Source organism: Nicotiana tabacum, chromosome 3 (assembly GCF_000715075.1).
Source record: "Nicotiana tabacum cultivar K326 chromosome 3, ASM71507v2, whole genome shotgun sequence".
In the NCBI taxonomy this organism is placed as follows: Eukaryota; Viridiplantae; Streptophyta; class Magnoliopsida; order Solanales; family Solanaceae; genus Nicotiana; species Nicotiana tabacum.
The window spans coordinates 211,033,624-211,105,712 of NC_134082.1; the positions used below are offsets into that span (position 1 = coordinate 211,033,624).

At 39.2% G+C, this 72,089-nt stretch overlaps 2 protein-coding genes and 1 non-coding gene across 3 annotated transcripts; 1 reads left to right on the forward strand and 2 right to left on the reverse strand.

The window, feature by feature from the left end:
* The first annotated feature begins 1,452 nt into the window (after window positions 1-1,452).
* On the forward strand, window positions 1,453-7,614 carry LOC142179600 (uncharacterized). The gene is made up of 2 exons (XM_075250538.1): window positions 1,453-2,420; window positions 5,437-7,614. Exon 2 carries the CDS (start codon window positions 5,438-5,440, stop codon window positions 6,524-6,526), a length of 1,089 nt encoding a protein of 362 aa, XP_075106639.1. The 5' UTR covers window positions 1,453-2,420; window position 5,437; the 3' UTR covers window positions 6,527-7,614.
* Window positions 7,615-31,020: 23,406 nt separating this feature from the next.
* LOC142179644 (U1 spliceosomal RNA) lies at window positions 31,021-31,181 on the reverse strand. The gene has a single exon (XR_012708189.1). It is a non-coding gene; the product is annotated as a U1 spliceosomal RNA (small nuclear RNA).
* A 7,092-nt stretch (window positions 31,182-38,273) lies between these two features.
* LOC107789392 (sirohydrochlorin ferrochelatase, chloroplastic) lies at window positions 38,274-43,310 on the reverse strand. The gene is made up of 6 exons (XM_016611186.2): window positions 43,151-43,310; window positions 42,785-42,993; window positions 42,633-42,694; window positions 41,843-41,953; window positions 41,651-41,743; window positions 38,274-38,823 (listed from the first exon to the last, which is right to left on the reverse strand). The coding sequence occupies exons 1-6, from the start codon at window positions 43,189-43,191 to the stop codon at window positions 38,719-38,721; spliced, it is 621 nt and encodes a 206-aa protein (XP_016466672.1). The 5' UTR covers window positions 43,192-43,310; the 3' UTR covers window positions 38,274-38,718.
* Between the last annotated feature and the right edge of the window lie 28,779 nt (window positions 43,311-72,089).

Consider the following 72,089-nt stretch of genomic DNA (forward strand, 5'->3'; position numbering starts at 1 on the left):
AAGACCCAAACCCCATTTTCATTTTTTTTTCCTTTCATTTTTCATAAAAAAGCAAAACAAAACAAAAAAAAATAAACCAAAAAAAAAAGAAAAACCTAAGACTACCCGTAACCCCCCCCCCCCCTCTCTCTTCTTCTTCCTCTCTTTCTCTCCTTCTTCTCCAAATATCCTCCCATGGAAGCCCCTCCCCCTCACACCCCTTCTCCCTCACGTCACACACAGCACATATACACACACATACGCGACGCATACACACACAACTCGTCGATCTCCCTCTCTTGTCCGCCATGGTTGCGTCTTCAAGATTTTGCCACTGCGTCCATTGCTTTGCTTCTTCTTCCTCGTCACATGCTGCCCGCCATGGCTGCGTTTATAGCTCTTCAAAATGATCAAAAGATCTCATCATTGCTGTTCGCCATGGCTGCGTCTCCATGCTCTTCAAACGAGCACGAGATCCCGTCGTATTGTTGCCCGTTGTTTCCTCTTCTTCGCTCGTCGCTACTGCTGTTTCTCCTTCTTCATCCGGCGAGTTGCTCCAGCCATGGCTGCTGCCACGCTGCCATGGACTACCACCAAACGACACCTGAACAAGACGACCATCTAGCTTCGGACTGCTGCTGCGTTCTTCACTGTCCATTTGCTGCTGCCCGCGCTCCTTATCCTCCAAGATCACGTTGGATTCTTCTTCTCCAAGATCATGTCATTGTTGTTGTTGCATTTCTTCATTGTTCGCGCTGCTGCCATGCTTCCTTCTCCGTCCTTTTCCAAACAAACAAACTACTTTCCGTTCGAGTTCGTCGTCGCTTCGATCCGGTTAGTAGATTTGAGTTTCATGTTGCCCGTATTTTTATTTTGATATTCTCGGATCTAAAATCGATAAATGTTCGATTCTTGTTTTGTTCGTGTCTATTGTTGAATTAATTTTCTAGTTTGTTCATATGTTTTGTTGATTTAATTTTAAGATTTAAATGTAACTTTGATTAATTAGTTTTTCAGCTTATTTCATGTGCTTTTATTTATTTTTGTAAAAAGAAATTGTTAGTTTGATTTTAATGTTGTTAGATTCGAATTGAAATTTAATTAATTGTTTTTCAGTTTATTTCATGTGTTTTATTTGTTTTTGTAAAAGAAATTGTTAGTTTAATTTTTAATGTTGTTATAATCAATTGAAATTTAATTACTTATTTTGGTTTGTTTCATGTGTTTTTATTTATTTTCGTAAAAGAAATTGTTAGTTTAATTTTAATATGGTTAGATTCAAGTTGAAATTCAATCAATTATTTCTTCGGTTTATTTTATTCGTTTAAAAGAATTAAGTTGTAATATAGAAATATGTTAGTTTAATCGCTTGAATCTGTTCTTTGTTGTTTAATTTAGATTTAATTCGTGTTTATTGATTGTTTGAAGTTCGTTTTAATCTAGTGAATTAATGTGAGTTTATGTTTTGGTTTGTAATCTTTGATTTTGTTTGAATCATGAATCTTTGTTATAATATTGTTGGATTTAATTTGAAGATTAATTGATTAGTTGAGTTTTAGTGATTTGAATCTGTTCATTTATTTTGTTTAATTTGAATATATTTGTTTGTTAATATTATTGAATATGCAAATATATGTGTTGTTAAAAAAATATCGTTCAGTCAAAATAATTCCGATTATTGATTCGTTGTTCATAGTTTAAGTTGGAATTCGTTGATTGAACTGGATTAAGGATTGGTTATAGCTGGTAATTTAATTTTAGGTTCTTAGATAATTTTGAAGTTAAACAGATTTTGAATCGGGGCGTAACAGTAGTTTTAGGGGTAAAATGGAAATTAACCAATTACAAATTATTTAATTATGGTGGGGACCAGACATAATGATAAAAGCAAAAAGGAAAAGGCGTGTAATGATGTCTACTTTGCAAAAAGAGGGAACATGGGGGCCCACTTTGACTACTTTTCAAAAAAAGAGAACACGGAGGGCCCACGTTGACTACTTTTACTAAAGTAAAAGTGTGATTAATAATAAAAGTTAAAGGGTCCACATAGTGGAAGGATTAGGTCTTGCTTGGATATATAAGAGACTCATTTGACACTTAATAGGGAGGAGAATTTTTTGGGAGAGATAAAAAATTTCAGAACTAAAGAGGAGATAAGAACATACTTTTAATCTTGAAGAAGAGGATTTCTAAAATATCTGAATACTATTTTCCGTATATTCCTGAGTGTGATTTCTGCCTACTGTTTGCTTCCGGGATTTTCAATTGGTTTCTTGAATTAACTGTTGGTCCTTTGTTATTGCTTTATTGGGTGGTTGCTGGAATTTTTGTTCGGTTTTCAAGTCTACTACTGGGTTTTCTGACTGTTGATTGTTTGTTGTTGCCGCGCTGTTGCTACTGCTGCTGATCCTATTCTTCCTTTCTTTGTATTCAAATACCAGGTACACTACTCTGAATCATTTCAACATATGTATTGAAGATGAAATGAAATGGCCGGAAGATTTAAGTTTTTTTTAAATTATAGAATATTCGCATTTTTAGTTAAATATTCATTATGTGTCTCATGTTATGTAAATGGTAGAAGTATTTATTATGCGAAATATTAAACTGCGGGACTAGTGGATGGGTGTCAGTATGAACACCATAAGTATTAGTTTCGGCTTTGTTAATTTTTTAGCTTAAAATCGCATTCAAATCGTTAGTAAATATTCAATACGGGAAACCGACTTAATTTGAGGGAAGGTTAGTAAACTCTAGATTTGAATTTGCAAATTTTGAAATAGAAGCAATTTGAGTTTTCTTTCTATCTTTAAATTTTGTTAATAACAAAGGCCCGCAAATAATAGGCAAACATAATAGGCCAATAATTTTGTAGAATCTGCAGGCTTACAAATATTTTCGTTTTTTTATTATTATTTTATTTTTTTCGTCATTTATTCAATTTTTTTTTTGAAAAAAAAACTTGATAAAGAAATTTGTAAAAAATAAAAATAAAAAATATTTTTTTTACAAAATATTTTCATTTTTTAAGAAAAAAACTGAAATGATGTTTTAATGGGTGATTCAACGTTGCAAGGCTAAGAGCATTAATCCATTAGGTGCGAGTTTGAGCAAAAAGAGTCAACGTTTAAGTTTAATAAACTTTTTAATAAGCTTTAGTAATTATGGTTAAATCTAGTTTTAAATGGTTTTGAATAACTAATTTCAATAGTTTTTTTTATAACAATGTAAGCTTTAAGTTAGCTATAATCAGGATCTTTTGATTTTTTTTTAATTGTCGAACTTCGTAAAAATTTTACAATTTCGAATTTTTTTATTTATTTTTAGTAAAATTCCTTTCTATTAATATTTGTCTTAATCTAGCAATTAGTATGTTATGTGTTATTATTTTTAAGCTCGTAATTAATTAGGATTTTCTTTCTTTATTTTAGAGACTAATTTTAATAGAAAAATGTAGTCGCTTTAGGATTTGTCCACTTAAAATAAATGAGATGAGTCTCGCCTAGTAAAATGTATAGATTGCGGGGCCCTCACAAATGTATGCATTAAATACTTAGAACATCAGAGTTGGCCGTCTAGAGAAATTTTACGGCCTTTCCCAAAACAACAATACGCTAGTCGTTCTAGGCGCGCCTTTAATAATTTAATTTCCTTAAACTTGGGTGCACATTGATGTGACCCAAATTCAAAATCTCAACGGAGTCAAAGTGTGTCGACGACCACGGGTACATTGATTGTAACGCGGTTCGAGATACATTTTCACAACGTTGCAGTTCCTTGTAAAAAATAATAATAGTAATTATGAAAGCGGTAAAAAGTTAAAATTTGCACATAAGTTCATATTTGTATAAAATCAGATAATCAAGCCGAATATAACAGTTGAGCGACCGTGCTAGAACCACGGAACTCGGGAATGCCTAACACCTTCTCCCGGGTTAACAGAATTCCTTATCCGGATTTCTGGTACGCAGACTGTAATATGGAGTCATTCTTTTCCTCGATTCGGGATTAAAATTGGTGACTTGGGACACCCTAAATCTCCCAAGTGGCGACTCTGAAATAAATAAACAAATCCCGTTTCGATTGTCCTTTAATTGGAAAAACTCCCTTGTACCCTCGCGGGTATGGAAAAAGGAGGTGTGACAGCTCTGGCGACTCTGCTGGGGAGTATACCCAGATCCAATGGTTCAGGGTTAGAAATTCGAGCCTTTGATAAACTGTTATAATGTTGCTTTATTATCTGATATTTTCATATGATACATGCTTAATGTGCAAAATGATGTCTTGTTACCGCTTTGATATTATCTGACTGTATATATAAACTGTGCTGAACCCTTCTCTCCTCACCTCTGGGGATGTGCTTACTGGTTGAGACTCCCTATTATGTTAGTGTCATACCCTGAAATAAAAAAGAGGCTCGGACAAGTTACTAAGTCGGATGGCCTTTTGGTTCCCGGAAAGTTGCCCCCTCCTCGACTCGAGTTGTCCGCTCGGGTAAGCCAGGTTTAGAACAAAAAACCCAGGTTTGAAACTTAATATAACAAAACTTCATGTCGGATCCCTAGTAGGAACGATTATTTGCATCATGTTGCATTTGACTTAGGGGACTCAACACAAACACAGGGGTTGGGTCCGTCTAGGATTAGCAACCTGAAATGAAAAGACCATCCTGATGCATCCTATTTATGCTGTGCATTTATTTGTTCCAAACCCGCATGTTGACCGGCTTTAATCTTGGGAACGTTGGAAAATTGAAAAAAAAAGGAAGAAAAAGAGAGAAATAACAAATAGGGAGTTAATTGATTCTTTTAGAAAACCGAGTGTCCAAGTACTATCAGAACTCTGCCGATTTTTTTTAAAAAAATATTTTAATTTTTAATTTTTTATTTATTTACCCATAATAAAAAAAAATAGAGAGAAATAAAAAGCATTCAGTGTAGGAAAGAATCCTTTATTTTAGTTTGCTTTGTTTTCAAAAAACAAACAGGAAGGAAAAATAGTGTCTTTTGCTAAAAAATGGAAAATATATTTGTTTTCAAAATTAATTGGTTTATTGGCCCGAACTACGCTGGTTTGATTCTCAATGGGTGTGAGATACGTAGGCAACCCTCATCGGGTCCAACCTCCCTTTTTGTAAAAAATATCCAAAAAGTCTATTTTAATTTTCGTTATAAATAAGTCGGATGATGCCGTTTTTTGCAAAAATAGCCGAATGTTCCTAAACAGAACGCCGGAAGGCTGACATTGCATAAACGACCATCTTTGGTCATCATTTTTGATTTTTGACCAGTTGACTCTCGCAACCTTAAATGCTTCGTTCTCGAAGTGCTAAAAGGCCGCATTTGAAAACCGAGCCCATCGTTTTGAAAAAAAAAATCTTGGGAAAGAATATAGATAGTTTTATTTTGAGTCAAATAAAAGTTTTTCGTTGGCATAATCACCTTAATAAATGTGCAGGATGAGCACAATACAAAACGAACCCTTTTCAATAATGACCAAGATCCCTTTTGAGTTGCGATTATGGTGGAATGACCTAGGCAAGGAAGGGCAAGACAAAGTAAAGAAGTATCTGAAAGATCTCCCGGATTTGCTAAACATCCAGCCTCGGGGTGATATTATCAGATCATTGGTCACTTGTTGGGATTCAGCACATAATGTATTCCACTTCTCGGACTTTGAGCTCTTCCCGACATTGGAAGAAATAGCGGGATACATCGGAAATGATGAAGCTCTGTTAAGGTTCAAGTACTTGATTGCACCCAGGGCCGTCACTGTACACCGGTTTCTGGATTCCCTAAAAATACCCCGAACATTTCACCATCCAGATTTTGCAAAAGGTTTCTGCAGTCTCCGCCTCATATATGCTAGATACGGCCACGTGGGCGGGTTCAATAAGCCAGACTTCAAACTATGCAGTAGAGATAACCGACAGAAGTGGGATGAACACAGGCTGGTAGCTTTTATGATAGCTTTTTTGGGTCTTATAGTATTCCCAAGGAAAGACGGAAACATTGATTTGAAAGTAGCTGGGGTCGTCAGTACCTTGCTCACCCAAGATAAAAGCACTCTGGCGCCTATGATTATGGCTGACATCTTCCGGGCTCTCACTGCTTTCCGAGCCGGGGGCAACTTTTTCGAGGGATGTAACCTATTGTTGCAAATGTGGATGACCGATAATTTATGCCACCGCTCCCAGCTCTTGGGTTACGGTTCGCCCGAGAAGACTTGCATTGGAGAATTTTACACAAGAATCAAAGGGGTTAGTCTACCCGAGGAAGTCACAGCTTGGATGTCATTCTTCCGAACTCTCACTGCCAACCAAATCCAGTGGATGCTCGGATGGTTGCCTGTTGAGGAAATCCTATACATGCCGGCAACCAGGCCCCACTTTCTGTTGATGGGACTCAAAAGCATCCAACCCTATGTACCGTATCGGGTTTTGAGGCAACTTGGGAGGTATCAAGTAGTTCCGAAAGATGAAGACTTGAGTACCCGGGTGGTTGAAATCAGTCCTGACGGTCGGTTCCCCGAAAAAGAAGTTCGCTAGATCTGGAGTGAGTGTCAACATTTGACGGCAAATACTTGCGTGTTGGATACAGCTAAAGGAGAAGTTTCCCCGGGGTATCACGCTTGGTTCAGAGGTGACACGTCCTGCGGGAGACCAGCTAAAAGACCTCATCTCATAGATTTTGCTGAGTCATCCCAGGAGCAATGGAACTGGTTAGCAAAGGAAAAGGGTTATCGGGCGGAGATCGGTGAGTTGAAGCAACAAGTTGAAAGTCTGAAATTCAATAACAGTGTGCAAGTTGCTGCGGATCGAGGTGAAAGGAATAGATTGGCCCAAGAAAATGAAGAACTTAGGGCCCAAATCCAGAAATTGAGAATGGCTCCTGATAAACAACCAAGGAGTCGATCAGATGAGCAGTTGATAAAAGGGCTGAAAAATAAAGTCAGGGAATGGCGGTATGGTTTAGAAAAATCTGAGAACATCATGGCAAAACTCAAAGCACAGTGGGGTACAAGAGCAGATAAGCATCGCCGATACTTGAATCAATTGAAACGCGACCACGAGAAAGCTCTTGCCAACATGAAGAGAAAGGTGGCTACACTTGATGGTAAAGCAGTTAAGCAGGCTGAGGATTTCCAAATTGAAAGCGGACACTGTTACGACTTGTTGGCCCAAATGGAGGTAGAAGTGCGGCAACTGAAAAATCAGCATATGCAGGATTCTTAGGCATTGAAAACATGCAGTGATCAAATAAAATGCCTGATTCTAGAAAAGAAGCAAGCAAGGGACAGGATTAGAGCCATTGCCCGCGCCATTTTTAGAAGATGTCGCGCTTGTGAAGACATGACCCATGCTACTTTTGTCTCAGCAGTGCTGATCTATGTGAAACGGACCATGAATGAATTAGAGCAACTCAAAAGGGACTTGGAACCTAGGCCCGCGGCGAGGCCGAACGATGCCCCGCAGGCACCCATATTTGAAGCTTTAGAGTATGCGTAGTTCGTGTCTGTATTTCTTTATATATTTTTTTAGCCTATGGTTTGTCTGTCCATTGTTTTTTCACATCAAAGTGTTTCCGTAGTCTTGGAACTTGTATCTGACCTTAGTTTACGTTTGTCATTTTCTTTCTGCAAAAAGGATTTTAGTTTGTAATGTTTGTTTTAAGTAATGAAACATTGAAAATCTTTCTGCATGAACTACGTTTGGTCTCATTCGTGCGGGGTCACGATGCGTAGGCAATCTCTATAGGATTCCATCGTAATTGTTAAATAATAAAAAAATAAAAAATATAAAAAAAAGGAGAGAGAGAGGGAGAAGAAGAAAAAGGAGATTCTGGAACACTCGAAAGAGGTAAATAAAATAAGCCGGGATGATGCGTGCGGTCAGAGCAAAAGCATGTTAGAAATGGTTAACTGCCTAGGAACATTGCATCCCAATGTGCAATTACAATATTTGTTAAGACGCTAACACTGACAAGTTTGTTGTTTTTCAATCCAATACCAGTTAGTTTGTTAGGGCGTGCTGGCACAGTACCATTATCAAACAAGATCGAAAGGTCCTATACCAGAAATCATGACTGGGTCAGACAACAGCGTTGAGTCAGAAAAGACGGCCAATCAGATGCTGAAGGATGCCTTGGAGAAAATGGAAAAAATGAGGCTAGAAATGAATGAAATGCGGATAGCCTTAGCTAGAGCCCAGAAGGGACAGGAACTACCCGTTACTCCTACCCTCCAACCAATAAACACGCCGGAATACCTTTCCACTGGCCCTTCAACGAGTTTCCCAAGCCATCACTACTATCAGGGAAGAGAGGCCTATGATCACCAAGCCCCACCACCCAGTCAAAACCCTCCTCCACCAAATGTTCCCGTCTTTGTAGCATCTCCCCCAGCCCCATTGCACAGATCATCTAGCGAGCCGATGTTTCAGGCTCACGACACACAATATTACCCTCTTGAAATCACATTCAAAGCACCCGAGCCACATACCTATAATCCCCACTTTGAGGTCCCGGCGGAGATTGAAAAGCCGGCAAAGAGCCCAGAGCAGGATGAGGTGATGCGGAAATTTAAAAGCCTGGAGCAGTCCTTCAGGAACATACACGGGTTAGGCAACCAGGTCAGTGTGGCCTACAAGGATCTATGCCCTTTCCCTGACGTCCAATTACCAGCAGGGTTCAAGATGCCCAAGTTCGATTTGTACGAAGGGCATGGCGATCCTATGGCACATCTGCGGGGTTTTTGAAGCAAAATGAGGGGAGCAGGGGGAAAAGATGAGCTACTGATAGCTTACTTTGGCCAGAGTTTGAGTGGGTCGGCACTGGAGTGGTACACGAGACAAGATCCGAGCAGGTGGTACACCTGGGATGACTTGGCACAGGCTTTCGCAGGACATTTCCAGTACAACCTTGAGATAGTCCCAGACCGTCTCACATTGCTAAAGCTCGAAAAGAAATCTGGGGAGAGCTTCCGGGAATTTGGTTTCCGATGGAGGGAACAGGCAGCCAGAGTTGATCCTCCGATGAGAGAGGGGGAAATGTTAGATTACTTTCTACAAACTCTAGAGCCAACTTACTTCGGTCACTTGGTGATGTCAGTTGGCAAATCCTTCAATGAAGTGGTGAAAATGGGAAGCATGATAGAAGAGGGACTTAAGTCCAATAAGATCCTAAGTTACTCAGCAATTAAGGCAACGACTCAGGCCATTCAGAGCGGCACGAGAGGTGCGCTCGGAAAGAAAAGGAGAGAAGAGGTAACGACAACAGAAGTCGGCAATTGGTCCAGATCTAAAGGTCTTTCCCCTCATTACCAACCCAGACCCCATCATCTAAACTACCCACACATTCCAAATTACCCACCACAACCCTACTACCCACCACAAGAACAACACTTCTCTGTCCATCAAGCCCAGACATACACCCAACTTCCGGTTCGCCCACAATGGCGCGCACCGGCTCCCCACAATACATACCCACCTCCACATAACACCTACCCCCACCACAAAATCCCTATCCACCGCCAAGAGCCTATAGGAACCCTCCAGGGATGGGTTTCAGGGGAAATCCGACCTCCAGAAATGAAAGATTGCAGAGGCAAAGAACTTTTACTAAGTTGGGGGAAACTTATATTGTCTTGTTCCACAAATTGAGGCAGTTGTGTTTATTAAATCCTGTGGAGCCTAGATTGACAAATCCCTTACCCCAAAATATGGATCACTCGGTAAGATGTGAATATTGTTCGGGAGCTCCCGGACATGATACCGAGAAATGTTGGAGGCTGAAACATGCAATACAAGATCTTATTGATACCAACAAGATCGAGGTACAGGCCCCGGAGGCACCCAACATTAACCAGAACCCATTGCCAAAGCACCCCGAAGCCCACATGATCGAGCTTGTGCACGAAGGAGGGGAGCCGAAGAAACCCTCACAGACAGTGATGATGATCCGTGCCACTCTGAAAGAAAAATCGATCGATGAGGAAGCAGGGGTACAGTTGAAGGGGGAAGATGTCAAGCCAGTGGTGATATTGGGGAAGAATCCATCTGCCGCTACAAGGAAACCAGAACCAGCCAAGTTGGTAATAATGGGAGCATCATCTACACCCGTGGTTGTTGTGAAGGGGGTCTGCAGGGAACCGGTCATCATAAAGCCAGTAGTCCAAACACCAGTGATTGATAGCAAGGCCGTGCCTTGGAAGTACGAGAAGGCAATGGTGATGTACAAGGGACAACAAGTGGAGGAGAATAGTTGTGAGGCGCAGGGACTGACTCGATCAGGACGATGTTTTGCTCCGGCGGAGTTGAGAAGACCCAATCCAGCTGCAACAAAGAAACCTGTGTCAGAAGAAGAAGCTGAGGAATTCTTAAAGAAGATGAAAGTGCAGGATTACTCCGTGGTCGAACAGTTGAAGAAAACACCGGCCTAGATCTCGCTGCTATCATTACTCATCCATTCGGATGAACATCGTCGGGCCCTGATGAAGATACTAAATGAAGCTCATGTGCCAAACGAGATTTCTGTAAATCACCTGGAAACGACTGCCAACAAAATTTTCGAGGTGAACAGGGTAACATTTTCAGATGATGATCTGCCAATGGAGGGCACGGAGCATAATAAAGCTCTCTACCTAACTGTCAAATGTGAAGATTCGGCAGTTACTCGGGCATTGGTGGATAATGGCTCAAGCGCTAATATTTGTCCATTATCCACCCTGAACCAGTCGAAATCGGCCACGGAAGAATCCACAAGAATAGCATTTGCGTCCGAGGATTTGACGGAAATGGAACAGCCACCGTGGGGGATATTGTACTTGAGTTGACCATCGGTCCAGTCGAGTTTGCTATGGAGTTCCAGGTATTGGATGCCGCGGTATCTTATAACCTTTTGTTGGGACGACCGTGGATCCACGCGGCCAAAGCAGTGCCATCCACATTGCATCAAATGGTCAAGTTTGAATGGAACAGACAAGATGTGGTGCTGCATGGGGAAGACGTTGCATGCACTATAGGAGGTGCCATTCATAGAAACCAACGATGACAAAGGCCCTTGAGTTTACCAGATTTTTGATGCAGTGTCAGCAAACAAGATCCCCGAGGGTACAAGCATTCCACACCCCAGAATAGCTTTTGCCACCGTCATGATAGTTTCAGAGATGCTGAGTAACGGGTTCGTGCCAGGAAAAGGTTTGGGGGCTGAACTTCAAGGTATTGTCCAACCCGTCTCTTAACCCAAGAATGTAGAGACCTTTGGGCTGGGATTCAAGCCCACATCAGCAGATGTCAGACATGCCCGTAAGATGAAGAAGAAAGTTTGGGTTCTTCCCAAGCCAGTCCCGTGCCTGTCCAGATCCTTTGTCAGAGCAGGTACCAGAAAGTTGTCGGTCCCGAAAGTTCTCGGACCAATGATTGGGCCAGATGGAGATTTAGATGAGGGCTTTGAAAGGTTGTTCGCCGGTGTCAACATGGTAGAAGCTGGAGAAGGTTCCAGTAGGGTGGATATATAATTTGTGGGGCCTAGGGCCAAGATCAACAATTGGACAGCTACTCCTCTTCCTACCCGGAGGGAGTCTTGGTAGTAGGCTTTGGATTTTCTTTCTTGTTTCCTGGATTATTCCAGAGTTGTAATCCAGTTTTGATTTTTATTCAATAAAAGTGTGAAACTCTGTTATCCTGCATTTTAATAAAGAGTGAAAGTTTCCTTTTCTTGTTTTGTTTTAATTTTGTTTCTTCTTCTTTTATTTCTGAACAGTTCTCTTTGCACTGGTACTAACGATGTGGCATGCACAACGGATCTTCAACCCAGTCTAAATAATCAATCTGATTCTGAATTAATCGCACAAGAGATTGATTACGATGATGAATCGGAATACAAAGAGGAGGATGCCTTCGAAGAGATAAACAGAGAGTTGAGCCAGTTCGAAGAGAAACCTAAGCCCAATTTGAGTTACACTGAAGCAGTCAATTTGGGGGATGTCGACAATGTCAGGGAAACCAAAATCAGCATCCACATTGAGCCTAGCATTAGGGAAGAACTGATCAAAGCACTCATTGAGTTTAAAGATGTTTTTGCGTGGTCGTATGATGACATGCCTGGTTTAAGCACCAAGCTAGTGGTTCACAAATTACCCACTGACCCGGCATGCCATCCCGTCAAGCAGAAATTGAGGAAGTTCAAGACAGATATGAGTGTGAAGATTAAAGAAGAAGTAACCAAGCAGCTGCAAGCAAAGGTTATTCGGGTCACTCGATATCCTGATTGGTTAGCTAATGTGGTGCCAGTACCAAAGAAAGATGGGAAGATCAGGGTATGCGTCGACTACCGCAATCTGAACAGGGCCAGCCCAAAAGATAACTTTCCCTTACCCAATATCCATATCTTGATCGACAATTGCGCCGGACGAGAAATCGGATCTTTGGTGGATTGCTATGCTGGGTATCATCAGATTCTGATGGATGAAGAAGATGCAGAGAAGACAGATTTCATTACGCCATGGGGGACTTATTGCTATCGGGTAATGCCATTCGGTTTAAAGAATGCTGGGGCAACGTACATGAGAGCAATGACTACTGTGTTCCATGATATGATGCACAAAGAGATTGAGGTGTACGTAGATGATGTGATCATCAAATCCAAGCGTTAGGAAGACCACGTAGCAGACCTTAGGAAGTTTTTTGAAAGACTTCGAAGGTACGACATTAAGCTCAACCCAGCCAAATGTGCATTTGGTGTTCCATCTGGAAAGCTGTTGGGATTCATCGTCAGTCGGCGAGGCATTGAGTTGGACCCGTCAAAGATCAAATCCATCCAGGAATTGCCGCCCCCGAGGAATAAAACAGAAGTAATGAGTCTGTTGGGAAAGTTGAACTATATCAGCAGGTTCATCGCTCAGCTCACAGCGACTTGTGAACCCATTTTTCGGCTACTGAGGAAAGATGTTGCAATAGAGTGGACGACAGAATGTCAGGAAGCCTTCGACCAAATCAAGGGGTATCTATCAAACCCACATGTGTTGGTTCCACCTGAACCAGGAAGACCGTTGATTCTCTATCTAACGGTACTGGAAAATTCATTTGGGTGCGTACTGGGGCAACATGACATCACAGGAAGGAAAGAGCAAGCCATCTATTATCTCAGCAAGAAGTTTACAGTCTATGAGGTCAAGTACACTCAGCTTGAGAAGACATGTTGTGCCCTAACTTGGGTAGCACAGAAGTTCAAGCATTATCTGTCGTCGTACACCACTTACCTTATTTCACGCCTGGTTCCATTGAAGTATATTTTCCAGAAGCCTATGCCCACAGGGAGATTGGCAGAATGGCAGATATTACTCACAGAGTTCGACATTATCTATGTGACGAGGACGGCCATGAAAGCCCAAGCATTGGCTGATCACTTGGCTGAGACTCCTATTGATGAAGAATACGAGCCTTTAAGGACGTATTTTCCAGATGAAGAAGTGATGCATATAGAGGAGTTAGAACTGACTGAGGAACCAGGATGGAAGCTTTACTTTGATGGGGCTGCGAATGCGAAAGGGGTTGGAATAGGAGCGGTACTTATTTCTGAAACAGGACATCACTATCCTGTTACAGCTCGGCTACGTTTCTATTGTACCAACAACATGGCTGAATATGAGGCATGCATTTTGGGCCTACGATTGGCTGCAGACATGGATGTTCTGGACGTCTTGGTCTTGGGAGACTCGGACCTCCTAGTACATCAGATTCAGGGTGAATGGGAAACACGTGATTTAAAGTTTATACCTTATCGACAATGTTTGCACGATCTGAGCAAGCAATTTCGATCAGTGGAGTTCAGACACATCCCGAGAGTTCACAATGATGTGGCCGATGCTTTAGCCACTTTGGCATCGATGTTGCACCATCCAGACAAAATCCATGTTGACCCATTGCATATTCAGGTTCGTGATCAGCATGCCTACTGCAACGTGATAGAAGAAGAAATGGATGGCGAACCATGGTTTTATGATGTCAAGGAATATCTCAGGATAGGGATATATCCGGAGCAGGCAACCGGAGATCAAAAGAGAGCCATTCGATGACTGGCAAATGGATTTTTCCTCAGCGGAGGAATGTTGTACAAAAGAACCCCAGATCTGGGATCGCTGAGATGTATTGATGCGGGTCAAGCCACGATAGTGATGACAGATGTACATGCTGGAGTCTGTGGGCCCCATATGAGCGGATATGTATTGGCAAAGAAGATTATGCGAGCGGGATATTATTGGCTTACTATGGAGCATGATTGTATCAGTTTCATGCGAAAGTGCCATCAGTGTCAAATCCACGGAGATCTGATTCATTCTCCACTAACGGAATTGCACACAATGTCAACACCATGGCCATTTGTGGCATGGGGCATGGATGTCATTGGGCCTATTGAGCCGGCAGCTTCGAACGGTCACAGGTTCATTCTGGTAACCATCGATTATTTCACTAAATGGGTTGAAGCCAAAACTTTCAAGTCAGTAACCAAGAAGGCAGTGGTGGATTTTGTCCATTCCCATATCATCTGTAGATTTGGGATCTCGAAAGTGATAATCACGGACAATGGTGCTAATCTTAACAGCAACTTGATGAGAGAAGTATGTGAACAGTTTAAGACTACACACCGTAATTCCACCCCGTATAGGCCCAAGGCGAATGGAGAGGTTGAGGCAGCCAACAAAAACATAAAGAAGATATTGAGGAAAATGGTTGAATGATCCAGACAATGGCATGAAAAGCTACCATTTGCATTGTTGGGATACCGCACTACTGTTCGTACTTCAATAGGTGCGACTCCTTATTTGTTGGTATACGGAACTGAAGTAGTAATACCAGCAGAAGTTGAAATTTCATCCCTTCGAATTGTCGCTGAGGCCGGGATTAATGATGATGAATGGGTCAAAGCCCGACTAGAGAAGTTGAGCTTGATTGATGAAAAAAGATTGGCAGCAGTATGCCATGGCCAATTATATCAGAAGAGAATGGCAAGAGCATACAATAAGAAGGTGCGCCCCAGGAAATTTGAAGTGGGGCAGCAGGTATTGAAACGGATCCTCCCACATCAGATTGAGGCAAAAGGCAAGTTCGCCCTGAATTGGCAAGGGTCGTATGTCGTGACCAGAGTATTATCCAATGGCGCTTTATGTCTGACAGATGTCGAAGGAAGATGCATCGACATGGCTATCAATTCTGATGCAGTCAAGAGATATTACGTGTAATTCTCTTTTGTTGTTTATTTGTTTGTCTGTACTTGGTGTTTATCGGATAATGAAATGACAGAGGCAATTCTTTCTTCTATCCAAACACTGTTACCCTTGCTTTACCCCTTTGAGCCTTACTTATTCTTTCATACCCCTCTCTTGAAATCATTAACAAAAATGAAAATTAATGAAAAAAAGAAAAGAAGGAAAATAATAACAAAAAAAGGGAAGTTCGCAAAAAAATAAAATAATGGAACTGAGTGAACTACGTTCGGCCTGATTCCTCAAAGAGGATACGTAGGCGCCTCACGGCTCGGTCGTAATGTAACAAAAGTCAAAAAAAAAATTCCCCGAGTAAAACTGGGGCAGAAGTTATGTTTAAAATTTTGAAGAAAAAAAAAAGAGAAGGTTTTGATTCCAAGAGTTGTAATGTTTCACCCATCAAAGTTATTTTGAATTTTTATATCCTTTCTTTTAAGTCCCACATAAAACCCATACTGATATCCAAAAAAGACCTCCCAATCAGTATACGAGAGGTGCCAAGACAGTCAAGTGAATGTCGAGGATAACACGTTGGTCCCCGACCCAATAAGGATCATGAGCTGAAAGAATTGATAGCCATGGGAATTCCCAGCAGAGAGAATCTTACCGGCAATACTCCAATCCCCGGCTGAGAGAAGCAAAATGAGAGAGTCTTATCGGTGAAAACCTTCACAGGCACCATAAGGCAACGAGAGTTGTGAGAACTGAGAGAGTCTTATCAGTGGAAACCCCTCGAAGGGCACTATGAGGCGACAAGATAGATTGGCGGAAGGAATCCGCATTTTGCGAAGAATTGGGACACCTATTTATCCCTAGCAAGTGAGGATATCAGAAAGATTGATCGACACAAATAGACTGGGTTGATTAATCCGGAATGCACAACATGATCGTTAGAATCGGTTATACCACCCAGATAAGTTCATTTCTTTTCTTTTCTCCAGCATTTGTTCAGAAAGATTTTCTCTTTTTCTATGCTTTCATTTCTTTGTTTAAAAGACTTTCTCCAGAAATTTATTTTTTAGAAAGGTCTTTCAAAGCTTACTACCAGTTGCCAAAATAGTACAATGCAAAATGAGAAGAGGACAGGCCAGAGACAAGGCGATAAGACAAAAGACGTTGGTTGCAAGGCCAAATAATATTTGTCTAAAATGGCAAGGAAAGTACGGAAAGAACCGGAAAAACAGCATGTTGAACAAATCGTGGGCTAAGTTCCAAGAGGATCCCCAGCAGAACTCCGACCGATTATCGACCAAAGTTCCGAGGTGGTCGGACAACACAGAGTGGGAAGGGAGGAAAGTAAAATGTATTTTCAGCAAAATAACCCCTAGCAAGTTTCAAGACACAGAACGGAGAAGTAATAAATGGAAGAACCATCCCTAGCAGAATGTTATCCCCAGCAAATAACAGCATCCCCAACAAGTTTTGGGAACGCCAAACAGGAATAAGGGAGAAAGGGAAGAACCATCCCCAGCAGGAGCGGCACGACCACTCACCATGTTTTAAAACTAACAAATTTTCTTTGATTTGAAGCATGAAAAGGAAATCTTATTAATGGCGAAAAACATGTCACAAGGAAAGGCACCAGAACTGGGGCAGAAAGTTTTCTGCCACCGTTGAAAATTTTCTCGGAAACACGAGGAAACAAATTCAAGTTATTACTTAGAATTAGGCGCCCACCTGTATAATGCAGGCATACCTTTCAGTTTTTCATTTCCTGTTCTAGGCGCCCACCAGTATAATGCGGGAATACATTTATGTCTTTTCATTTCATGTCCTCGGTCGCCCACCAGTATAATGCGGGCATACCTTTCAGTTTTTCATTTCATGTCCTCGGTCGCCCACCAGTATAATGCGGGCATACCTTTCAGTTTTTCATTTCCTGTCCTCGGTCGCCCACCAGTATAATGCGGGCATACCTTTCAGTTTTTCATTTCATGTCCTCGGTCGCCCACCAGTATAATGCGGGCATACCTTTCAGTTTTTCATTTCCTGTCCTCGGTCGCCCACCAGTATAATGCGGGCATACCTTTCAGTTTTTCATTTCATGTCCTCGGTCGCCCACCAGTATAATGCGGGCATACCTTTCAGTTTTTCATTTCATGTCCTCGGTCGCCCACCAGTATAATGCGGAAATACATTTCTGTCTTTTCATTTCATGTCCTCGGTCTCCCACCAGTATAATGCGGGCATACATTTTTGTTTTCATTTCATCGGTCGCCCACCAGTATAATGCGGGCATACCTTTCAGTTTTTCATTTCATGTCCTCGGTCGCCCACCAGTATAATGCGGGAATACATTTCTGTCTTTTCATTTCATGTCCTCGGTCGCCCACCAGTATAATGTGGGCATACCTTTTAGTTTTTCATTTCATGTCCTCGGTCGCCCACCAGTATAATGCGGGCATACCTTTCAGTTTTTCATTTCCTGTCCTCGGTCGCCCACCAGTATAATGCGGGCATACCTTTCAGTTTTTCATTTCATGTCCTCGGTCGCCCACCAGTATAATGCGGGAATACATTTCTGTCTTTTCATTTCATGTCCTCGGTCGCCCACCAGTATAATGCGGGCATACATTTCATATTTTTCACTCAGGCACCCACCTGTATAACGAGAGGAATACTTTTCAGTCTTATACTGCAGATCTTGAAATCAGTAACCCACCAGAATGCAGAAGGTTACAACAGGAATGCCCAGCAGAAAATAATAAAAAATCCCCAGCACCGGAAAGCAGAAGGTTGCAACAAGAGGTCCCAGCACAAATTCAAGCGCATGAGTCAAAAGGAAGAAAGACGCGTCTTGAAAGAAGCGGCCTATGAACATCAAATTATGCCCAGCATAACAAATTTAATTAAGGAGGCCATATCCCCAGCGGACCGAACAAAATGATGAAAACTGGTATTCAGAAAAGCAAGAGGCCAGTTTCATCCCCAAGTTCTCGGAAGAAAGGCACCAGAAGAAGCACAAGCCGACAAGAAAGCAGGGCAACAAGAACGAGTTAAAGATAGATGAGATTTTATGATCCGTAGTCTAGCCTAGCCTCTTGTTTTCTTTTAATCACGGTGTAACAAGGAGATCGATAAGCAGTGGTAATAGCGTGCAACAGCAGTAACATTGCAGTCCCATGGTAGTCCCAGCTACCAAAACTTCCCGAACTACATTAACCTGATTCCCCTTTAGCCAGGGATATGTAGGAAACCTTTGAAGCAAAGGTTCGGTTAAACCTTTTTCAAAAAAATGCTTCACACGGAGTACTCGGATGGGCAAAAATCGCTTGCTTTATCTTTGCACGAAAACCCTTCGTGTCTTCGGGCAAAGAGGGGCAGCTGTAAGCACGTGATTTTTGCCCTATGAAAGAATTACTCCCAAAAATTCAAAATAAAATAATTTTCCTTGTGTGCAATTTTTGTGTTCTTCGTGGCATTTCTGTGTAATTATTTGCATTTTGTCTTTGCATGTTTATTTGTTAGGTTAATAAAAAATATATAAAATATGTCGCATTTGCGTTTAATATTTAATTAAGTTTGTTTACAAAACGAAAAAATTATAAAAATAATGTACTCTGCATTTTTAGCACTTAATGTCCAAATTGGGTGATTTTCTCGTTAGTCGCTATTTAATTGTGTGTTAACTGTTATTAAGAGTTAATTAGTATTTCGAGATAATTTTGGGTTTTATAATTTAATCTTAGCATTCTAGCTTTATTATTATTTAGGAAAATTGAATAAATAGAAAAGGATAAAAATAGAAGAGATCGGATTGGGCCTTTTCCTCAATTGTAAGTCACAGGCCCAAAGAGACCCAATCTTCCCAAACGACCCAGTCCATTTCGAACTGGGTCGACCCAGTACATAACCCAAAAAGACCCAAACCCCATTTTCATTTTTTTTTTCTTTCATTTTTCATAAAAAAGCAAAACAAAACAAAAAAATATAAACCAAAAAAAAAAAGAAAAACCTAAGACTACCCGCAACCCCCCCCCCCTCTCTCTTCTTCTTCCTCTCTTTCTCTCCTTCTTCTCCAAATATCCTCCCATGTCAGCCCCTCCCCCTCACACCCCTTCTCCCTCACGTCACACACAGTACATATACACACACATACGCGACGCATACACACACAACTCGTCGATCTCCCTCTCTTGTCCGCCATGGTTGCGTCTTCAAGATCTTGCCACTGCGTCCATTGCTTTGCTTCTTCCTCGTCACATGCTGCCCGCCATGGCTGCGTTTATAGCTCTTCAAAATGATCAAAAGATCTCATCATTGCTGTCCGCCATGGCTGCGTCTCCATGCTCTTCAAACGAGCACGAGATCCCGTCGTATTGTTGCCCGTTGTTTCCTCTTCTTCGCTCGTCGCTACTGCTATTTCTCATTCTTCATCCGGCGAGTTGCTCCAGCCATGGCTGCTGCCACGCTGCCATGGACAACCACCAAATGACACCTGAACAAGACGACCATCTAGCTTCGGACTGCTTTGACTACTTGGGGGCCCACTTTGACTACTTTTCAAAAAGAGGGAACACGGAGGGCCCACGTTGACTACTTTTACTAAAGTAAAAGTGTGAGTAATAATAAAAGTTAAAGGGTCCACATAGTGGAAGGATTAGGTCTTGCTTGGATATATAAGAGACTCATTTGACACTTAATAGGGAGGAGAATTTTTTGGGAGAGATAAAAAATTTCAGAACTAAAGAGGAGATAAGAACATACTTTTAATCTTGAAGAAGAGGATTTCTAAAATATCTGAATACTATTTTCCGTATATTCCTGAGTGTGATTTCTGCCAACTGTTTGCTTCCGGGATTTTCAATTGGTTTCTTGAATTAACTGTTGGTCCTTTGTTATTGCTTTATTGGGTGATTGCTGGAATTTCTGTTCGGTTTTCAAGTCTACTACTGGGTTTTCTGACTGTTGATTGTTTGTTGTTGCTGCGCTGTTGCTACTGCTGCTGATCCTATTCTTCCTTTCTTTGTATTCAAATACCAGGTACACTACTCTGAATCATTTCAACATATGTATTGAAGATGAAATGAAATGGCCGGAAGATTTAAGTTTTTTTTTAATTATAGAATATTCGCATTTTTAGTTAAATATTCATTATGTGTCTCATGTTATGTAAATGGTAGAAGTATTTATTATGCGAAATATTAAACTGCGGGATTAGTGGATGGGTGTCAGTATGAACACCATAAGTATTAGTTTCGGCTTTGTTAATTTTTTAGCTTAAAATCGCATTCAAATCGTTAGTAAATATTCAATACGGGAAACCGACTTAATTTAAGGGAAGGTTAGTAAACTCTAGATTTGAATTTGCAAATTTTGAAATAGAAGCAATTTGTGTTTTCTTTCTATCTTTAAATTTTTTTAATAACAAAGGCCCGCAAATATTAGGCAAACATAATAGGCCAATAATTTTGTAGAATCTGCAGGCTTACAAATATTTTCGTTTTTTTATTATTATTATTTTATTTTTTTCGTCATTTATTCAGTTTTTTTTTTGAAAAAAAAACTTGAAAAAGAAATTTGTAAAAAATAAAATAAAAATATTTTTTTACAAAATATTTTCATTTTTTAAGAAAAAAAAACTGAAATGATGTTTTAATGGGTGATTCAACGTTGCAAGGCTAAGAGCATTAATCCATTAGGTGCGAGTTTGAGCAAGATGAGTCAACGTTTAAGTTTAATAAACTTTTTAATAAACTTTAGTAATTATGGTTAAATCTAGTTTTAAATGGTTTTGAATAACTAATTTCAATAGTTTTTTTATAACAATGTAAGCTTTAAGTTAGCTATAATCAGGATCTTTTGATTTTTTTTAATTGTCGAACTTCGTAAAATTTTTACAATTTCGAATTTTTTTATTTATTTTTAGTAAAATTCCTTTCTATTAATATTTGTCTTAATCTAGCAATTAGTATGTTATGTGTTATTATTTTTAAGCTCGTAATTAATTAGGATTTTCTTTCTTTATTTTAGAGACTAATTTTAATAGAAAAATGTAGTCGCTTTAGGATTTGTCCACTTAAAATAAATGAGATGAGTCTCGCCTAGTAAAATGTATAGATTGTGGGGCCCTCACAAATGTATGCATTAAATACTTAGAACATCAGAGTTGGCCGTCTAGAGAAATTTTACGGCCTTTCCCAAAACAACAATACGCTAGTCGTTCTAGGCGCGCCTTTAATAATTTAATTTCCTTAAACTTGGGTGCACATTGATGTGACCCAAATTCAAAATCTCAACGGAGTCAAAGTGTGTCGACGACCACGGGTACATTGATTGTAACGCGGTTCGAGATACATTTTCACAACGTTGCAATTCCTTGTAAAAAATAATAATAGTAATTATGAAAGCGGTAAAAAGTTAAAATTTGCACATAAGTTCATATTTATATAAAATCAGATAATCAAGCCGAATATAACAGTTGAGCGACCGTGCTAGAACCACGGAACTCGGGAATGCCTAACACCTTCTCCCGGGTTAACAGAATTCCTTATCCGGATTTCTGGTACGCAGACTGTAATATGGAGTCATTCTTTTCCTCGATTCGGGATTAAAATTGGTGACTTGGGACACCCTAAATCTCCCAAGTGACGACTCTGAAATAAATAAACAAATCCCGTTTCGATTGTCCTTTAATTAGAAAAACTCCCTTGTACCCTCACGGATATGAAAAAAGGAGGTGTGACACTAAGACATCAATATCATCAGGATAAAAATACCCCAGGCTTTTCCACAATAGACCATGTTGTAACCAACCCAGAAAAGCAACCATCCCTCATTAATCCTAGCTTTAACTCACATAAACCCTTGGGCATTAACTCCTCCCAAACAAAAATCCAAAAGAGCCCTTCATTAATGGAGCCGACGGATGAAAGTCAAAAGAACCAATCCATGGATATAGATCCTACTATACCTATAACTAACCAATACTCCTCATTAATGCAAGTCATTATTAGCCCACAAACTAGGAACATCAACCCAACCCAACAAGCTAGCAGCCTTTTAGAAAACAAACATAGTACAAATCAACCTCACCCCTTGTCAACCCCAAGTCAAAATCATCCATTAATGAACAAGACATCTTGAATCCTAGGATAAATCAAACGTTTTCAAAGCCTAATGACCCAAGCAACAGGGCAAGGGATACAAGTAGACCTTTATATACAAGTAATAAACCCAAATCCCTTACACTACAAGACACAAATCAAAGCAAAAATAAAATACAAAATGCCAAGACTACCACCCAACAATTACAACAAGAGGTTCCCCAGGCCTCGAAGGAATGTTTGGACACGACCTCAGCAAGTGAACCAGCCCCAAACCCCTCTGATCTTCACCACAAGGCCCATCCAACCAAACTATGCTCCCCAATCTTGGTTGGAATGGGGACTAATGGTCCATGTTTTGAACATAAGTCTACAACTAGAGGGGAGAGATCTAATAGTCCAAATAGGGGATCCAAGATACCTAGCCCAGATAGTAGCGGAAGGACTCCAACTAAGCCTAAACAATGCAATGATTCGACCATGGATAAGCCCTCACCAGCTTCACCCTATGTCACTGAACCTAGGGCCACACCCATCCACATGGAACCCCCAAGCATGGTCTCAGCATCCTACACACAACCTATCCAATTCAAACTTACCACTCTACACGTCCCATGCAAACCCTCCAACCCTAACTCCCGCTTTTCAAACTACACTAGCTCAGCAAACCCCCCATCAAAACAGCCAGAATCCAAACCTCAGCAGCAGCAGTCTCTTAACTCCACTACCCCGGACAGTCACACCTCTACCCTTACAGAACTCGAGCCAAGCACAAATGGAAAAAGAGGAAGAAGTTCCAACAGAAAGAATAGTGGAGCACGGGGTGTTACAATACCCAAAAACAATGGCATTCCAAGCAAGAAAAGTAAAAAAAAGGTACATCTTAAGTTGCCCAGTGGATGAGGAAGTTCTCCATCTCCATCAGGAAAATGAACCCCCCAAGATTGTACTAGCATGTAGTGGTATTAGTGCCGACAATGTTCACACACAACTGGACACAACGGGAAAGCATGAAGAACAACCAAAGCCCTACCAGCAGCCATGAAAGAGGAGCTTCAAACAGAAACATAAGCATGAATATGATTATCTGGAACTGTCGAGGCGCAAGTAGCACAGAGTTTAGACAAGCTTTTAGAGCAATGTTGGACTATCATAGACCTAGCATTGTGGCCTTGCTAGAAACAAAAATGGAAGACCACCATATTTTGGTGCAAGATTTCGGCCTTATCCAAATGCCCGCCAATGGAAACTCGGGGGGCATTGTGTTCATGTGGAACAATAGAGACACAATGGTGGACCAAATTGGAGGGACGGACCAAGAGATACACGACATGATAAAGGTACGGAATTCAACAAAAAGTTGGTTATGTTCTATTATTTATGCTAGTAACCTATTGGAAGAAACATTAATTCTATGGCAAAATCTAAAAATAGTAGCTAATAACTATAAAGGACCGTGGCTAGTCGTAGGAGACTTCAATGAAGTCACTCGTGCTTCAAAAAAATTTGGAGGTTTACCCATAAATTATAATCGAGTCTCAAACTTCCTAGATTATATGAACCAATGTGGCCTTGTGGACTTAGGGTTTAAGGTCCCAAAGTTTACCTGGACAAACAAAAGAAAAAATTGTAAAAAAAAAATTATGGAACGACTCGATAGATGCATTGCAAATACGGAATGGTTAGAACTATTTCAAGAAGCTAGCGTCAAGCATCTAACTAGAGTCCACTCAGAAAATTGTCCAATAAAATTAGACTTGTACAAAAGCTTCCCTACTAATAGCAATATTTTTAGAATAGAATCTATGTGGCTATCTTACCCCACCTTTAGAACCTTGGTCGATAACTCATGGTTTGACCAACCAAATATAACTAAAGCCATAGACAATTTCTGTTCCAAGGCAATTGAATGGAACAAAAATACATTTGATAACATTTTCAAATGGAAGAGCAAATTACTAGCTAGATTAAAAGGTATCCACAACTCTCTAAACTATCCCCACAGCCAATTCCTCATAAACCTGGAAAATGAACTCCTACATGAGTATAACATAGTACTCATGCAGGAGGAGGATTTCTAGAAGCTCAAATCCAGGGTTCAGTGGATCCAAGATGGGGAATAATACAAAATTCTTCCACATTACCACAATGCAAAGAAGAAGGAAAAATAGAATTATTTGTCTAAAAGATGAAGCAAGGAATTGGCTCCAAGATCAAAAGTCCATCAAAGACCTAATTATTAACTACTACCAAAACCTCTATTCTACGGGTCATAATCAATCCACGCTTAATAATATCTACATGTCCTACAATACCAAAATTAGTAACTAAGATCATCCATACCTAAGTAGTATTCCCTCTATAGAAGAAATAAAAAGGGCGCTAGACTCTTTCAAACCCTACAAAGCTCTGGAGCCGGATGGGCTTCATCATTTCTTTTACCAGAAATACTAGAAGGAGACAAGCAATCATCTCATCAACTTCTGCCAAGGATCATTCCAATCCAAAAGAATGCTTAAAATCATGAATAACACCTTAGTCTGTCTCATTCCCAAATGTCAAAATGCTGAAACAATCAGGCAGTTTAGACCCATAAGCCTTTGCAACACGACTTATAAGGTCGTCACTAAGATAATTGCTAACCGCATTAAACCCTTCCTACCAAATTTCATTCACCCTACACAAACTAGCTTTATCATGGGCAGAAGAGCTGCTGACAAGCTCTAGTCATAAATGAGGTACTAGACCACTTCAGGAAAACTAAGGGTAAAAAATCTAAAATGATGATTAAAATCGATCTGGAAAAAGCCTTTGACAAAATTGAATGGTCTTTTGTCAAATTCTCTCTCACCTCTCTTAACTTCCCTCCTGACCTCATCGAGCTTATAATGTCTTGCATCTCTACCACCACTATCGCTATTCTTATCAATGGCTCGAGAACGGAATTCTTTGAACCATCTAGGGGTATTAGACAGGGGGATCCCCTTTCCCCGTATATCTATATCATATGTATGAAAATGATCTCTAGACTAATTGACCATGAAATAGATTGTTGTAGATGGACTCCCATCAAAATAGCTCCTAAAAGCCCGGAGCTTTCCCATTTATTCTTTACAGACGACCTTTTCCACCTAGCCGAAGTCAACCAAAAAAGCTATAACTCAATTATAGACACTATTAACAAATTTTGCGATGCTTCGGGACAATCAATCAATTTTGGTAAATCAAAAATTGTGTTCTCCAGGAATACCCACGGATTATAAAGATCATATTAGCAACTACTTTTCAATGAGATATACTAATAACTTTGGTAAGTACCTCGGTTTTCCTATGCCCAATGCCAATCCTATCAAAAAAGACTTCCAATTCATTCTAGATAGGATGAATACTAGACTAAAAGGTTGGAAAACTAAGTTTCTTAATATAGCCGGTAGGTCAACCCTCATAAAAGAAACCCTAGCCGCAATCCCTAACCACACCATGCAAATATATGATCTCCTCAAAACAACCCTCAACAAGATAGAATCTATCCAAAGAAACTTCTTATGGGGTAGCACGGAGGAAAAAAAGAAATGCCACCTTGTTAAATGGAGCATAATCACAATGCCTAAAAAGCAAGGAGGCATGGGTATTCCCAACACCCATTGGAAAAACTCCTCTTTCAATGTGGCATTAGCTTGGAGATATAAAAAAGAGAAAGAGGCCATATGGGTCAAAACTATATCTAGTAAATATGACCATACGAAAAGCAAATATATAGGCTCTCATACTTGGAAGGTCATTAGGAAAGGCTCTGTGATTTGCAATGCCAACACCAAATGGTTGGTAGGAAATGGTATGTCCATCAATCTATGGCACGATAAATGGATAAATCAATTAGGGGCTCTTAGAGACTACATTCAGGGTCCCATTCCTGCTGGGGAGCTAGACCTAAACCTCTCCTTCATTATCAAAAACAGAATATTCGACCTTAGAGACTTGTCTTTCGAATTACCCCCAGATATAATCTCCAAGATAAATTGCACTTACATAGAGCAAACTACGCCCACTACTGACTCATATACTTGGAACTCAAAGGGTTATAACTGTTCTCCGTTAAGGCTACCTACGAAGCAATCTCAGATTTTACTTGCAATAAAAAAGACTACTTTTGGCTCTGGAAAATCAACTCCTTAAACAATTTGAAATATTTCCTTTGGACAGTCATATGGGACAGGCTACCCACAAAGCATATGCTGGCCAAAAGAGGGATTTGTCATGACGACACTTGTAGCATATGCAATAGGGAGACTGAGAACATGGAACACATCTTCTTCCGCTGCAGCTACTCAAGATTCATCTGGGAACAAACAAGAAATAACCATCTTTTCCCTCAGAATTCCTTAGGAAAAGATACCTTGTGTAATTGGCTTAAAAAATAACTCGTATCAAGGAAAACCTTCAACGACCACCTACTTTGGTTAGATTTTCTCTCATTCCTCCTATGGCATATTTGGAACTTCAGAAATGGGATACTCTTCCAGGGTATTAAATCTCCTATCACCATAAGTCAACCCATTAGCAAAGCCATTGAATACTTTTACCTGGCAAAAAATCTTAGCTTAAAACCCCCCAAGAAAACTATCCTTGTAAAATGGGAATCCCCAAATCCTAATTTTTATAAACTAAATATTGATGGCTCATGTGTAGGAAACCTAGGAATGAGAGGAATATGAGGGGTGTTTAGAGATGATAGGGCCCAATGGATCTTAGGCTTCAATATGAGAATCGACCATGCTACTAACATATATATGGAAATCCTGGCCCTACTCCATGGAGTCAAACTAGCACTAACAGAAAAACTCTTCCCATTAGTAATAGAGACAAACTGTTTGGAGCTAATAAATTTCCTAAAATCTAATAATTGTCTCTACCAAAACTTGATTAATGATTGCAGGTACCTATTGCGGAAGGTGAATGATCCACAGTTGAAGCATGTTTTTAGAGAGGCTAATGGAGTAGTGGACCTATTAGCTAAAAATGATTGTAGCTTGGACACTTTTTGTATTTTGCAAACTTATGCTCTTCCTCCCGCTTTTGTTATTCATGTACTTAAAAGAGACAATCTAGGCACTATGTTACCTAGACTGATCTCTAGTTATAATAACTTTTAGCTTGTTGTATGAATAAATCGTTTATTACCAACAAAAAAAAATTGTATGTAGGCAGTAGGTTCGGCGCGAGATAGGGCTTCGAATTTTGCTGCAGACAAAATGGTATTTAAGAGGATGAGGGTAGTGGAACGGATCCATTATCCATAGAGTCCAGAAAAAAAATTGGGATCTTTACAAAAATGGCCGACCATATTAATTTTAAAACAGCCGACCATATTAACTACTAGCCATATACATAAATTATGCATTGATTATACATAATTATATACATATAATACATAAATTATGCATATATTATACATTCACTAGCTATTATTAGTTTAAGTGATAGGACGGACCGCTATTTGGATTAATTCTTCAAAAAATATTACCCTTGGATTTGCTGAAGCCTTATAAATGGCAATATATAGTGGCGGTAAGGGTGACTTATTTGTCAATTTTTTCACTATCACCTCAAAAAAATCAAACTCTGCCTTGCGTAAAGTTGCCAGAGTACGATTAACCTCTAGATTTGAAATCACTGCTTATATACCCGGTATTGGCTATAATTTACAAGAACATTCTGTAGTCTTAGTAAGAGGGGGAAGGATTAAGGATTTACCCGGTGTGAGATATCACATTGTTCGAGGAACCTTAGATGTTGTTGGAGTAAAGGATCGTCAACAAGGGCGTTCTAGTGCGTTGTAGACTTTTATCTAAGACTTGCATCATTTGATGATGCCATGTGAATCGCTAGAAACATGTGACTTAATAAATTTATGCGACTTAAAAATCGTAATTTCATTGAGCCGAGGGTCTTTCGGAAACTTCCTCTTTACTCCTTCGGGGTAGGGGTAAGGTCTGCGTACATACTACCCTCCCCAGACCCCACTTGTGAATTTTACTGGGTTGTTGCTGTTGTTGTTGTAAAAATCGTAATTTCTGATAAAACGCAACGACTAAATGTGACTTATAAAACGCAATTACTGTTGACCCCAACTACTATATAAACACCGCGTTCTTTACGGGTGAAAAACAAATTCAAATTCGCATTTTCCCCCTCAAAACCCTAAAAATCTCTTCACGATTACCTTTTGTTCCTTCAAAATTCGCAGAATGCTCCTGCTGCTGAATACTTGGCCTATATTTGTGTAGCTTGTCTTCTTGGGTTTAGGATTTCTTATTTTCCACAAACATTTTTGAAATTTCCAGCTTAAACATAGTTTTGTTAAAACCTCAAAAGCCAAATGCGATATAAGCGACGTCCAATAAATTAGGAATAACCGACTGTTCTATAAACCAAACATATTAAATTGGTGAAATTAGAAATGAGAGAGTTTTTTAGGTTTAACAGGAAAAGGTATGCCACACCCATTATGACACTGTTTTAAAGAAATCGATTATCATTGTAAATATGGATTGCCAAAATAAAGTCGTATAATTTTATAGATCAATGTTATTGTTGTAGCTAGGGGTGTACAAAGGAAACCGACAAATCGCACTAACCCGATAATTCGATCAAACCGAGAAAAAAAAACCCAATTATGGTTTGGTTTGATGTTGGAAAAAAAAACTGACCATAATTGGTTTGGTTTGGTTTTAACTAAAGAAAGTCAAACCGAAACCAAACCAACCCGACATTACATATATAGAAATTTTAGATATATTTAATATATAAATATACTTATTGTGATGTAATTTATAAATATTTTTTAAAAGATTTCATAATTTTATCTTTTGAGGTATTATTTCAAGATTGAACTTAGAACTTTTGAATGCTCCAATAAATTTTATAGCCATTAATATTAGTAAATTAAATAATGCTAACAATCAATATTAATGCTAACAAAAGACATTCATTTCAATATTACGAACGAGAATGTATTGAATATCTATTTTTTGTTTTGCAATAATTTAGATAAAAATGTATAACCCATTTTTATTTTGCTTTAGCTTTTAGTCATATAATTAATACTCCCTTGTTACTTATTAGTCTATTTATTTTAGCATGACTTAGTACTTTTAGATTATGTTTATTTTTATTATGGCTTTTTAATTAGCAATATTTATATTACATAAATTTATTGTCTTTATTGTTGAATATTTTAGGATAATGCCATGACACATCTCCTATTTTGTGTTCTTTTCTTGGAAAATACTTTATATAGTTGTATCTTACTAGGATTAAAGAAATATTTTGAGCATACGTTATATGTTTTGTTCTACGAAGATTTTACCTGAAAAAATCCAAAAAAACTGGAAAACCCGAGAAAAACCGATAATGAAAAACCCGAGTTTTATTGGTTTGGTTTGGTCTTTAGATTTAATAACCTGACACAATTGGTTTGGTAATTGTAAAATCTGAACCAACCCGGCCTATGTACACCCCTACTTGTAGCTTGTAGAGGTTGGTTAATTGAAATATAAAACATTGGATAGAATATTGATTCAAATATAATTCGTTAAGAGGATTTCGGTCAAAGTACCGTAAAGATCAAAGCAGTGTTTTTAGGGGCGTTTATGGAGCGAGTCTCGGGGCGTGAATCAGGGCGAGGCGTATGTAAAACGCATCTGGGCGTTAATGAGAGGCGTAGATCCTTTGGGCGCACGCCCCAAGAGATGAGGCGCACGCTTAGGCGCAAAACTCGCCTCAGAACTAAGACTCACGCCCCAGGGAACTTAACCAATTGAAGAATAATTTTGACAATTACCGTTATATTTTTAAAATCCTTTTTGGTTTTACCCCAAATCTGTCTACACCCCATTAAAAAAAAAAGCAGTAACCTCGTTATAATCATCCACACTCCATACTCCATAGAACCTTGAGTTTTCTCCTCGTTAGATAGTGAAAAAGCACTAACATGCATTTATGCTTTTTTGTTGAAAATGAGTGTCATTTGTGCTCTTAGCAATGATATCAATATCTGACCAAATTAATTTGTTTGCAACAAAATTTTCTCTAATATTAAACTACTAGAAAGTTATCCTCACTCATATTTTAAAATATTATATTCTAAGGCATCTATAATGTTTGTCTTTATAGTTTAGAACTGCATATCATTGCCATGAACTTTGTTTGATTTTATTTCATTTTTGTATTTTCTTACAAATAATCAATGACGCATTTTGCTTATCTTGTTTGGAATATGGATTGTTATTTCGGTTAGAATATTATTGACTTATTGTTAAGATGTATCTCATTTATTAGTATATTGTTAGTTCATATAATTATAATAATTATCTATTTTTTGTGATTTGTATGGATTTTTTAAAAGAATTATGTAATTTTTAGATTTAAAAATAATTTTAATTTTATTTTATTAATTATAAATTAAAATTTTTTAGGACTTACGCCCCGTGTCTCGGAGCTTATGCCTCGCCCCTTGGGTAAAACATGTACGCCTTTTAAAACACTGGATCAAAGTACATCTGACATAAACTGGTTTATTAGATTTAACTCAAAACGAAATAACTATTTGCTAATCTAGCAAATTACTCTAATTAACAAATTTGGCCTAAACACATACCAAATGATACTTATTAAACAGGCTAGAAGTACTATATAAAACACCATAAGAATAAAAAATTTATTTAAGATTTGGGTAGGGACCGCGCGAACGCTGGCCCCCACTACCACAAATTATGACGTAGGCTCGGCCACTTGAGCCGACCTTAGGCGGGCACCCCTCCAAAGTGCAATGGAGGTCACCAACCTAGGCCATGGGTCTTCATGATCACCCATTGACCCCGTCCAGGTAAGTATGTTTCAGCGTAGCTCCCTCCTCCCCTTTTATATTACTCCAGCACCTTGCCTGCATTTGTTTCTGACGATGTGGGATAATGCTCACACACTTGTTTCACAAATTAAGCAATAGCTATTAAAAAGAGTCACTTATTTAAATTACCAGAATGCTTGAGATTTACAATCGAAAATATAGAATTTCCTTTATGTGTTGTGAATATTTTGGAAATACAATCAGTTCCCTTCAGATATTCAGTTTTATATAGGCACCAAAAGAACAATAAACAGATTTTCTTTTCATATGCAAATATAGAATTTCCTTTGTGTTGTGGAAAGTTGCATAGTGTAATGAATCCAATATCCACAACCAAATACCCAATTAACAAATTGATATATTGCTAACGAGAACAAAGAAATTACACTAAAAAGTGACAGTAACTAAGGATAGTAACAGAAAGAAAGGGGATGAGAAGACAGATTCACAGAGAGAAATAGACGAGGGAGAGAGACCAGGAGGGAGAAGTTTTCCCGATAACAATTCGCATAAGCGTACACTTGCACGAACTGATTATTATAGTAATTATATCCCTCTTGTCCAGTAATTCATTGACACATGTACTTCAACCTGGGTCCCAATTGTAGTCTAATAACCTCTCTTTGGGCTGGTTAATATTCTGACTCACACGAAACCAATTCCCAAGCCCAATCCATTTGGTTTGGTCTACCTTGTTCATAACAATAATCCCGCCCTCAAAAAGAACCTTGTCCTCAAGGTTCGAGTATAGCCTTATCAATAAGGAATGAGTGTTGACATGTGGTCGAATTAAGCTGCCTTGTCGTTGTTGCTGAAGTGGGTATGGCGGAGTTGACTGCGACGCAAGATACTGCAAAATGTGACAAATCCTCATTTGACCATAGCTACTAGCTCTCTGCCAGTAGAAAAGCATTTCTCTTCCTCTGTTCCTTAACTCCAACTTGTTTTGCTCAATCACAATCTCATGCCTTGAAATTACCAGACTAGGTAAAGGGTCATAGACATATGCAGTTTTCTTAGTTTTGGGGCACCACAAGTACATGAAGAACGGCAAGTGAGCTTTAGCACACGTTGAAACCCATGAAATAAAAGCATCAGCAAACCTGTTTGCAATCAGGCTAAACATACCAGGTTCGTCCATTTGATTGCAAAGAGCGAGGTTTCCCTCACGGATTATATCAAAGCTAAATATGTCAGATGATAAATTCCATATTTCACTCTCCCTTTAGCCAAATCCGTCGAGTGAGATGAAATATCCCTTTGTCTGCCGGGATCCCACACCTTAGTCATAGAATCAGAATATACACAGAAACAAAAATTGCCCCTAGATCCCAGTAATAGTTGTGCCTCCGAGGTCTCTGTATGAACATATAGATTCATGGTCTTGGAATTGATTCCTGGATCCCATACACAATTAAGAAGCACGATTCCACCAAGACTAACAATATACATAGTAGCACTGGAAACAAGTGGAAACTGGTGCAACTTTATTATAGCTCCATGATTACTCAAAATATTTTGAGTTGATAATTTTATTATCAGAAAATGATAGACTAGCTGCAACTTCTCACATATAAAAGCTATTTCAACATTTGGATTCCAGATTTGGTGTTCTTCACATAACGTTGTATAGTCCCATGAATGACTTCCATAATATCCATTCTTTTTCATACCATCCCCCGCCTCAGAAATTCTTGGAAGATGCAATTGGAAGGTCGCTACAGTAATACTCTCATAATAAAGAAAGTAAGAATGGACAAGGGCTTTAATCAGGAAAGAATCAATTGCACACCAAGAGTGACGGGAAGAGGAAACCATCAGGAAGGTTTTCAAGATCTTTTTAAAATGGAACAGGAGCTCATCTAGCTTGTGACTAATATAAGATATTGTAGGAAGTTCAAATAGAAGAACATAAAAATATACATCTTCATCAGTGAAGATGCCCCTTAACCATCGAAGATTTTTGGCCATTCCTAGCCTCTCATCCTCCTTAATATCCAGTGCATTTTTCGGAAGATTAATAAAAAATACCACACCCTGACCATTAGATGAATATAAGCAGCAATGTTATTTCTTTTATCATCAGCAACCAGGGAATCCTTTGTTGGTAGGCCAAGTGGCCATTCACCATAAGCTCCTTGCTCGTCTAACGCAACAACATCATCAATATCTATGTGAAAACCATGAATTGCAATCCCTATGAGAACATTTGAGCCCACACTATTTGTTATTACCCATCTGCATACAGTTGCAATATATTGCAACGCAAGGTTCAAGGGCACAGTACAAGCATTCCACTGGGTAAATACAAAATTTCTTGTAGCGCCAACATATGTGGAAGGCAAACTGGAGCCAGGATCAAAGGGAAAGTCTAATCCATAGATGAGTACACTAGCAGTGCCTATGGAAGGGAAGCTCGAGGGAGAGAATCTGCAGATATTATACTTTCTCCTTCATTCTGGAACAATATGGTTCATGCATTGAAGATTGGTGGTCCTTTAGTTAAAGTGCTTCGTTTGGTGGAGGGGGGGAGAGCAAAGGCCACCAACGGACTACCTGTACGAAGCAATTGATAGAGCAAAGGAGGCTATTCAAGCCTCTTTTAGTGATCAAAGAAAATACAAAAGAGTCTTTGAGATCATAGATAAAAAGTGGGATAGTAAGCTTCATAGCCCTTTGCATGCAGCTGGACTTGTTTTGAACCCGGAACTGTTTTATGACAATGAAGAGAGGATTCTAGGAGTTGAACCTTTGTGGAATGGATACTATGAATGTATTGAGAAGTTGATACCTGAAGAATCCGTGCAAGATAAAATCACAGAGCAATTTAGTATTTATAGGAATGCTGAGCTACTTTTTGGAAAAAACATGGCCATTAGACAAAGAAAAACGAAATCACCAGGTGAGCGAGTGATTATATGTTGTTTTATAGTTAATAACTTATTTTTTTATCAATATTATGTTTTGAAAATTTGTTCTACTTCTACAGTTGAATGGTGGAAGCAATATGGTCATTCCACTCCAGATTTACAAAAGTTTGTCATCAAGGTTCTAAGTCTAACATGTAGCTCATCCGAGTGTGAAAGGAATTGGAGCGTGTTTGAACATGTAAGAACTAATAAGAAAGATTTAGTATATTGAGATAATTAAATTATATCTCAATTGTCCTAATCTTACTAATTACTTAGTATTTGCAGATTCATACCAAAAAGAGGAACAAACTAACCTTGAAGCGTCTCAGTGATCTAGTTTTCATTAAATACAATAGAACATTGAGGTGTCGTTACAGCGCTCGCAATGTAATTGATCCAATTAGTTTGGACAACATCGATGATGCTAATGAATAGCTAACTGGAGTCCCGGAAGATCATGCAGATGAAGAAGTATTTGAGGATACTTCTGATTTCACTTGGGGTGATGTTGCGGAGGCGCGTGGAATTGGGAAGAGGATTTATGGTTTGAGGGGGAGTACCTCAACTTCAAGTTCACAGAGGAAGGGAAAACATGCAGTTACTTTGCTCCTAGTTGATGAAGAAGATGAAGTTGAAGAAGATGACGAGCAATATAATAATGATAGTGGAATACAAGAATTTGACAATCTAGTAGAAGAATAGGATGCTCATTTTGTACTTTAATTGATGCTACTCTTAAGTTTTTTAATTGAAGTATTGAACATTTGCTTACAATTACATGTGTTATCTATGCAATATATTTTTTTTTTTTTAATTTCGTTTCACTTAAAAAAAGTGAGCGCTTCGCTTCTCGCTTTTCGTGAAATGGGGTTGTCGCTTTTCCTCGTTTCACGCTTTCACAACACTGAACAAGACCCAACAAACAATTTCAGCAATAAGAGATTGAGGTCAAGAAACCCAGTGCATCTTCTCCACAGATTAGGCTTCAAAAATTTTCGATCAAGTTCTTGTCAAATCAGATCCATTTTGAATTCAGGTTCTATCAAGCTTTTACAACAGCTTTAAAACTCACCCAGTTGATTTTGATTTAAAAACTTCAGATCTTTAAGTTCTGAACCAAGCTCAAAGTGGAGTCAATGGTGGTTGAAACACCTTTTTTTTTCTTTCTTTTCTCCAATAATGTTCAATCACGAATTTCAGCTCCCAATAATGACATTCTACAATAATATTCAACGATTTTCAGAAACTTGAACTCAGATTTGCACTTTCAGGAAAGGATTTCTAAGTCGTTTATTAAGAACATCAAAAAACAAAGAGTATATTTCTATTTTTGGAAGTTTTCGAGCAAAGGAATTTGTTCAATTATTTAGCTGTTGGGAAGGGTAGGGTTATGAGTTTTTGGTATCGGGTATTGAGCATAGGTAATGGGTTGGGGCATAAGATGGCTTAGAAGCCCTCCACGTGGCCCTTCGGTCAAATTAAGGGTATATTTGATCAATAGCTAGACGGTTGTCAAATTAAGGGTATATTTGATCAATAGTTAGACGGTAAGGGTATATTCGATCGAATAATATAACGGCGGAAAACTTTAAACAATATCCAATAGTAAAGGGTTATATTTCACCATTTTCATTAAAAATAACTTAAGTGCTAAATTAAAAAAGTTTGATATGTTATACAATATTACTGAGTATTTGTAGAAAATTAGAATGAAAAACTACAGTGTTTAAGTCAAAAGTAGGTAAAAAGCTATATAACTAACCTGTGGGAGAGACCTGACCAGTCTGTTAAAGATAAGAAACACTACAAGAATGAACCTTCGCTTGTACTAACAGACTCAAGGAGACATCTATTTATCAGAGCTAGAAGACGATCCTCAGCTCTATCCCATGGCAGCCTCAAAGCTACTCAGACCTTCAGCAACTATATCCAATAAACCCCAAACACCATGCCTGGCAGCCACATACACCAAACTTTCACAAATTAAAAGCCAGGATAATAACAGCAGACTTAGGCAACAATGAAGAAGGCACCTATCACTCATACCAAGCATTGCTTCTGCACACATATGTTCAAAGTTCATTGGAGAAAGGCTTGAAGCTTTTCGTTGTCTTTTTCAGAGAGATAAGAGAAACTCCTTCTATTCCAGTTTATGTGAACCTATTTCCTTTTTGGAACCGTTCCAAAAAGAATGACCCCTTTTTAAATTTGATAACAATTTAGTTTAAGCTTACAATTCTACCCTTAATGAGAAGCTTTTATAACCACACAAATACTCTGAGCCTTTTTTAGACTTGTTTAGGACCACAAATTCCAAAAGTCTTCATTTTTTCTTAAACTCCGTGCCCAGTCAAACAAGTTCACATAAATTGGAACGGATGGAGCAACAGATAAGATATCTCTTTTTCCTATATTTTTAGGAATTAAATTGGAAAAACATCAATAAACAAGAGAAAAATATATACATTCTCTAACTCAAAATAGGCTTGAAGTCATTAATCTCTGCAGCATTTTAAAGGAAAATTATATTAATCTATTACTCCCTCCGTTTCAATTTATGTGAACTCATTTCCTTTTTAGTCCGTGCCAAAAAGAATGACCTTTTTTCCTATTTGGAAACAATGTACCTTTATGCAATGATTTATAGTCACACAAAATATATGTGCTTCATTTTACCCCACAAGTTCAAAAGTCTTCTCTTTTTTATTAAACTACGTGCCCAGTCAAATAGGTTCACATAAATTGAAACAGAGGGAGTATTAATTTTGCATATCGTATAACTTGGAATAATATGATATCAATCTCATGATACGCAAACTATAAAGTACAAAATAGATCTGGTTAGATCAATAGAAACTGTAGTGAATACTTTAGACATAGACAGTTCAATTGGAACATATAGATAACCAATTTTTGAAGAGTAACATTGTATAACCAATTTAAAAGGAACACCGTTAAAATTTGATTGAGTGACGGAACAGCGAGAAAGTGGCTATGGTGTCAAACATTTGTTACTTGATTACCTTACCCAACTTACGTCAAAAGGAAATTCAGAAATCATCTCTAGATTGATCCTACTTTAAACTCAAAAGTCCAAATATGATAGGAGAGTACTTGAGGTACACAATGGCCATTAAGCGTCATAATGAGACCAACTTATCTAAGCATTAGCAATGGGCTTAGCGATTGGAAGAAGAAGAAGAAAAACAACAACAACAATAACAACTCAGTGAAATCTCACTACTGAGGTCTGGAGAGGGTAGTGTGTACGCAGACCTTACCCCTACCCTAGAGGGTAGCGATTGGAAGAAGAAAAGAAAAAGAAAGTGTGCTCCTTTGCAAAAGGTAATCTGATCAGTTAGCTTGGTTCCAAAAAGCAGAGAAACTGAATTAGAAGCCCTACTCCTTCAATTCATCATAAAAAGAACCTAGAAAATATGCTTCAACCATCAAAAGCACAAATTGGCAAATATCAGTATCGATCCAAATTGCAAAACCCCAATTAATATAGACTATAGTTACAGGTAACAAAATGAACCAACAAAAGTAACAAAATAGAGGATAGAACTAACCTTGAAATACGTGATTACCTCAAATGGATCCAAAATTAAGGTTTGAAAGTCGGTCATTCAATTTCGCAGAATCTTTATTTTGAAAACTTCTCCGAGTTTCCACATACTGAAGCATAAGTATTAATCGAGTGACACGCGAAGGAAAAGATCAGGTGACTCCAGAGGCAAAGAATAGAGAAAGAGTGAGAACAAGAGTTGGAGCAGAATGCTCTTGAATCTAGATGAAGAAAACGATCGAGAAGATAGATAATTTGAGCAACGTGGCAGTCTACTTACAAATTAAGAGACATGCATAATCCAGTACTACTAAAAGTCTAAATGCCCTTGATTTGAAATTTATGCCTTTAAGAACACACGTCGAAACTCTTCATGTTTCTATATAATAGAAATATGTAAAGTGCCAAATTCAAGCATGAATGAAACCGGAGAGCAACCAGCAAGCTCATCCATCATTGAAAAAAAAAAGAGCTTGTTGTTGACAAGAAAAGCTAAATACAATACCCAGCAATTTCGGCTACAACCCATGTGATAAAAATCATTGTTAATTTATGGTAATGAGTAAACAAAAACAGTAAAACTCATTGTTAGACTGCAATGGTCTCAAACCAAAACTGTTGAGGAATAAAGAGGCCAACTGTGATTACAAAGAAAGGAAGGCAACTTATAAGTTATAATTGTTTGGAGGTACATATTCTGAGTGAACACATGAAGTATTTTACAACACTAGGAAAATTTATTTAAAGAAGACAAGGATAATCTGAAATGCAGCTTTGCTCTCCCAACTCTCCATCAGCTGAGTGGAGAAACTAAGCACCCTGCGGTCGACATTTGTAGTTGAAATGCTATTACTAACTCCCAAATATCAAAGTTCTCATGAGCACTTGGATGCTTGAGTTGCGGGAGAGATAATTGACCATTATCATTTATCCCTTTCAAGAAGCGGTATAGTATCACTCAGCCAGCCAGACCCAACTAAATCAACTGCCATCAGCAATAGATTCTTTCTACATAACAAAGCCTAGCTAAGCTTCATAAGTATGTCACTGGCGGAGCTGACATTTTCCTGTTCCAGCACAAACTGAACACTCGTCTGCTTTCCCAGCAATATGATTTAAGCAATGCTTGATTCTATCATTCACAACGTCCTGTAATAACAATCTTCTAGAATTAGAATTTTAACCTATTAGCTTTCTATAGAAGAATTTCAATGAGAAAACATTTGGCTGTTTTTAAATCAACCGTCTAGGACTAAAAATTTAGCCTAACAGCTTTAGCATGGAAGGATGTCAATGCAAAAACATCTGACCATCATGGGTCATCCCATGACATAAACGTTTGCGAGTTACTTGAGTAAGAAAAGAATGGGATTTAAATAGGATGCAGCAAAGCCATTGACACAAAAGAAAACAGAATGATAATTCATAAGGAACAAAGAATAAATTAAAGGGTTTCCTGATACAAGTGCCAGCAGACTGAAAGAAAAAGCAGTTGCCAACTCATTTAAGAAAGAAAATCCATAGTTAGGCAAGAACTGCCGTGAGGTCAATGGATGGGAAAGACAGGAGGGTAAGCAACTATAAGTGCAAATTTTGGTCTATCTCACCAGCTTGAATGCAAACTAGGGGAGTTTTTGGCTAAGAAATATCCCTCAACTAAGGTACATCCTTGTCCTATCCAACTAGTTGCAGGATTCATCCTTCCCGTTAACTTCTGTCAAAAAACTAACGACGCCCGCAAAAAACGTGCACGTGACTTTCCCCCAAGTTTCCCTATTATGTATATTATCTTCCTCCTTCAGCAAAGAAGATGCTGATTTTCCTTTCATTCTAAACGGCCTAGAGCTTTTGGGAAAGAAACCACTCTCTCCAACTCTGCTACACCATTACCAACTGAGAAGAGCTATGATTTTTGACAAAAATTGTATTGCTACACTGTCATTTTCTCCGTTAGTTTACTCTGGTTAACTTGTTAGTGTTTTAATCACTTCGCACACAGTCACACCTCCTTTTTCCGAAGAATAGGGAGTTTTTCCAATTACAGTGACATTATTTGAAATGGGATTATTTAATTAATTAGAGTCGCCACTTGGAATAATTTTTATGGTGTCCCAAGTCACCGGTTTATTTTTAAATCCCAAATCGAGAAAATTTGACTTTGTTTTAAAGCACGCGAAAACCAGAAGGTGTTAGGCATTCCCGGGTTCCGTGGTTTTAGCACGGTCGCTTTAATCATACTTGGCTTAATTAAATTGTTTAATTACTCATTTTTAGAACCTATGTACGTTTACTTTTTGCCACTTTTAATAATTATGGCGCTATGGATTTAATCTTTGAAACGGATTACATGTGTGTAAATCCGTTTTATTTGAGGCGTTGAAATCATGTCACGCGAACGTGTACACAATTTATCACACTTTATTAATTATTAAGGTTGTTCGGCCAAAGTCGCACGAACGCGTACTTTGATTTATTTGTGGAAAATCATAATTATGTCACGCGAACATATACATAATCACGATAATAAATTAGAACGCGACTAAAGCATACTACGAATATTCATAAATTACACCCTTTCCTAAGTTTGAGATTATTAGTGAAAGGCCATTGATTAAGGAAATTATTGTGGAAGGGTGTAAGATTTGATTATTATAATTATGGAATAAATAGGGACATTAGGCTAGCGTGGTATTCATGCCCATTATTAAGCCCAAAGTTAGAATAACCATCAACTTGAAACATTCTATTTTTGATGATTTTTATGATTTAACACATTTCTAAATATGCATGAATAATGCGAATAAATGCAAAACAAATAAAACAAAAACTCCTAAAATTTATAAAAACAATTAAAATTATTTTTGGACTATTTTTAGGAGTAATTTCCTATGTGAGGCAAAAATTAGGTGCTCACACACTATATGTCAATTCTAGAATGTTTGTTTTCTTTACTCTGTTAGTTTCATCAGTCATGGTATATAACTACATATTGCGCCCCGAAAGAAAATATTTAGCATGTTTTTTTGAGATGGAAATATTTAGCATGTTTTTCCGGTTACAATTTTACATCAAGGACCATTTCATGCGTGGAGATATTTAAATTTTTTCTATTTTCCCGCAAAAGAAAACCATGCAAATCTTTTAATTGGAGCAATGAAGAGCCTAGTGGAAGATCCGTTCATGTGATCCATTAGCTTTCAGGAATAGTGGTTGATCGCGAGGCACGACTTAAAGATCGTTACAACAAGAGCAACAAATAGTCTTGAAATTCGAAAGAAAGTTGAGAAGTGAAAGAGGAAAAAACTCGCAAAACCTTATTGTACTAGTCGTTTTATCTGCACTTATTGTATTAAACTTATTATGTATGTTAAACGAAAAGTACTCCCGCTGCCTAAGAGTATTTGTTTCGTTTCTTATACAATTAACACTTCATTTTTGTCGGCACTTCAAATCAATAAAAAACCAGCAACAATAAACACTTTTCCACACCTGTATACCCTTCACATCTTGAGACCTCTACACTAACACCAGAAAACCCCAATAACATGCAGCGAAAATCAGCAAAAGCCAGTACCCATATGCTGCAGTACACCATTGCACCAGCAAATTCTCAAAAGCTCTAGGCCGTTTAGAATGAAAGAAAACTTAGCATCTCCTTCGCTGAAGGTGGAAGATAACACATAATAGGGAAACTTAGGGGAAAGTCACGTGCTTATCACATTTTTTGTGGGTGTCGTTAGTTTTTTGACACAAGTTAACAGGAAGGATGAATCTTGCAACTAGTTGGATAGTACAGGGATGTTTTTTATTCACTAGGTAAGACAAGGATGTACCTTAGTTGAGAGATACTTTTAGCCAAAACCTCAAACCAGGGAGTAGGAATAACGTTAGGTTTCAATATTTGTTGGATGCCATATCTAAATGAAAAGAATAACTGGTGTGAAAGTAAAGCTACAGAAGCATAACAAGAACTTACGACAAGTAACTCGTGAAGACCAAGAGGTGCTGTAATGACATATGATACTCCTGGATGTTCTTTTGCAGCTTCAGCCGTTAAAGAAGGAATATCCTGAAGAGGGAAAGGTATCAGGCCAAGACCTAGCATAATACATCAAAGGAAATTCTAGATAACCTAGCACAAGTTTAGAATACATGAGACGAACAATACCTGGTTCCAGTGTCGTCCAGGAGAAAGGAAAAATGGGCTCACAATTACTCGACGTGCTCCTCGTTGAACACACAAACTAAATGCATCTCGGATCGATGGTTCTGCTAGCTCCTAATTTGTCATAAAAGAGATACAGAGGAAAAATAAGAGTTCCAACCTTTCAAGAAGATTAAATATAAAGGAGAATGGAGAGCTTAAGGTTGTGTTTGGGACTAAGTATTCATCGAGGAAAAGAAAATAAATTCATTAGAAATCTATAGTTTTGTACTCTGTGGCTAGGGAAAACATTAGGATTCTCTTATTCCTACCACATTCTTACTCCTATCACCACTTCTTCACCAACCCTAAAGAGATCCCTCTATCCTTTCAATCCCAAAAATCTTTGATTTCCTAGGTTTTCGCACAAGATATATTCTAAAATTTTCTTTTACATAGATTGGATATCATTTTTTTTCTCTAAAAAGATATACTTCTGTTTTTATATTTTTGCCTTTGTGCTTAACATCCAAACCTACTTTGTCTTTCCCTTTCTGTGATACCATTTCTGTTAATTTTTTTCCTGAAAACATATACTTTTAAATTTTTCATTTTCCTTCACCTTTGCTCTTAACATCAAAACATACTTGAAGACTCCTCATTTCTTATCCTTCTCCACTGCATTTTTCTTTCCTCATCCGTTTTCTAATTCCAAACATCAGCGCGTAAAAAGGCATCAGGAATGAAACAATGAACGAACAACAAGGTCCACAACCGTAATCATACAAAGAGGGAGGGATAAAAACATTCTTACCATGTGTGCAGGCTCTACAATTGGGTATTTTGTCCTCTCCCTAAACATTGCTACAAATTCATCTGACATTTATCATCAAAATTACAACTATAAGCAAACTCATAATAAACCAGTATCAAAATTGAAAAGTGTGAAAGGTGCCAGAAACTAACTTAGCATAAGATTGGACTCATTTCTGCGGGAACCATGATCCACAATTATAACTCCATCGCCTTCTCCTATCCCGTTCAACCCCTCCCTACTTGCAGTGGCCATACAATACCTTTGTGGTAAATATCTGGATTTTGAAGGACCTTTATGCAATCTTACAAATTCAGGAACTGCACTTCCTGGTTTTCTTGCTGGGTATGTACTGGTTGAGCTTTCATCGTTTCAACACCACAAAAGAACATCAATTACTCAGTCGAATTTCCAATTAAACGTATCTTTGAAACTAAGTACTAATCAAGAATTAAACTTTATGATAATTAAAACATGAAGAATCTGTTATAAGAAAACAAAAGAGAACTACAAATTACCTCCTCAAACTGAGATGAGATTGTAAAGACAACGAGTCCATTAACTCTTCTAACACCGTCCGGATTATTCTTCCATTTTCCGGTACTAAGAGATAAAATCGAAGTCCTTTTTATTTGTGGATTGTGGCGTTGTAGAAGCCCAACTGAATCAAGGAAACCCAAACGTAATAGGAGGAGGCCCAGCCCTAAATGAGAACCCTAAGGGGTCGTTTGGCAGGGTGCATAAGAATAATGCTTAATATGGTATATTAGTAATGTTGGTATTAGTTATGTTTGCATTAGTTATGCTGGTATTAGTTATGCTTGCATATTTCTTATCCATTATTTGGTTTGATGTATTAAAGTACTCCACAATTTCTTAAAGAATTGCTTGTTTATAATACCCTCAAAAACCAGTCCATCACTCTAAAACTTTTTAAAAGAAACATATATTGAAAAATATTTTTATATGAAAAAGTTTAAAAAAATTATTTGATTTGTCTACCTATATTGTAATATAGAACTAAATATTATTTATAAAAAAAAGGAAATATGCTAAGTATTTGTTTATTTACTAGAGATATAATTTTATTTCTCACTATTTGAATTATTTTAAACTTGCATTAATATAATAACTAGCATATTTTAATCAAGCATAAATTTTGAAGGACAATTTTGTCTTTAACTATGCTAATCCATGCATTAAAACCCATTGCATTGCTAATACCATGGTTTTTTATGCATTAGTTATGCATAGAATAATACCAAATAGGATGTATAACTAATGCTTGCATAACTAATGTATAAGTTCAAAATGTCTACCAAACAAGGTATTATTAATACACAAAGCTAATGCAAGCATTATTTTATCTAATGCATCCTACCAAACGACCCCTAAATGAGAAGTATTTTTATTTTTAGGCTGCGCCATAAAATATTTACAATAATAGACGAAAAAATATATAAAATTTGTATAATTTTTTGTATATATATATATATATATATATATATATAGAGAGAGAGAGAGAGAGAGAGAGAGAGAGAGAGAGAGAGAGATATTTTTTTGCTATTATTTTGGGAGCAGCTATATAGTGTCATTTTCCCAAGTATTAAAGCGAAAAAATTATAAATGGCCAGTTTTACGCCTGGACAATTAAATTTAGCCACACAATCAAAAGTCAACGATATTTAGCCGCCAAGTTAGCACGGTAACAATTTGTTGACTAAAATACCCCTACTCTGTTTTTTAAATTTACGCGACTTGACCTCATATTCTTCTTTAGCACAATCTTGCGGCGTCAATCTGCAAATCCAAGTAAGTTCTCTCAATTATTTGTCTGATTGTTTGAATTTAACTAGTTTAAATTTCTTCTATAATCACAAATTGATTTGTGTCACGACCCAATCCCCGAACCCGGTCGTGATGGCGCCTCTCGTGAAGACAAGGCCAGCCAGACCAAAATGGAACACCTCTTTTAAACAGTTAATCATCATAAATAGTAATAACATATAAGATAATACTCATAAATTGCGGAATTTTAACGTTAACAACAACAAGAACCATCCCGACATAGCTCAAACCGGGGTGTCACAAGTCATGAGCAACTAAGAAGTCCGGATACAAGTCTACTGAACACAAAATCCGATATAATAGTTCAGAAAAAAACATGAAAATGCTAGGATAAGGGAGGCACGGAGCTGCGAACACCAACAACTACCTCATAGTCTCCAAATCACTGCCTGGACTAGGAGAAATTAGCACTTATGAGCGGACTCTGCGATGCCTGAATCTTCACACATGGTGCAGGGAGTAATGTGAGTACTCCGAATCAGTGAGTAACAATTATAAATAATGGCTGAAAGTATGAAAACACGTAAAGACACAAAGCAATTCCATATTAAGCAGTAAAATCACTTAAAGCGGTAAATCAGTGAAGAATCAAATGATATTCCTTTTTAAAACAAGTAAAACAGGTAAATAACAAGTAGAAATCCGCCCCTTGGGCACAGTATTAATCGCTCAGCATAGTATCAGCCCCTCGGGCTCACTCTCAGTACAGTATCAGCCCATCGGGCTCACTCTCGGAATAGTATCAGCCCCTCGGGCTACCTCACAATCAATCATATCAGCCCTCGGGCATAGCATCAATCACTCAGAACAATGGGTACCCGCGCTCACTGTGGGTGTGCAGACTTCGGAGGGGCCCCTTACGGCCCAAGCGCTATATCAAGCCACCTCGTGGCATCATCACTCAGCATATCCTCACATCACTCAAGCCACCGCGTGGCATATAAAGTATCTCAGGCCCTCGGCCTCATATCATTCGGCCTCACATCACTCAAGCCACCGCGTGGCATAAATAGTAACTCAGGCCATCGGCCACATATCACTTAGCATGTCCTCACTTATGGCCCTCGGCCTCACTCAGTCCGAAAATCATCATAAGCCCCTTGGGCATTAGTAAAACAGTAGTCCTCAACCCAAAACATGATGTAGAAATATCATTTTAGTTTCAAAACCGAGTAAAAGTGGCTGAGTTTGTAAAACAGTAGATATCAACAGGACTGAGTTCAAATAATAAGTCAAGTAGTGAGGAAACAGTGATAAAAATCCCTGAAGGGTTCAAATAGTTGGCACGAAGCCCAAATATGGCAATCAACCCAAATCATGATGATAACCAATGAATTTCAGTCAAATATTCGGTAAAATCATCAATCGGGATGGACCAAGTCACAATCCCCAGTAGTGAAAGACCCCACGCTCATTATTCAACGCGTATATTGCCACAATATAGCACTACGATGTGCAATCCGGGGTTTCAAACCCTCAGGACATCATTTACAACCATTACTCACCTCGAACTGGCTAATTCTCTAGCTCGCGACGCCTTTGCCCCTCGAATTGGCCTCGTGTAAATGTAGGTTTTCCAATATGTTATATTGGATGAATATTATAACATAGTTGAGTTATGTTTGATTCCAGTATATTTTACTGGATGTCTGTCATGTGTAAGATTTCTCTCCATTATATTATACTAGATGATTTTTGTTTAACCTAGAACTTTGTTTTATTTGTCATTACCTTTTTTGAGTGATTTTTGTCTTCTTTTTTTATTATGATCTTTAATGCAGTATATAATACTTGAGTTTTCTTTGATTTCAGTATATTTTAATGGAAATCTATCGTCTTTAAGCTTGTTGTCCACTATGTTATTACTATTCAGCTAGACATATGGTATAACTGAATGTTATTTACTTTTCAATCTGACATGTTTGTTTACATGTTTTTTATATATGGGGCATCAATTTCTGGGTGGAAGTATTGTAGACTACTTATTGTTGTTGATGGAACATTTCTTAAAAATAAATATAGAGGTGTCCTGTTAGTGGTTGTTACAAAAGATACAAATAACCAGATATTCCCTATAGCATTTGGCGTGGCGGATTCAGAGTATAACGAATCATATGAATGGTATTTCAGAGAATTAAGAAAAGCAATTGGGATTCGTAAAGATTTAATATTTTTGTCAGATCGACACAGGGCCATTGCAAATGGAATTTCAAAAGTTTTCCCTGAGTGATACCATGGTATTTGCATATATCATTTAGAAAAGAATCTAAAGCAAAAAAAGAGTGAGAAACACTGTAATAAACCTTTTTCAAAGTGCTGCAAGAGTATACCCTCAATCATAATTTGATGACTTCATGTCCCAAATAGTTGTTGTTGATAAGAAAACATTCAATTATTTGATGGAGGAATCACTAGGAAGATGGGCTCGTTCAAATTGTCCAAGACGACGATATGATATGTTAACAACAAATATTGTTGAGTCAATGAATAATGTTTTGAGATGTGCAAGAGAATTTCCACTTTTAACAATGATGGATTTCATACAAGAAAAATTGCAAAGCTGGTTCTATGAAAGAAGGACAACCACAGAAGGAATATTCCGTGAGATATCAAATTGGGCAGAAACAATATTGGAAGAAAAAATTAAACCAGCTTTTACATTTAGAGTATTGCCCATTGATCGACTAAAATTCATTGTCAAAGAAGGGGTATGAAATTTATTGTTGATCTAGACAAAAGAACATGTGATTGTTCGGAATTTCAGCTAGATGAGATACCCTGTGAACATGTAATTGCTGCAATTGACAATATATATCACAAGAAATCGACCTTTTGATCAGCCTATTATTCAAGGGATTTTTAATTGAAAACATATGAAGGACAAGTAAATTCTGTAGGTGATTCAACAACATGGGTTATACCAGACAATGTTAAATCAGAAATCACTAAGCCTCCAGATGTAAAAGTAATGCTAGGAAGAAGATAGAAGAATCGACATGTTTCTGGTAAGAATTCAAGAAGGAACCAAGATGTGGTCGTTGCAAAAAATATGGGCATAACATAACAAATTGCACAAATTCTGCTGTAGTTCATCTTTATGCAAGAAAATACAGGAAAAAAATGATTGATTATATACAATAAAGTTGCATTGGCTCATATGAAAAACTGATTGTAATCCCGAATAATTTGTTCGGTATTTTTGTTTTTCAAAATATTATTAGTCTATTTTTTTGTTTCTTGATTTGGTGCTAAAAAAAATCTGCATTGTGCACTTTTAAATTATTTAATTCAAGCAAATTATAGTATATACAAATTTTACATTGTCTTACCGATCTCCATTATAATATATTGGCCTCTATAGCTTAATAACTAGATTTTCCAGCATAATTTATAAAAAGCAACTAAAATAAGAACTCCAACAAGAATTGCATCAGCAAACTTAGTTTAAAAATCTGGATTCTGAACATCCACTATAAAATACTGGAAATTATAGTTTTGCAATATATACCTCCAGCAAAACATACAGGAAATAAAGTTTTAAATTATTTAATTAGCAGTAAGTTATAGTATATACAAATTTTCCATTGTCTTACCCATCTCCATTATAATATACTGGCCTCTATAGCTTAATAACTAGATTTTCCAGCACAATTTACAGAAAGCAACTAAAATAAGAACTCCAACAAGAATTGCATCAACAAACATAGGTTAAAAATGTGGATTCTGAACATTCAGTATAAAATACTGAAAATTATAGTTTTGCAATATATACCTCGAGCAAAACATACAGGAAACAAAATTTTAAATTATTTAATTCCAGTAATTCTAAATTTTGTAATATTTTACACTTCTCTCCATTATTATGGATTGTGTTCACAAATTTAACCGTAAAAGTTTGGTAATTATTCAGTTATTTCTTGAATTTAAAGAGGAAATTTTCCACTATTTTACACATCTTCATAATAATATATTGGCCTATATGGATTAATAAATAGTTTTTCCAGCATAATTTACAGGAAACAAGCAAAGAACTCCAACAAGAGTTGCATCAGCAAAAATTATTAAATTTAACATATTATACTTAAAAACACACCATTGAAATTATAATCTTCAATCCTTACAACTTTATTTCAATTAATAAATTGGTCAAACTTAGGGTAAAAAATCTGGATTGTGCACATCTTTTGTAGGGACATTATGGTTTCGCAATATATACATCCAGCAAAATATATAGGAAACAAAATTTTAAATTATTTAATTCCACTAACTTGTTCTAGATACCAATGTTGCACTATTTTACACTTCTCTGCATTATAATACACTGGGTTATATAGCTTCCAATACTATATGTGGGTGTCACGACCCGGAATTCCCATCCTCGGGAGTCGTGATGACGCATACTCGTAAAAGTTAAGCAAGCTATGAACTTAGAAACCACTAACTTATTCGTTTTTATACATGTTTCGCTAGTTAAATTATCAATGATTAAGCATTTAAATGACAGCGGAAAATAAAATTTAGCGGAAGTCTTAAATAAATATGAAACCCAAATATCTAGAAACCAATACATATCTCTACCTAGAACCTGGTGTCACATCATCCACGGACTATAAGAATACTACATACATCAATTTGAAAGAAATATAATGCTATCTATCTCGAATACATGAGATAACAGAATATAAAATAGGATAGAGTAGACGCCGGGCATGCGGACGCCTGCAAGGCTACCTCGGTGTCTAGGTGGACTGAAGGTTGGCGCTCGAGATAATGTTGCTGCTCAAATGCTGCTCCGGTATCTGCACATAAGTGCAAAGTGTAGCATCAGCACAACCGACCCCATGTGCTGGTAAGTGTCTGGACTAACCCCGGCGAGGTAGTGACAATGCTAGGACCAGACTCTAGATAAACCTGTGCAGTTATATAATATATAGCGGAAAAAGTAAACAGGTAATAAGCAATCAAAGTTGGGGAAGGGGAACATGCTTCGGGGGTAGCAGATAAAACAGAATATCAAAGAATAATAAGGAAACTACAATTTAACTTCTAACACGGATAAAAAGAAATAAGGTAACTTTCACTTTCAGTTTCATCTTGTTACAGGTGTGCAACCCGATCCCATTTCTCATATATCTTGTGGTAGGCGTACCACCCGCTCCCATTTTATTATATCTTGTGGTAGGCGTACCACCCGCTCCCATTTCATTATATCTCGTGGTAGGCATATCACCCGGTCCCATTTTATTATATCTCGTGGTAGGCGTACCACCCGCTCCCATTTCATCGATCTTGTGGTAGACGTACCACCCGCTCCCATTTCATCATATCTTGTGGTAGGCGTACCACCCGCTCCCATTTCATTATATCTTGTGGTAGGTGTACCACCCGCTCCCATTTACAGGTCATCACAAAATTTCAAGAAATCCCGGCAAGGGAACAAAAATATATAATAACTTTTCGGCAAGGGAACAACAATATCGAAACAGTCATCCCGGTAAGGGAGAATCGGCTATAACCAAATCCTAACTCATTTTGTACTCAGATCAATTAATGACAATACTCAATCATAACTAAGATCTACGAGGATAAAATCAATCTTTACTTAATATAGGAGATCATTAATTAAAGCATCCGAAGTGCCATCTAAGAGCACCACAACGTTCAAATTTAAGACTCACGGTCATGCTCGACAGCAATGTATAGATACTCGTCACCATGTCTATACGTCGTACTCAATAAGAAGCAAGTAGCAAATAGGACTCAACTCCTAATCTCTCAAGCTGAGGTTAGACCGAACACTTACCTCAAACTTTCACGGCCAACTCAAGCCTCGAACATCGCTTTTCCTCTCAAATTCGGCTCCAACCCAATCGAATCTATACATAATTGACTCAATATCATCAATAAGTGCTAAATAATCCAATTTCAATGTTCAATTATAACCCAATCATTCTTCCCAAAATCCCAAAAATCGACCCCAGGCCCGCTTGGTCAAAACACGAGGTTCAGACCAAAACCCGATCACCCATTCACCCACGAGCCCGAATATATAATTTGTTTTCAAATCCGACCCCAAAATGAGGTTTAAATCACAAATAAAAAAAAAGCCATAACTCTACCCAAATCCCTAATTTATACCCTTAATTACATGTTTTAGGCCTAAAAATCTAGTGAGTGTTGATGGAAAATGAAGAAAACAAGTTAAAGATTACTTACCAAGAGATTATGGTGAAGAAAAGTGTAACAACCCGACCGGTCATTTTGACTTTTGGCCCGTTATTCGGTGGTTTGAGGCCATGAACAGATCCAATTCAGGTATTATGACTTGTGCGCATTGTCGGAATTAAACTTCGGGAAGTTCGGAGTTGATTGGGAAAGAAAATTCTCATTTCAGAAGCTTTAAATTGAAAGAATTAGCTAAGATCGGATTTTTGAGTAAACAACATCGGAATCAAGATTCGAAGGTTCTAGCAGGTTCGTATGATGATTTCAGACTTTGGCATATGTTCAGAGCGGGTTTTGGATGACCCGGGAGCGTTTTGGCGCCTATTGTGGAAGTTAGCACTTTGGAAGAAATTTCATAAGTTTGGATTGAAGTGCATTTCAGTGTGAGCAATGTCCATTTTGGATTCCGAGTCTGGGAATAGCTCCGTATGGTGATTCTGGAGTTGGGAGCGCGATCGAAAGTGAATTCGGAGGTCCGTAGGTCATTTGAAGTCATTTGGCTAAAGATAGAAATTTAAAGGTTTTTGAGAAATTTGACCGGAAGTGGACTTTTTGATATCGGGGTCGGAATCCGATTCCGAAATCCATAATGTTGAATATAACTTGCGTGCAAAATTTGAAGTCAATCGGATGTGATTTGATAGGTTTAAACATCGAAAGTTGAAGTTTGAAATTCTAAAGTTCATAAAACTTGGATTGGAGGTTGATTCGTGGTTTTAGCGTCATTTGATGTGATTTGAGGCCTCGAAAGTCCGTAATGTGTTTTGGGACTAGTTGGTGTGATTGGTTGGGGTCCCGAGGGCCTCGGGCGGATTCCGGGTGGTTAACGGATTGAAAACAGAATTGTTGGAAGGCTGATTTTGCTGGTTGCTATCATAACCGCACTTGCGAGAATTGAGTCGCAGGTGCGGAGCCGCAGAAATGGCCAGAAGAGCCGCAAATGCGGTTTTGGACTGGAAGTGAAGGGACCGCAGATGCGGTCATTTTTCTGCAGATACGTTACTGCACCTGCGATGGAAAAGACGCAGAAGCGGAAAAAGGCATCCTGGGAAGGACCGCAGATGCGGTAGTGGGGTCGCACCTGCGGAACCGCAGAAGCGGTCGAGGGACCGCAGGCGCAGAAAATGCTGGAGGCAGAGAGATGTTTTAAAAATCGGGATTTGGCCATTTTCTCTCATATTTTCTTGGCTTGGGCGATTTTTGGGAGAGCTTCAAGTGGGATTTTCATCATCAGCGATAAGGTAAGCTAATCCCATCCATCTTGAGTTAAATACATCGATTATGTATAGATTTTAGCATGTAAATTGGTAGAAATTTGGGGTTTTTGGTAGAAAGACCTAGAATTTATATTCTTGGAATTTAACCACGATTTTGGGTATGGAACTAAGAGAAAATCCTATATTTGAGTTCGTGAGGCTATGGGTTTCTTCGAAAATTTTGGAAATCCGGGCACGTGGGCTCGAGGGCATTTTCGTCAATTTTTCAATCGGGGTTAGGAATTGTTATAAATTGGATTTTAATGAATAATTGAGTATATATTAATGGATTGGTATTATTATTGGCTAGCTTTGGAGCTTTGTTCATCGGTTCGAGTCGTCGGAAGAATGTGGAATGCCGGTTATGGATCTTCGGAGCGAGGTGAGTCTCCTTTCTAACCTTGTAAGAGGGAATTGTCCCCATAGGTGAATTAATTGATTATGTGCTCCTATTTGTGGGGGCTACGTACGCACGAGGTGACGAGAGTCCGTGCGTAGCTACTATTATGCTATTGCCCGGGTAGTCTAGGTCCCAAAAGCATGTTATACTTGGATTAATCGTAAACTTATTGACATCTTGAATTGCTTAAATCACATTGGATTAGTAAATGAATTTCTAAAAGGATTAAACTTCATTTTCTAAAGTTGTTAAAAGAGGATAAGCTTTTATTTGGATAAATGTTCCCCGATAAATCCTTAATTGGCTGTTTGAGCATGTATTTCTATGTGTACCTGCGTCGCATGTATGATTCGCGAGCAGGGTATTTGTTTATTTTATGTTGACCACATCGCAGGATAGTTCGCGAGTGGGGTAATAGATGCATCTATGGTTCGAGTCGTTCGACCCTTGGTAGTGCACAATTTTACATTTATGTTGGATCGGGTCGTACGACCTCGACATGATATGCACATGCTTATATTGCTTGCCTGAGAGATTTAAATGTTGATATTGCATTTTATGGACCGATATAAATTGATAAAGATAATGGAAAGTAATCCTTTATCATTTGTTGAAGGTGTTTACCTGTTTCCGGCTTTGTGAGTTATAACTGCTATATAAATCCATGATTTTCTTACATTCTTATTATATTATTATTGGACCGCTAGTAAGTGTCGAAGTTGACCTCTTGTCTCTATTTCTTCGAGATTAGACGGGATACTCATTGGGTACACGTTATTTTCTTACTCATACTACACTTCTGTGCATTTTTTATTGCACATGCATCTCTAGTGGCCTAGTGGGTGTAGCAGCATGGTTGATACGAAGTTTAGGTGAGCTGCATTTCTTGAGGCGACCCGCAACCAGTACAGTCTCTTTCAGTATATTGTATTTACGTTCTGTCCAATTTGTATTCCGAGCGGTTATGGTATTTTATTCGATTCCTTAGTAATTGCTCATGCACTTGTGACCCCGGGTTCTAGGATGATCACGAGATTTTATTTTAGTAGTTAAATTTTGTAAAGACATCCTCATTTATTCAGTGGAGATTGTTATTTATTATTTATTTGTTTAAAGGAAATTATTTCAAAATAATTAAATAAAATGAGAATTTATTAATACTTCTGCAGTGGCTTGCCTAACAGTGGTATCTGGCGCCATAACGACCCTTAGTGGACTTTGGGTCATGACAACATGGTATTAGAGCACTAGGTTCCCGTAGGTCTCACGAGTTATGAGCAAGTCTAGTAGAGTCTCGCGGATCGGTACAGAGATGTCTGTACTTATCTTCGAGAGGCTATAGGGCTGTTAGAAGTACTTCCCTTCTTGATTCCTCATAGTGCGATTTGATTCCTTGAGGTTTATGCCCTTGTTTTCTTCCTACTCAATCTTACGCGACGCGAACCGCTGGTTATAAATCGAAAATTTAAAGGATTGTAATGGTACTACAGATGTGGTGTGAGGTGTTTCTCCCGGCGTAGTTGATTGGACTATTGTAATCGCCTTATGGAAGGATATTCTGTCGTTTCAGCTCAGTAGTTGTACTTCTGTGAGCTCTAAGGCTAGGGACAAGTTGCCATGGTGCTTATGAACAATTGTCGCGCAGTATTGACGTGATGGTAGGATGCTTGCCTACGTGTCGGGGCAGTGAATGTCTTGAAGGGAGGTTTACTCAGTGCATGATCTAGAGAATTCGGTATTTTATTCCCGATAGGGGAAAAGCAATTAGGCTAAGAATGTTCAGGTTTGGGTTGATGGGGTAACGAGACTTGGTATTTGCGAGCATGGTGGAGTTCTCTTCTATGATGAGGTGTCGTTGTCCTTGTTGAAGGAACTAGGTTTGCCGGTGATGTGAACTTCTACAATTCGCCCTTGGGGTAGAATATTGTGAAATGGTATTGGAGAAACGACTGTTAGATATCTTGGAGTGCGGTGGTTCAGGATTGAATCGGTGTTCTTAATGTTGACGGCTCGAGAAAGATGATCTTCATAAGGGTTTAAAAGTGAGTAGTGGTCTATTGGTTCAAATGCTACCAAGTTAAAGTTCGGTCTAAGGCATTGGCTGAGCAGCAATGGGTGAGGAAGGACATGTGGGGAGTGTTAGGCGGTGGTTAAAATTTCTAAAAGGCCAGGTATAAGAAGTAAAGGTCGAGTGGTCGATTAAAAGGGTGAGTTCCACCAAAGTGGGAGAGTGGCGGAGTTGCATATGGACTTGGTGGTAAGATAACTACACCTCTTAAGGAGGGTTTGGAGCGATTTAGGAATTTTAGTGATTGACGATTAGGGTCTACTGATTAATTTGAAGTATGGACTATTATGCGGAAGGAGATTTGATATAACGGAAAGGAGCTGCTTGAAATGAAGAAGGATACAACCTAACTTTGAATTTGAAAGATGTCACCGTGCACTTAATTGATGTCCATAAGAAGTGAATAGACTGGTGCATCTAGAGAGTGAGCTCGGACTCAGGATGAGTTATTGATGTCATAGTGATTGTACCCCGTGCAGCAGTGTTGGAAGATGTCGGGAAGTGATTTTCACAGGTGGATTATTCCCTGTGAGCAGTTAGCGGTCGCGTGGTTGGCGAGGCTTCTGCAAAGAATTCTATTGGTTGTACGACAAAGAGATCGATCGTGCGAATGTGGTTGATGATTTAGAGTATAAAAGGGGTTTTTACAGGAAGATTCCGAGAATTTTGGCGGTTGATTGCACAAGATTATGCCAATAAGAGATAAAGAATCCCGGTGAATTCCAGAGTTGTGTAATAGTGGCTTCGAGCTAAGTGGGAGAGTCCTACCGCCTATGATTGGGTTGCATGTTTAACCGCTTGCGAGGTTTCTGGTTTTTAGCATATTGATGGGTTATTTCAGCTACGGGAAAGGGACATAAGTGGTAATTTGAGCAAAGGTATTGTTAAAGTTGTGCTATGATTGGCCTTATTGGCTCAGGCCCAGACTTGGGGAAGGATTCAAGATTTATGCCTTGTATAAGTGCAGGTTTTGAGGGAAGTGATTCTGCCGAGTGCTTCGTCGCTAGGGTATGCATGTGCTAGAAGAATCATAAAGTTGATTATATTTGGGACCAAGCTGGAGCGGGTGGCTCTCAATAACGGTCCTAGTGTATTCAAAGGGGTAAAGTGTGGCACCTAATGATTTCGAGCCTATAGGTACGATTAAGGATTCAAGCTTTGTAGCAGCTTATGAGAAGAGGCCCAGAATGTTCTATGATGTTTTGACTTGCAATGCTATATTTGGGAGGAAAATGAGAAAGGACTTCGGATTCGTAAAGATATTATCAGGATGGGCGTACCAGTTGAGGATGCGAATGTGCGCACAAAGGAGGTATGAAATAGTTCGTGGAATTTGAGACAGTATGGTCTCGTGATTCTAGGTACTAGGGATGAGTACGGATGGAGTGAGCCATGTGTTGAATGGTGTTATTATTATTTCAAAGGCAATCAAGGATGAATTGGACAAAGATAGATTGGTTGGCCATAGTTGAATTGGCATATTGGTGATAGTGATCAGATCTTTCGGTGTGATCAAGTTGTGCAAGTGATTGGTGACGGTACATGTGAGGCTTGTCGGCCGCCGTAATCGATGTTATTTAGAAGTATTCTACTATTATGACCTGGTATGTGTAGGCGGATCCTGGAAGAGCTATGGTGGCTTAGACCACTACTTAGAGATTTGCATATTCTACGGTTATGAGAATTCACCTGTGTTGCTATAGTTCTCCTGAAATGAGTTAAGTGAAAAGTTTTTTATATATGATGAAGTGTTAATCTATTACTGGTTCTGAAGTTATGATGAAAAACGTGTTCTATCGCATATTGACATGTTGGGTGTAGTGAGTGGTATGCAATTTGAAGTGAGGATCAAGGTTGCAGTTCGGTGTTGACAAGGATGTCACGAGCTCAGATGAGTAGGAAAGGAGTTTCGATGTTTAAAGTAAGTTGGTATTGTCCTTAACGTCACCTGAGATTGGTGCTTTGTGAAAAAGGCTTCGCATCCTGGTTAAGGATTCCTGATCACTTTTCAGTGTTAGAATGGCCGGTGGTTTGGATGTACAGACCTGTTATCTGTTACGGAAGGTTGTGGGAGCGTGCTCCATGCGAAGGTTGTATAAGCATGGCATGTAGCCGTTTGATTGATAGAAGAAGTTAAACCAAGTATGAAGATTGTAGTGATGTCGTTAAATTGAGAATTGATGCCTGGAGGGCACTCGGTTTATTGGGTTATGGACTGTGGGGGATTACTCCGGTTATGATGGTTGTTCCATTATGGACCTTTGAAAGGTTATTAGCCTAGTTCAGTGCAATCAGAATTAGCTTGAGGTCTGTGGATGGATTTAAATATGAATATGGGCTCTATATCGGGCCAGATGAGTTCATTTCAGCAATGTGCTCCTTATGGAAGAATTGTTGGGGTACTATTTCATCGTCAACTATTTCATGTAATGAAATATTGCGTCGTATGAGTTGCGAGACGACTTGGTGAATTTCTTATGTGTTGAAGTTCCACGCAGAGATGATGTTATATGAGCAAGATAGCTCTCGAGATTTAGATCGTATGTCGCACCTTAGTTGTGCTTGAGTTTTGTAGCCTATGGTGCTATATGTCTCCCCAGGGATGGTATTATGCACTTAGTGTGCTTGTGACCAATATTCGGTATTTTGTTGTATTGAGTCTGGCTCGGTATGTAACTCCTTTGTGAATTTTATGTGTGGATCGGGTGGCACGCCGCCATGGGTATGTTTTTTGGATCGGGTTGCGCGCCGCAACAGTGTGATGTTGAGTACAGATTCCCATATCTTTTTTTATGTGTTTTGCTTCCTATTTTTCTGAGGAAAACTCATATTAGTTGTGTGCCCGCGTCGCAGGTACGATTCGTGAGCGGGGAGTTTATTTACTTATGTTGACCACGTCGCATGTATGATTCGCGAGCGGGGCAATTGGATTTCCTTTTCAGAGTTTGTTTTCCTTTGTATCACATTCGAATTGGTAGCCTATTGGCACATTGTGGCATCATGTGAGACTTTTGATATGTCTAGGATGGCTTATTGCCTGAGCAGTTCGTACTAGGTGAGACGAGATCATTGGATTTAGGATTAGCGCAATCTGATTATATGAAGTATATTAAGTAGCTAAGACCATTATTTGGTTCAGAATAAGGTGATGGTTCTTGTCGGGAGTATAGACCCAATGATTTATTGATTCAGCAGTTGGTTATGAATTTCTACACATCTCTTCCGTCGTGGCGGTATTGTAAGAGTTAGAGCAAGACCTATGTATGTCATGAGGTGCAATGGGAGTATCAGATCCATGGAATTTCGACTAAATTGATCAGAGAATGTTATTGTGGTCATGTGAGTAAAATGGTGCAAGGTGTGAATTCAGCTAAGGTATGCGGTCATGTCTTGGTGTTGCGTGTAGTTATTGATATGGTGAGCGTATGTTGGAAACGGGTCTGGCATAGAATTTCGGATATTGGAATTGGGCTCTAAGGCTTATTTGCTTGAATAAAAGGGAATATCTCCAGAATTAATCGAGCTAACGTGCTCAACGGAGTTGTGGTGGCACGGATAGGTGCACAAAGTGTTTAATTGTGATTTCAGACAACTCCAGCGCAGTTCTTAGCACGTTCGAGGATGAACGTATGTTTAAGTGGGAGAGAATGTAACGATCCGACCAGTCGTTTTGAGCTTTGGCCCGTTCTTCGGCAGTTTGAGGCCATGAACAACTTCACTTCAGGTATTATGACTTGTATGCATTGTCGGAATTGAACTTCGGGAAGTCCGTAATTGATTTGGAAAGAAAATTCTCATTTCAGAAGCTTTAAATTGAAAGAATTAGCTAAGATCAATTTTTGAGTAAACGACCTCGGAATCAGGATTCGAATGTTCCAGTAGTTTCGTATGATGATTTCGGACTTGGGCATATGTTCAGAGCAGATTTTGGATGAACCGAGAGCGTTTTGGCGCCTATTGTGGAAGTTAGCATTTTGGAAGAAATTTCATAAGTTTGGGTTGAAGTGCATTTAAGTGTGAGCAATGTCCGTTTTGGATTCCGAGTCTAGGAATAGCTTCGTATGGTGATTCTGGAGTTGGTAGCGCGATCGGAAGTGAATTCGGAGGTCCGTAGGTCATTTTGAAGTCATTTGGCTAAAGATAGAAATTTGAAGGTTTTTAAGAAGTTTGGTAGACTTTTTGATATCGGGGTCGGAATCCGATTCCGAAAGTTGGAGTAGGTCCGTAATGTCGAATATAACTTGTGTGCAAAATTTGAAGTCAATCGGACGTGATTTGATAGGTTTAAACATCGAAAGTTGAAGTTTGAAATTCTAAAGTTCATAAAACTTTGATTGGAGGTCGATTCGTGGTTTTAGCGTCGTTTGATGTGATTTGAGGCCTCGAGCAAGTCCGTAATGTGTTTTGGGACCGGTTGGTGTGATTGGTTGGGGTCCCGAGGGCCTCGGGTAGATTCCGGGTGGTTAACGGATCGAAAACGGAATTGTTGGAAGGCTGAACTTGCTGGTTGCTGTCATAACCGCACCTGCGAGAATTGGGCCACAGGTGCGGAGCCGCAGAAGCGGCCAAAAGAGCCGCAAATGCGGTTTTGGACTGGAAGTGAAGGGACTGCAGATGCGGTCATTTTTCCGCAGATACGGGACCGCACCTGCGGTGGAAAAGACGTAGAAGTGGAAAAAAGGCAGCCTGGGAAGGACTGCAGATGCGGTAGTGGGGCCGCACCTGCGGAACCGCAGAAGCGGTCGAGGGACCGCAGGTGCGGAAAATGCTGGAGGCAGAGAGATGTTATAAAAATCAGGATTTGGCCATTTTCTCTCATATTTTCTTGGCTTGGGCGATTTTTGGGAGAGCTTCAAGTGGGATTTTCATCATCAGCGATAAGGTAAGCTAATCACATCTATCTTGAGTTAACTACATCGATTATGTATGGATTTTAGCATGTAAATTGGTAGAAATTTGGGTTTTTTGGTAGAAAGACCTAGAATTTATATGCTTGGAATTTAACCACGATTTTGGGTATGTAACTAAGAGAAAATCATATATTTGAGTTCGTGAGGCTATGGGTAAACTTATTCTTTGAAAATTTTGGAAATCCGGGCACGTGGGCCCGAGGGCGTTTTCGTCAACTTTTCGATCGGGGTTAGGAATTGTTATAAATTGGATTTTAATGAATAATTGAGTATATATTAATGGATTGGTATCATTATTGGCTAGCTTTGGAGCTTTGTTCATCGGTTCGAGTCATCGGAAGAACGTGGAATGCCGGTTATGGATCTTCGGAGCGAGGTGAGTCTCCTTTCTAACCTTGTAAGAGGGAATTGTCCCCATAGGTGAATTAATTGGTTATGTGCTCCTATTTGTTGGGGGCTACGTACGCACAAGGTGACGAGAGTCCGTGCGTAGCTACTATTATGCTATTGTCCGGGTAGTCTAGGACCCAAAAGTATGCTATACTTGGATTAATCGTAAACTTATTGACATCTTGAATTACTTAAAACACATTGAATTAGTAAATGAATTTCTAAAAAGATTAAACTTCATTTTCTTAAATTGTTAAAAGAGGATTGGATTTTAGTTGGATAAATGTTCCCCGATAAATCCTTAATTGGTTGTTTGAGCATGTATTTCTATGTGTACCTGCGTCGCATGTATGATTCGCGAGCAGGGTATTTGTTTAGTTTATGTTGACCACGTTGCAGGATAGTTCGCGAACGGGGTAATAGATGCATCTATGGTTTGAGCCGTTCGACCCTCGGCAGTGCACAATTTACATTTCTGTTGGAGCGGGCCGTACGATCTCGGCATGATACGCGCATGCTTATATTGCTTGCCTGAGAGTTTTAAATGTTGATATTACCTTTCATAGCCCGATATAAATTGATAAAGATAATTAAAAGCAATCCTTTATCGTTTGTTGAAGGTGTTTACCTGTTTTCCAGCTTTGTGAGTTATAACTGCTATATAAATCCATGATTTCCTCACATCTTTATTATATTATTTTTGGACCGCTAGTAAGTGTCGAAGTTGACCTCTCGTCTCTACTTCTTCGAGATTAGACGGGATACTCATTGGGTACGCATTGTTTTCGTACTCATACTACACTTCTGTGCATTTTTGATTGCACAGGCACATGCATCTAGTGGCCTAGTAGGCGTAGCAGCATGGTTGATACAGAGACTTAGGTGAGCTGCATTTCTCGGGGCGACCCGCAGCCAGTACAGTCTCTTTCAGTGTATTGTATTTACTTTCTGTCCATTTTGTATTCCGGACGGTTATGGTGCTTTGTTCGATTCCTTAGTAATTGCTCATGCACTTGTGACACCGGGTTCTGGGATGATCACGGGATTTTATTTTAGTAGTTAAATTTTGTAAAGACATCCTCATTTATTTAGTGGAGATTGTTATTCATTATTTATTTGTTTAAAGGAAATTATTTCAAAATAATTAAATAAAATGAAAATTTATTAATACTTCAGTGGTGGCTTGCCTGACAGTGGTGTTCGGCACCATCACGACCCTTAGTGGACTTTGTGTCGTGGCAAGAAGCTTCAAAAATCGCCTAAGAGCTTTGGAGAAGAAGAAGTTTGTGAAATTTTTATAAAATCACGAAAGTGTTCTGTTTTTTGCCTTTTTAAAAATCACTGGGCGAAAATGTCCTTCGCATTCGCAACTGACCCTTCGCGTTCACGTACACGGGCTCGCGTTCGCGGAGAGTAATCTCTTTGAGCACTCGCGTTCGCGTCCAAGGGTTCGCGTTCGCGTAAGACAACTACCCCACCCCCTGCCTAGACCCATTTGGCCTTTGCGTTCGCGTGGCTAGGACCGCGTTCGCGAAGGGTTACCCTTCCCCCCCAAAAGCCTCACGTTCGCGACCTGAGCTACGCGTTCGCATAGAAGGAAATTCCTTCAGCAACAATTAACCCATCGCGTTTGCATGGGTACTCCCACGAATGCGAAGAAGGAAGTACCAGAAACCCAACAGTTGAGAAACCTGCAACATTTTCTAAGTCCGAAACCCTCCGAAACATATCTGGATCACACCCGAGCCCTCGGGGCTCCTAACAAAACACACGTACTAACTCAACAACTTCATACGAACTTATTCGTGCGAAGAAATCGCCAAAATAACCTCAAAAACAATGAATCAAACCTCAAAATCAAAGGATTTTTCTCAAACTTCATAAAACATCAACTTTAGCAATTTAGGTTCGAATCACATCAAACGGACTCCGTTTTCAACCAAATTTTACAGAAATGACTTAACCATATATAAGACCTGTATCGGGTGCTGGAACCAAAATACGGGCCCGATACCATCGCTTTTTAATCAGATTTCATTTCAAAATTCCTTAAACATTTTTAGAAAACAATTTTACTTAAAAATTCTTTTCTCGGGCTTAGGACCTCGGAATTCGATTTCGGGCATACACCCAAGTCCCATATTTTTCTACGGGCCCTCCTGAACTTTCAAATCATGGGTCCGAGTCCGTTTACCCAAAATATTGACCGAAGTCAAATTTATTCATTTTAAACTCAAATTTCATCATTTTCACATAATTTCATATTTAAGCTTTCCGGCTACGCATCTGGACTGCGCACGCAAATTGAGGCAACTCTAAATGAGGTTTTCAAGGCCTTGGAGGCATAGAATGCAGTTTAAAATAGGTGATGACCCTTTGGGTCGTCACATTCTCCACCTTTAAAACAACCGTTCATCCTCGAACGGATAGAAGAAAGAAGTACTTGAGTCGGGGAAAAGATGAGGATAACGGCTCCGCATATCAGACTCGGACTCCTAGGTCGATGCCTCAGGAGGCTGACCTCTCCACTGAACACGAGTAGAAGAAAAACTCTTCGACCTCAACTGACGAACCTGCCGATCTAGAATAGCCACCGGCTGCTCCTCATAAGACAAGTCCTTATCCAACTTGACAGTGCTGAAATCTAACACGTGGGATGGATCGTCGTGATACTTCCAAAGTATGGACACATGAAACACTAGATGCACGCTTGATAAGCTCGGCAGCAATGCAATTCTATAATCAACATCTCCCACTCGCTCAAGAATCTCAAACGGACCAATGAACCTAGGGCTAAGCTTGTCCTTCTTACCAAATCTCATCGCACCCTTCATAGGCGACACTCGGAGCAATACTCGCTCACCAACCATGAAAGCCACATCTCTAACCTTGCGGTCTGCATAACTCTTTTACTTAGACTGAACTGTACGAAGCCTATCCTGAATGATCCTGACCTTGTCCAAGGCCTCCTGAACCAGATCTGTACCCAACAACCGAGCCTCTTCCGGCTCAAACCATCCAACCGGAGATCGACACCACCTACCATATAAAACCGCATAAGGAGCCATCTGGATACTCGAATGGTAGCTGTTGTTATAGGCAAACTCTGCTAAAGGCAAGAACTAATCCCACGAACCTCCAAAGTCAATAACATAAGCTCGGAGCATATTCTCTAATATCTGAATAATTCGCTCGGACGACCCTTCCGTTTGAGGATGAAATGTTGTACTTAACTCAACCTGGGTGCCCAACTCTTGCTGAACTGCTCTACCAGAAATGCAAAGTAAACTGCGTACCTTGGTCCGAAATAATAGATACCGGCATACCATGAAGGCGAACAATCTCCCGAATATAGATCTCAGCTAACCTCTCGGATGAACAAGGGACTGCCACATGAATGAAATGCGCTGACTTGGTCAGCCTATCAACAATGACCCAAACTACGTCGAACTTCTTCCGAGTCAGCGGAAGTTCAGTAACGAAGTCCATAGTGATCCGCTCCCACTTCCACTTGGGAAGCTCCTCTGAAACAATCCACAAGGCCTCTGATGCTCATACTTAACCTGCTGATAATTCACACATCGAGCTACATATGCTACAATATCCTTCTTCATTCTACGCCACCAATAATGCCGCAAATCCTGATACATCTTCGCGGCGCCCGGATGAATAGAGTACCTGGAGCTATGGGCCTCCTCTAAAATCAACTCTCGAAGCCCATCCACATTAGACATACAAACTCGACCATGCAATCTCAAAACTCCATCATCACCTAAGGTAACCTATTTGGCACCTCCACGCTGCACCATGTCTCTAAGGACACACAAATAAAGATCATCATACTGTCGTTTACGGATATGCTCCAATAATGAAGAACAACAGACCGTGCACGCTAATACATGACTAGGCTCAGAAATATCCAACCTCACAAACCGATTGGCCAAAGCCTGAACATCCAAGGCAAGCGGTCTCTCACCGACTGGAATATAAGCAAGACTGCCCATACTGACTGACTTCCTACTCAAGGCATCGGCCACCAGATTGGCCTTTCCCTGGGTGATATAAAATAGTGATGTCATAATCTTTCAACAACTCCAACCACCTCCTCTGCCTCAAATTCAACTCCTTTTGCTTGAACAAATATTGAAGACTCTTATGATCCACACGCTACACCGTACAGATAGTGCCTCCAAATCTTCAATGCGTGAACAATAGCTGCCAACTCTAAATCATGAACCAGATAGTTCTTCTCATGAATCTTCAACTGCCTCGAAGCATAGGCAATGACCTTTCCATCCTGTATCAACACTGCACCAAGCCCAATACGAGATGCATCACAATAAACTGTATAAGGCCCTGAACCTGTGGGCAAAACCAACATCGGTGTCGTAGTCAGAGCTATCTTGAGCTTCTGAATGCTCGCCTCACACTCGTCCGACCATCTGAACTAGGCACCCTTCTGGGTCAACCTGGTCATCGGGGCTGCAATACATGAAAATCCCTCCACGAACCGACGATAGTAGCCTGCTAATCCCAAGAAACTCCAAATCTTTGTAGCTGATGCTGGTCTAGGACAGTTGTTGACTGCCTCAATCTTCTTCGGATCAACCTGAATACCCTCTGCTAACACAACATGACCCAGGAATGCAACTTAACTCAATCAGAACTCACACTTCGAGAAGTTAGCATATAACTAACTATCCTTCAGAGTCTGAAGAATCACTCTAAGATGTTGCTCGTGCTCCTCCTGGCTACGGGAATATATCAAGATATCATCAATGAAGACAATCACTAATGAGTCCAAATAAGGCCTAAACACTCGGTTCATCAAATCCATAAAAGCTATTAGGGCATTTGTCAACCCGAATGACATAACCAAGAACTCATAATGCCCGTACCGGATGTGGAATGCTATCTTAGGGACATCGGATGCCCTAATCCTCAACTGATGGTAGCCAGATCTCAAGTCAATCTTTGAAAATACCTTGGCACCCTGAAGCTGGTCGAACAAATCATCAATCCTCGGCAGTGGATACTTATTCCTGATCCTAACCTTGTTCAACTACCGGTAATCAATACACTTTCTCATCGATCCATCCTTTTTCTTAACGAACAACACTGACGCACCCCAAGCCGAAATGTTGGGCCTAATGAAACCCTTCTTAAGCAAGTCTTGCAACTGCTCCTTCAAATCTTTCAACTCTGGCGGGGCCATGCGATATGGCGGAATAGAAATGGGCTGAATACTCGGAGCCAAATCGATGCAGAAATCAATATCCCTGTCAGGTGTCATCCCCGGCAGGTTTGAAGGGAAAACCTCAAGAAACTCATGAACCACGGGCATAGAATCAATAGAGGGAACCTCAGCACTAGAATCACGAACATAAGCTAAATAGGCCTCATCTCGACCATACGCCGAGCCTTCACATACGAAATGACACTACGAGTAGATTGACCAGGAGTCCTTCTCCACTCTAAACGGGGCAAATCCGGTAAGGCTAAGGTCACAGTCTTGGCATGGTAATCCAAGATAGTGTGGTACGGGGATAACCAGTCCATCACCAATATAACATCGAAATCGACCATGTCTAGAAGCAATAAATCCACGCGAGTCTCTAGACCCCCGATCACCACAATACAAGAACGATGGACTCGATCAACCATAATAGAATAACCCACCGGTGTAGACACATAAACAGGATCACTCAATGAATCACTAGGCATAATCAGATACGGTGCAAAATAAGGCGACACATACGAGTACGTAGACCTTGGATCAAATAGCAGCGAAGCATCTCTATCACAAACTAGAATAATACCTGCAATGACTGCATCTGAAGCCTTAGCCTCGGGCCTAGCTGGAATGGCCTAACATCGGGGCTGGGCCCTACCACCCTGAACTACCTCTCTGGGACGACCTACTACTGGCTGGTCTCCACCTCCGATGGCCTGAGCTCCACCTCTAGGACCTCTACCACCACCTCTAGAACCTCTACCCTCACCCCTAGCTGACTGTGTGGCCTATGGAACACCTGGGGCCTAAACCATAGCACGAGAACACTGATGCTTAGAACTGCTCGAAGCTCGAGGGCAATACCTAGCAATGTGCCTCATGTCGCCACAAGTAAAACAAGCCCTCGGCTGCTGGGGCTGACGAGCCTGGAAACTTTGAAGTGGTGGTGCACTAATAGGTGTTGGTGGTGCACTGAAGGACTGCTGATCAGAATACTGCATCGGAGGACCACGGCTACCTGAAGCACCGTGAGAAACCTAAAGAGTTGACTGAAAGGTCCTAGGAGGATGGCCTCTACCATATGAATCTCTACCTCCAAACGAGGTACCACTAAATCTGCCTGAATGACGGGGCCTCTTATCCGACCCATGACCACCTCCCTACGATAGAACCATCTCAACTATGCGGGCCACATTGGCCGCCTCCTGAAAGGTGATCTCACTCTCAGTCTCCCTAGCCATTTGAAGACGAATTGGCTGAATCATACCATTAATAAACCTTCTCACCCTCTCTCCCTCGGTAGGAAGTATGACAAGAGCGTGGCGAGCTAAGTCAATGAACTTGGTCTCATACTGGGTAATAGTCATAGAACCCTGCTGGAGGTGCTCAAACTGCCTCCGATAGGCCTCTCTCTAAGTAATGGGGAGAAACTTCTCCAGAAACAACACTGAAAACTGCTCCCAAGTCAAGGCTGGCGAACCGACTGGTCTAGCTAAGCAATAATCCCTCCACCAAGTCTTGGCGGATCCAGACAAGTGAAATGTAGCAAAATCAACCCCATTGGTCTCAACAATACCCATGTTCCTGAGAACCTCGTGGCAACTGTATAGAAAATCCTGGGGATCCTCAAAAGAAGCACCGCTAAATGTAGTAGTGAAGAGCTTGGTGAACCTATCCAGCCTCTACAAAGCATCGACAAACATGGCTAATCCGTCCCCGGTCTAAGCTACTACACCCGACTGGACTACCCCAACTGGCTGAACCGTTGGAGTCTGAATCTAAGGAGCTACCTGCTCCAGAGTGCGAGTAGCAGGAGTCTGAGCCCCTCCTCCAAACTGAGAGACGGCTGGTGTTACAGGAAGCAAACCTGCTCGGGTGACACTCTCCATGACGCCCACTAATTGGACTAGAGCATCCTGAAGAACTGGGGTAGTAATAAACCTTTCCGAGACCTGAGCTGGGCCCACCGGAATCGCTGGGGCCGGAACCTCCTCATCAAAATCAACCTAAGGCTCCACCACTGGAGCTGCTGCTTGGGGCTGAGCTCTTCCCCTAACTCAGCCTCTAGCAGGGCCTCGCCCTCGCCCTCTGCCCCTCGTAGGAGCTGCTGCTGGGGGCTTAGGCTATTGAGCGTAAAATGAGGAAGCGTGTGTCCTCTCCATCTTGAAAGAACAGAGTAGGAAGGCAATCAGTATTGAGAAACAAAATCGCATAACAGGAAAGAACAAATGTGAAAATTTTCTAACTCTGTAGCCTCTGAGGGATAAATAGAGATGTCTCCATACCGACCCCTCAGACTCTACTGGGCTTGTCCGTGAATTGTGAGACCTATGTAACCTAGAGCTCTGATACCAACTTGTCACGACCCAGAATTCCCACCCTTGGGAGTCATGATGGCACCTACTCATAGAAGTTGGCAAGCCATGAACTTAGAAACCACTAACTCATTCGTTTTTATACATGTTTCGCCAGTTAAATTATCAATAATTAAGCATTTAAATGACAACGAAAAATAAAATTTAGTGGAAGTCTTAAATAAATATAAAAACCCAAATATCTAGAAACTAATACATGTCTCTACCCAGAACCTAGTGTCACATCATCCACGGACTACTAAGAATACTACATACATCAGTTTGAAAGAAAGATAACACAGTCTACCTCGAATACATGAGATAACAGAATATAAAATAGGATAGAATAGACGTCGGGCCTGCGGACGCCTGCAAGGCTACCTCAGTGTCTAGGTGGACTGAATGCTAGCTCCCGAGCTACTATTGCTGCTCAAACGCTACTCCGGTATCTGCACATAAGTGCAGAGTGTAGCATCAGCACAACCGACCCCATGTGCTGGTAAGTGTCTGGCCTAACCCCGGCGAGGTAGTGACGAGGCTAGGACCAGACTCCAGATAAACCTGTGCAGTTATATAATATATGGCGGAAAAAGTAAATAGGTAATAAGCAATCAAAGCTGGGGAAGGGGAACATGCTTCGGGGGTAGCAGATAAAACAGAATATCAAAGAATAATAAGGAAACTACAATTTAACTTCTAACACGGATAAAAAGAAATAAGGCAACTTTCACTTTCAGTTTCATCTTGTTACAGGCGTGCAATCCGATCCCATTTTTCATATCTTGTGGTAGGCGTACCACCCGCTCCCATTTTATTATATCTTGTGGTAGGTGTACCACTCGCTCCCATTTTATTATATCTTGTGGTAGGTGTACCACCCGCTCCCATTTTATTATATCTTGTGGTAGGCATACCACCCGCTCCAATTTCATTATATCTCGTGGTAGGCGTACCACCCACTCCCATTTCATCGATCTTGTGGTAGGCATACCACCCGCTCCCATTTCATCATATCTTGTGGTAGGCGTACCACCCGCTCCATTTACAAGTCATCACAAAATTTCAAGAAATCCCGGCAAGGGAACAAAAATAATATAATAACTTCCCGGCAAGGGAACAACAATATCGAAACAGTAATCCCGGCAAGGGAGAATCAGCTATTACCAAATCCTAACTCATTTTGTACTCAGCTTAATTAATGACAATACTCAATCAGAACTAAGATCTATGAGGAGAAATTCAATCTTTACACAATATAGGAGATCATTAATTAAAGCATCTGAAGTGACATCTAAGAGCACAACAATGTTCAAATTTAAGACTCACGGTCATGCTCGACAACAATGTATAGATACTCGTCACCATGCCTATACATTGCACTCAACAAGAAGTAAGTAGCAAATAGGACTCAACTCCTAATCCCTCAAGCTGAGGTTAGACTGAACACTTACCTCGAACTTTCACGGCCAACTCAAGCCTCAAACACTGCTTTTCCTCTCAAATTCGGCTCCAACCCAATCAAATCTATACATAATTGACTCAATATCATCAATAAGTGCTAAACAATCCAATTCCAATGTTCAATTATAACTTTCCAATCATTCTTCCCAAAATCCCAAAAATCGACCCCGGGCCCGCTTGGTCAAAACACGAGGTTCGGACCAAAACCCAATCACCCATTCGCCCACGAGCCCGAATATATAATTTGTTTTCAAATTCGACCCCAAAACGAGGTCTAAATCACAAATAATCAAAAAGCCCTAACTCTACCCAAATCCCTAATTTCTACCCTTTTTTTTATCTAATTTCTACCCTTAATTACATGTTTTAGGCCTAAAAATCTAGTAGGTGTTGATGGAAAATGAAGAAAATAAGTTAAAGATTACTTACCCAAGAGGTTATGGTGAAGAGAAGCTTCAAAAATCGCTCAAGAGCTTTGGAGAAGAAGAGGTTTGTGAAATTTTTATAAAATCTCGAAAGTGTTCTGTTTTTGGCCTTTTTAAAAATCACTGGGCGAAAATGCCCTTCGCGTTCGCGACTGACTCTTCGCGTTCGCGATGGTCAGGCTGGGTGAGCCTTCGCGTTCGCATAAACGGGCTCGCGTTCACGGAGAGTAATCTCCTCGAGCCCTCGTGTTCGTGTCCAAGGGTTCACGTTCACGTGAGACAACTACCCCACCCCCTGCCCATGCCCATTTGGCCTTCGCGTTAACGTGGTCAGGACCGCGTTCCCGAAGGGTTATCTCCCCCCCAAATCCTCGCGTTCGTGACCTGAGCTACGCGTTCACGTAGAAGGAAATTCCTTCAGCAACAATTAACCCATCGCGTTCGTGTGGGGTACTCCCACGAACGCGAAAAAGGAAGTACCAGAAACCCAATAGCTGAGAAACCTACAACATTTTCTAAGTCCGAAACCCTCCAAAACACATCTGAATCACACCCGAGCCCTCGGGGCTCCTAACCAAACACACGTACTAACTCAACAAATTCATACGAACTTATTCGTGCGATCAAATCGCCAAAATAACCTCAAAAACAATGAACCAAACCTCAAAATCAAAGAATTTTTCTCAATCTCATAAAACATCAACTTTAGCAATTTAGGTCCGAATCACGTCAAACGGACTCTGTTTTCAACCAAATTTTACAGAAATGACTTAAACCATATTTAAGACATGTATCGGGTGCTGGAACCAAAATACGGGCCCGATACCATCGCTTTTTAATCAGATTTCATTTCAAAATTCCTTAAACATTTTTAGAAAACAATTTTACTTAAAAATTCTTTTCTCGGGCTTAGGACCTCGGAATTCGATTTCGGGCATACACCCAAGTCCCATATTTTTCTACGGGCCCTCCTGAACTTTCAAATCACGGGTCCGGGTCCGTTTACCCAAAATATTGACCGAAGTCAAATTTATTCATTTTAAACTCAAATTTCATCATTTTTCACATAATTTCATATTTAAGCTTTTCGGCTACGCGCCCGGACGCATGCAAATCGAGGCAATACTAAATGAGGTTTTCAAGGCCTTAGAAGCATAGAATGCAATTAAAACAGGTGAGTTTGTGTGAATAAAAGGGAAACGATACCCTCCTTATATAGCGGAATTTTTTTAAAACTGTATATAAAAAGACTGAAGGCGAATTGAACGTTAGGCAAAACCTGAATTGAGCTATAAATAGAAGAATTTGTATTCATTGTAGGACATGAAACAACTGTACCCCAAAAAAAAGGCAAAACCTGCTCTTATTCTATTAACAATATTTTCTCTTTATGACTACATATTATTCTTATTACTGCTTCTAGAGAAGCTCATTCCATAGTCGTGCTTGTATTTTCTTTAAGTTTACTTAATCAATTTGTTTTTGTTTTTAACTATTTTACATTCTTGGTTTAAATTAATTCAGATGTCTATAAATAACGATACAAATTCAACTATACCATTTTACGGGTAAACATGAAGTAAAAAATGTGTCTGAAATGGTATCTCTGGTATAGAGTACAAACACATTAAAATTATCGACCCGCCCCTATCATATCTTTTTTTTCTAAGATTATATCATTGGAGAAATTATTGAAGAGGCCATATAGCTCATCAGGTGTTGCATAGAGTAATATGATGCTCAGAAAATACCCCAATGTGAAATATAATGAAATATTAATTAATTTTAGTGAAAATATAATTATTACTGTAACACAACTCCCAATGTGAAATATAAATTAATTTTAGTGGTTAAAAATGCATCAAACACTACATCTAATAAAGTAATTAAATGTAGACGAAATAAAAAAAAATTATAGAAACTAAATTAGAATTACTTGCATGTTACGTCATAAAATATCATATTTATTACGAAACACAAAGCAATGTGTATGATATTCCAACAATTTATTTTGGATAAAAATTTTCCGAGTTTTCCATATTTCTTATTATATATTTAGAACTCCAGTATAAGATACATAAAAAAAATTAAAATTAGACTCCAGTATAATGTATAAGTATAAATGCTCTAATTATTGTGATACAACTCCCACACATATAATATAATTTGTGATTAAAAATGCATAAAAAACTGCACCCAATGGTTACTTAATGAAATTCATACGTAATGATGAAATATTATAGCTAATAATGAAATATTATTGGCAAGTACACTAGAGTCAGTTGTACGTCACCTCATATAATAACGTCATATAATACCTGTTACGTGATAAAATACTAATTGTTGTAGTCTAATTTATATCGCTTCATAATTAGAATTTCCAGGAACCAACCTATGAAATCAAACTTATTATGTATAAATCAATATACTTGCATATTATATATCTGCAGCATAATATAATTTATTGTACACATTCGGGTTAAAAATACTGGAGATATACATGAAACAAATATATTAAATTATTTAATTCGAATAAATTGTTCTAGATAGCGAGTAAGCAAAATTGGATAAATTTACATTAAAATATACTAGCTTATATGCCTTCATAAGTAGCATTGCCAGCATAATTCATAGGGAGGGAGTAAGCAAAATTGGACGAATTTTGGATAAAAAATTCTGGATTATTCATGTGCAGTATTAAATACTGGACATTAATGTTTAAAAATATATCCCTTCATAAGTAGCATTTCCAGCATATTTTATAGGGAGTAACCAAAATTGGTCGAATTTAGGGTAAAAAAATTCCGGATTATTCGCGTCCAGTATTAAATACAGGAAATTATGGTTTAATAATATATACGTCCAGTGTAATATACCGGAAATAAAT

What these genes read in the sequence shown, in the direction of transcription:
- LOC107789392 (XM_016611186.2), bottom strand. Translation starts at nt 43,191, where the DNA reads ATGGACTCGTTGTCTTTACAATCTCATCTCAGTTTGAGGAG. An exon ending in TGAGTCCAATCTTATGCTAA is followed by an intron (nt 42,695 to 42,784) that starts GTTAGTTTCTGG and finishes GATAAATGTCAG; the next exon opens with ATGAATTTGTAGCAATGTTT. An exon ending in CTGGACGACACTGGAACCAG is followed by an intron (nt 41,744 to 41,842) that starts GTATTGTTCGTC and finishes TTCCCTCTTCAG; the next exon opens with GATATTCCTTCTTTAACGGC.
- LOC142179600 (XM_075250538.1), top strand. Translation starts at nt 5,438, where the DNA reads ATGAGCACAATACAAAACGAACCCTTTTCAATAATGACCAAGATCCCT.